Source organism: Mus musculus, chromosome 4 (assembly GCF_000001635.26).
Source record: "Mus musculus strain C57BL/6J chromosome 4, GRCm38.p6 C57BL/6J".
NCBI lineage: Eukaryota > Metazoa > Chordata > Mammalia > Rodentia > Muridae > Mus > Mus musculus.
In genome coordinates, this window is record NC_000070.6 from 17,457,336 (window position 1) to 17,529,424 (window position 72,089).

General features: G+C 35.8%; 1 long non-coding RNA gene across 1 annotated transcript; it reads right to left on the reverse strand.

The window, feature by feature from the left end:
- Window positions 1–30,291: 30,291 nt before the first annotated feature.
- Window positions 30,292–56,668, reverse strand: Gm42257. The gene is made up of 4 exons (XR_881139.1): window positions 56,635–56,668; window positions 36,182–36,313; window positions 32,786–32,825; window positions 30,292–30,650 (listed from the first exon to the last, which is right to left on the reverse strand). It is a non-coding gene; the product is annotated as a predicted gene, 42257 (long non-coding RNA).
- Window positions 56,669–72,089: the final 15,421 nt, after the last annotated feature.

Sequence of the window (72,089 nt, forward strand, 5' to 3'; positions counted from 1 at the left end):
TCCTGGATTTCCTGGATGTTTTGAGTTAGGATCTTTTTGCATTTTGCATTTTCTTTGATTGTTGTGCTGATGTTCTCTATTGAGTCTTCTGCACCTGAGATTCTCTCTTCCATCTCTTGTATTTTGTTGCTGATGCTCTCATCTATGGTTCCACATTTCTTTCCTAGGGTTTCTATCTCCAGTGTTGCCTCACTTTGGGTTTTCTTTATTGTGTCTACTTCTCTTTTTAGGTCTAGTATGGTTTTGTTCATTTCCATCACTTGTTTGGATTGTTTTCCTGCTTTTCTTTAAGGACTTGTAACTTGTTAGCAGTGTTCTCCTTTATTTCTTTAAGTGAGTTATTAAAGCCCTTCTTGATGTCATCTACCATCATCATGAGATATGATTTTAAATCTGGGTCTAGCTTTTCTAGTGTGTTGGGACGCCTAGGACTGGCTGAGGTGGGAGTGCTGGATTCTGAAGATGGTGAGTGGTCTTGGTTACTGTTAGTAAGATTCTTACATCTGCCTTTTACCATCTGGTAATCTCTGGTGTTAGTTTTTATAGTTGTCTCTGGTTAGAGCTTATTCCTCTCCTGATTCTGTTAGCCTCTATAAGCAGACCTGAGAGACTAGCTCTCTCCTGAGTTCCAGTGGTCAGAGAACTCTCTGCAGGCAAGCTCTCCTCTTACAGGGAAGGTGCACAGATATCTGGCATTTGGACCTGCTTCCTGGCAGAAGATGAAGGCCCAAAATAGGGCCTGTCCCAGAAGCTGTTAGCTTCTGTAGTCCACACTCTCACCTTTGCAGATTCCTGTTACATTTTTTAACTAATTGTAATTTAATCAATCTACGTTTTGTTTTTTTTTTTTCTATGTTAACTTGATTGCACAGTTTAAAAAGTAATGTCTAATATATATAAAGAACTGAAGAAGGTGAACTCCAGAAAATCAGATAACCCCATTAAAAAATGGGGCTCAGAGCTAAACAAAGAATTCTCACCTGAGGAATACCGAATGGCTGAGAAGCACCTGAAAACATGTTCAGCATCATTAATCATCAGGGAAATGCAAACCAAAACAGCCCTGACATTCCATCTCACACCAGTAAGATCAAACATTCAGGTGAGAGCAGATTCTGGTGAGGATGTGGGGAAAGAGGAACACTCCTCCATTGCTGGTAGAATTGCAAGCTTGTACAACCTCTCTGGAAATCAGTCTGGCAGTTCCTCAGAAAACTGGACATAGTACTACTGGAGGTTCCCTCATTACCTCTCCTGGGCATATATTCAGAAGATGTTCCAACTGGTAAGAAAGACACATGCTCCACTATGTTCATAGCAGCCTTATTTATAATAGCCAGAAGCTGGAAAGAACCCAGATGCCCCTCATCAGAGGAATGGATACAGAAAATGTGGTACATTTACACAATGGAGTTCTACTCAGCAATTAAAAATAATTAATTTATGAAATTCCTAGACAAATCGATGGACCTAGAGGGCATCATCCTGAGTAAGGTAACCCAATCCCAAAAGAACTCACATGATATGTACTCACTGATAAGTGGATATTAGCCCAGAAACTCAGAATACCCAAGATACAAGATACAAAGCACATGAAACACAAGAAGAATGAAGATCAAAGTGTGGACACTTTGCCCCTTCTTAGAATTGGGAACAAAACACCCATGGAAGGAGTTACAGAGACAAAGTTTAGAGCTGAGATAAAAGGATGGACTATCTAGAGACTACCATATCCGGGGATCCATCCCATAATCAGCTTCCAAACACTGACACCATTGCATACAGTAGCAAGATTTTGCTGAAAGGACCCTGATATACTTGTTTCTTGTGAGACTATGCCGGGGCCTAGCAAACACAGAAGTGGATGCTCACAGTCAGCTATTGGATGGATCACAGGGCCCCCAGTGGAGGAGCTAGAGAAAGTACCAAAGGAGCTGAAAAAATCTGCAATCCTATAGGTGGAACAACAATATGAACGAACTAGTACCCCCCAGGAGCTCATGTCTCTAGCTGCATATGTATCAGAAGATGGCCTAGCTGGTCATCAGTGGAAAGAGAGGCCCATTGGTCATGCAAACTTTATATGCCTCAGTACAGGGGAATGCCAGGAACAAGAAGTGGGAGTTGGTGGGTAGGGTACTGAGGGGGAGAGTATGGAGGACTTTTGGGATAGCATTGGAAATGTAAATGAGGAGAATACCCAATAAAAATTTTTTTAAAGTAAAATATGTTTTAAATTTTAAATATATAATTATCCAGTTTCTATCATATACTCAACTTGTTTTGAAAAATAATTAGTCTAATGTTTAATTCAAATTACCAGGAAAATGTCATAATTTTAAACTTTATATTTTTATTACATAATTTTTTAGGTGGCTTAAGGAGTCTTCTCATATTGCAACCAAGGCCTGATGAAAATTTACTGCCCAATAATGTTATCTTTATGGTGGAAAACAAGAATAAAATAAACATAAATGTATTTTGTTTTTGTTGAAAAATTGTATATGTCACGTCATATTTGTCTTCCTTCAGCTAACTCAGAAAAAGTCATATGGTCAAGGCCAGGAGAAAGGGTGAAAAGATGTAGTCTAACTATCACAAATCAGAGCAATGGATGGTAAGAGATTATGAAGAACCTAAACAATTATATTGAATATAAAACTTCTCATTGAAAAGCAAATCAAATAAATGAGGTGAAAAGTATAACGTAAAAACAAAAATTCGCCCTCAGCATCTGCAGGAGCCATCTTTGTTCCAGGACTCCGTCAAAAGTAGTCTGCACAGGTGAAAGTGTGCACTACAGAAGCTAACACCTTCTGGGACAGGCCAAAGCAGCACAGCCTCTGGGAAAGGTTCTGTTTTGGGTCTTCATCTTGGGCCAGGAGTGAGGTCCGAATGCCAGATATCTGTGCACCTTCCCTGTAAGAGGAGAGCTTGCCTGCAGAGAGTGCTCTGACCACTGAAACTCAGAGGAGAGAGCTAGTCTCCCAGGTTTGCTGATAGAGGGTAACAGAATCACCAGAGGAACAATCTCTAAACAAAGACAACTATAACAAAAAACTCCCGAGATTACCAGATGGCAAAAGGTAAACGTAAGAATCTTACTAAAAGAAAAACCAAGACCACTCACCGTCATCAGAACGCAGCACTCCCACTTCGTCAAGTCAAGGGCACCTCAACACACCCGAAAAACTAGACCCAGATTTAAAAGCACATCTCATGATGATGGTAGAGGACATCAAGAAGGACTTTACTAACTCACTTAAAGAAATACAGGAGAACACTGCTAAACAGGTAGAAGATATTAAAGAGGAAGCACAAAACTCCCTTAAAGAATTGCAGGAAAAGACAACCAAACAGGAGATGGAATTGAATAAAACCATCCAAGACCTAAAAAGGGAAGTAGGCACAATAAAGAAAACCCAAAGTAAGGCAACACTGGAGATAGAAACCCTAGGAAGGAAATCTGGAACCATAGATGCGTGCATCAGCAACAGAATACAAGAGATAGAAGAGAGAATCTCAGGTGCATAAGATTCCATAGAGAACATCGACACAACAATCAAAGAAAATGGAAAATGCAAAAAGAATCCTAATTCAAAACTTCCAGGAAGTCTAGGACAAAATGAGAAGACCAAACCTACTGATAATAGTAGATGAGAATGAAGAGTTTCAACTCAAAGGACCAGCAAATATCTTCAACAAAATTATAAAAGAAAACTTCCCAAACCTAAAGAAAGAGATTCCCATGAACATACAAGAAGCCTACAGAACTCTAAATAGACTGGACCAGAAAAGAAATTCCCACCAACACATAATAATCAGAACAACAAATGCACTAAATAAAGATAGAATATTAAAAGCAGTAAGGGAAAAGGGTCAAACAACATTTAAAGGCAAGCCTATCAGAAATATACCAGATTTTTCACCAGAGACTATGAAAGCCAGAAGAGCCTGGACAGATGTTATACAGACACTAAGAGAACACCTATGCCACCCCAAGCTACTATAACCAACCAAACTCTCAATTACCATAGATGGAGAAACCAAAGTATTCCATGACAAAACCAAATTCACACATTAACTTTCCACAAATCCAGCCCTTCAAAGGATGATAACAGAAAAAAAAAAAAAACAATACAGGAAGGAACCCACATCCTAGAAAAAGCAAGGAGGTAATCCCTCAACAAACCTAAAATAAGAAAGCCACAAGAACAGAATGCCAACTTTAGCAACAAAAATAATAGGAAGCAACAATTGCTTTTCCTTAATATCTGTTAATATCAATGGACTCAACTCCCCAATAAAAAGACAGAGACTAAAAGACTGGCTACACAAACAGGACCCAACATTTTGCTGCTTATAAGAAACTCATCTCAGAGAAAAAGATAGACACTACCACAGAATGAAAGGCTGGAAAACAATTTTCCAAGCAAATGGTCTGAAGAAACAAGCTGGAGTAGCCATTCTAATATCTAATAAAATATATTTCCAACCCAAAGTCAACAAAAAAGACTAAAAGGCTATTATATTCTAGATATATGCCAAGGAGAGGTATTGATGGATCCTCCAGTAGTACTACGTCCAATTTTTTGAGGAACCGCCAGATTGATTTCCAGAGTGGTTGTACAAGCTTGCAATCCCACCAACAATGGAGGAGTGTTCCTCTCTCTCCACATCCTTGCCAGCACCTGCTATCACCTGAATTTTTGATATTAGCCATTCTGACTGGTGTGAGGTGGAATCTCAGGGTTGTTTTGATTTGCATTTCCCTGCGATTAAGATACTGAATATTTTTTCAGGTGCCTCTCAGCTATTCTGTATTCTTCAGGTGAGAATTCTTTGTTTAGGTCTGAGACCCATTTTTTAATGGGGTTATTTGATTCTCTGTAGTCCACCTTCTTGAGTTCTTTATATATGTATATTGGATATTGCTCCCCTATCTGATTTAGGATACGTAAAGATCCTTTCCTAATTTGTTGCTGGCCTTTTTGTCTTATTGACAGAGTCTTTTGCCTTACAGAAGCTTTGCAATTTTATGAGGTCCCATTTGTCGATTCTAGATCTTACAGCACAAGCCATTGATGTTCTATTCAGGAATTTTTCCCCTGTGCCCATATCTTCAAGGTTCTTCCCCACTTTCTCCTATATAAGTTTCAGTGTCTATGGTTTTATGTGGAGTTCCTTAATCCACTTAGATTTGACCTTGGTACAAGGAGATAGGAATGGATCAATTCACATTCTTCTGCATGATAACTGCCAGTTGTGCCAAAACCAGCTGTTGAAAATGCTGTCTTTTTTTTTCCACTGGATGGTTTTAGGTCCCTTGTCAAAGGTCAAGTGACCATAGGTGTGTGGGATCATTTCTGGGTCTTCAGTTCTATTCCATTGGTCTACTTGCTGTTGCTATACCAGTATCATTCAGTTTTTTTTTGTTTGCTTGTTTGTTTGTGTTTTTAATCACAATTGCCCTGTAGCAAGGCTTTAGGTCAGGCATGGTGATTCTACCCGAGGTTCTTTTATCCTTGAGAAGAGTTTTTGCTATCCTAGGTTCTTTGCTATTCCAGATGAATTTGGAGATTGCCCTTTCCAATTCGTTGAAGAATTGAGTTGGAATTTTGATGGGGATTGCATTGAATCTGTAGACTGCTTTTGGCAAGATAGCCATTTTTACTATATTAATCCTGCCAATCCATGAGCATGGGAGATCTTTTCATCTTCTGAGATCTTTAATTTCTTTCTTTAGAGACTTGAAGTTCTTATAATACAGATCTTTCACTTCCTTAGTTAGAGTCATGCCAAGGTATTTTATACTATTTGTGACTATTGAGAAGGGTTTGCTCCTCCATTGATGGTGGGATTTCAAGCTTGTACAACCACTCTGGAAATCAGTCTGGCGGATCCTCAGAAAATTGGACATAGTACTACTGGAAGATCCAGCAATACCTCTTCTGGGCATATATCCAGAAGATGCCCCAACCGGTAAGAAGGACACATGCTCCCCTATGTACATAGCAGCCTTATTTATAATAGCCAGAAGCTGGAAAGAACCCAGATGCCCCTCAACAGAGGAATGGATACAGAAAATGTGGTACATTTACACAATGGAGTACTACTCAGCTATTAAAAAGAATGAATTTATGAAATTCCTAGCCAAATGGATGGACCTGGAGGGCATCATCCTGAGTGAGGTAACCCAATCACAAAGGAACTCTCACAATTCAGTGGATATTAGCCCAGAAACTTAGGATACCCAAGATGTAAGATACAATTTGCTAAACGCATTAAACTCAAGAGAACGAAGACCAAAGTGTGGACACTTTGCCCCTTCTTAGAATAGGAAACAAAACACCCATGGAAGGAGTTACAGAGACAAAATTTGGAAGTGTGACGAAAGGATGGACCATCTAGTGATTGCCATATCCAGAGATCCATCCCATGATCAGCTTCCGAACGCTGACACCATCTTAGAAACTGTCTTGAGAAATAACCTGCACAATTACCAGGTATTCCTTGGGACTCTTGTGACTTTGCACTTCTTGTGACTCTTTACTGGTATTTTTGTTTTTTTCCAACAATGCCCTCCCCACCTCCTTGAGTTGTTGTTTCTTCCTTTAAGTACCCCCTCACCCAGCTACTCAGGGCACCACGGTCCTCTACCCCTGCGTGGTATATGACTGTTTGGCCTGAGAGTGCTCTTGAAACAAAAAGTCCTCTTGCAGTTTGCAGTAAGAATGTTTCTAGTGAGTGATTTGGGGTGTCACCTCTCCTGAGTCAGAATGTGAGAGAGTCCTCACATTGTGCGTCTTTCAGTAGCTGTTAGATTATAATTTTCTATTAATTTTACTTTTTAATACAAGGGTTTTGGTCAACCTAAATTTTTAAGAGTCCCATATTTCCATCTCCTTATGTGATTAATAGCAAAACAATTTGGTGTTCAGAAAATGCATTTTTTTTATTTTTATTTTTATTTTCAGTCTCAAGTGATACTTCATTTATATACAAATAAACTATTAAAGTAATGCCTCTACTTTTTAATGAAAGGCACTCTACTGGATGTCAGTAATACTTTGTCCTTTGTACATACAATGGAAAGAAGCAATTATAATTTTATGTTTTTACATCAGGAAATGCCAACTCATCTCTTAAGTGCATCAGTGATCCCCAAGTTATATTTGTGTCTTAGAGATAAGTGCCACAACTCTGAACTACAGAGTTTGTTATTATGGAGAAGATGAAATAACTAACACTTGCACTTTAAAATCTGTGAGATGAGTCAAAAACTCCATGAAATTGGATGAGCACTAACCTTCTGAAAAAAAAAAAGATTATTCTCATTTTCTTCGATAAAGTATGAAAATATGTGAAAAGAAAAATTTATTTCTTCTTGGATTAAATTTTGTGAATATGTAGAATCCCATGTATTTTCTCCGGAAGATGAAAAACTAAATTTTATTATTTTGAATGTAGCTAAGAGTATGCCAAAGTATAATATTTTCTCCAAAATCAACTTGTTTCCAGTAATTTTACCTAATATATTTAATTTCTATGAGTAAAGGAAGCACACAGTGTGCCAGGACCAACACCTACTCTAGTGGAATAGAAGTCCAATATGTTCATAGCAACCTTATCGATAATAGCCAGAACCTGGAAACAACCCAGATGTCTCTCAATGGAAGAAAAGACACAGAAAATGTGATACATTTGCACAATGGAGTATTACTCAGATGTTAAAAACAATGACTTCATGAAATTTGCAGGCAATTGGATGGAACTAGAAAATATCCTGAATGAAATAACCCAGACATAAAAGGACATACATAGTTTGTACTCACTGATATTGGATATCAATTCTGAGCCCAAAACTCAGAATACCCATGACACAACTCATAGATCATATAAAGGTTAACAAGAAGGAAAACCAAAGTGTGGCTGCTTCAATCCTACATAGAAGGGAGAACAAAATAATCTCAGGAGGTAGAGGGAGAGACCTGGGTGTGAGGGAGGAAGGGGAAGGAAAAGTGTGGGAAAGGAATAGGTATGGAAAGAGACAGGAAAGAAGTTCAGAGGGTCAGGAAAATGAACAGAAATATATGGCAGTGGGGAGTAGGAAACTCAGTGTAGCCACTAGAAAGTCTCAGACAACAATGAAGCAAGAGGTTCCCAGGGCTCATCGGTGATTAAATGAGCTGAAATACCCAACAAAGGGAAGATACAACCTGTAGAAACTGTACTAAGGAAATGAGCATGGCCCCCAGTTAATAGGTAGTGATACCCACTCATTTCAAAACTTTTAGCACAGAATTGTTCCTGTCTAAAAGAAGGGCAGGGAAAAAATGTAGCAGAGACGGAAGGAAAGGCCATCAAAAGACCATCCTACCTAGGCATCCATCCCATCTGCAGACTTCAAACACAGACACTATTGCTGATGCTAAGTGTTTGCTGACAGGAGCCTAGCATAGCTGTCCGTTGAGAGGCACTGTGAGTACCTGACTAAAGCAGATGCAGATTCTCAAAGCCAAATATCAGTCTGTTCTTGGGAACTCCAATGGAAGAGTTAGGGGAAGGACTGAGAGAGCTGAAGGGGATTGCAACTCCATAGAAAACAACAACAAATGTCATTGAACAAGAGTGCCCAGAGCTCCCATGGATTAAATCAACAACCGAAGAGTATACCTGGATAGGCCCATGGTTCCAGCTACATATGTAGCATAGTACTACCTTATTGGCATCAATGGGAATGGATGCAATTGGTTCTATGGAGGCTTGATGCACAGGGAGATTACAAAGTGGTGAGCGAGAAATAGGTAGGTGGGTAAAAGAGCACTCTCCTAGAGACAAATGGCAGGAGATGAGGTGAGGGAAATTGTGGAGGGAAGACCATGAAGAAGGCCTACATTTGAAATGCAAATGAATAAAATAACCAAAAAAAGACATAATTAAGAATTTTGGGAAAAATGAAGATAGTTAAAAGTAAACAATAAAAGACAGAATAATGAAATAAATTACCTCAGAGGAAAATTTTTTCCAAGCAAATGGTCCCAAGAAACAAGTTGGAGTAACCATTCTAAAGTCGAATAAAATTGACTTTCAAACAAAAGTTATCACAAAAGGTAAGAAATGATACTTCATACCCATCAAAGTGAAATCTACCAAGATGAATTCTGAACATCTATACTCCAAATTCAAGGAGACTCACATTCATTAAAGAAACCTTACTAAAAATCAAAGCATATAGCACCTCACACAATAATAGTGGGGGGAATTCAACACCCCACTCTCACCAAAGGACAGATCATGGAAATAGAAACTAAACAGAGACACATTGGAAGTATCAGAAGTTATAAACCAAATGGATTTAACAGATATGTACAGAACTTTCATACTATGACAAAAGAATGTACCTTCTTCTCAGCACCTAATGGTGCCTTCTCTAAAACTGACCATAAAATTGGTCACAAATCAGAACTTAACAGATACAAGAAGATTGAAATAATCCCATGAACCCTATCAGATCATGACAGACTAAGGCTGGCCTTCAATACCAACCAAAACAATGGAAAGCCCACAGATATATGGAAGCTGAAAAATGCCCTACTTAATGATAACTTGGTCAAGGAAGAAATAAAGAAATGAAATACTTTTAAAATTTAATGAAAATTAAGGCACATCACACCCAAACTTATGGGTGAAAGCAGTGCTAAGTGAAAAACTCATACCTCTAAGTTCCTCCAAAAAGAAACTAGAAAAGGCATATAATAGCAACTTTATAGCATATGAAAGCTCTAGAAAAAAAAAAAAAAGAAGCAAATTCACAAGAGGAGTATACAGCCTGGAAATAATCAAACTCAGGTTTGGAATCAACCAAGTAGAAACAAAAAAAATTATACAAAGAATCTAGAAAATCAGAAGCTGGTTCTTGAAGAAAATCAACAAGATAGATAAACCCTTAGCCATACTAACTAGAGGGCACAGAGACAGTATCCAAATTAATAAAGTTAGAATTGAAAAGGAAGACAACTATGAAAACTGGGGAAACCCAAAAATTCTTCAGATCATACTACAAAATCTATATTCAACCAAATGGAAAAATCTGGATGAAATGGACAATTTTTTAGACAGAAAACATGTATCAAAGTTAAATCAAGATCAGACAAACCATCTAAACAGTCGATAACACCTGAAGAAGTAGAGGTTATTAAAATTCTTGAACCAAAAAAGCTCAGGACCAGATGTATTTATATCAGACCTTCAAAGAAGACATAATACCAATTTTCTTCAAACTATTCCTCAAAATAGAAATAGAAGAAACACTACCCAATTTGATCTATGTAGCCACAATTATGCTTATACCTAAACCACACAAAGACCCCCAAAAGAAGGAAAACTACAGACCAATTTCCCTTATGGATATCGATGCAAAAATACTCCATAAAATTCTTGTAGACAAATTCAAGAACACATCAAAAATGTCATTCACAACAATAAATTAGGCTTCAACTCAGGGATGCAGTGATAGTTCAATATACAGAAATCCATCAACATAATCCACTACATAAACAAGCTTAAAGGAAAAAAAAATGGTCATTTCATTGGATGATGAAAAGGCATTTGACGAAATTCAACATCCCTTCATGTTAAAAGTCTTGGAAAGATCCTGAATTCAAGGCCCATACATAAACACGGTATAAGCAATATTCAGCAAACCAGTAGCCAACATCAAACTAAATGGAGAGAAACTTGAAGCAATCCCACTAAAATCACGGACTAGAAAGGCTGCCTACTCTCTCGCTATCTATTAAATATAGTACTTTAAATTCTAACTAGAGCAATTAGACAAAAGGAGGTCCAACCAATAAAAATTGGAAAAGAAGACAAAATATGACCATTTGCAGATGATATGATAATATGCTTAAGAGAGCCCAAACATTCCACCAGAAAAGTCCTAAACCTGATAAATGACTTCAACAAAAGGGCTTTCTTCTACTCAAAGAATAAGCTGAGAAAAAATGTAGGGAAACAACACCCTTCACAATAATTACAAATAATATAAAATACCTTCATGTGACTCTAACCAAACAAGTTCTGTATGACAAGAACTACAAGTATCTGAAGAAAGAAATCAAAGATCTCAGAAGATGAAAAGATCAACAATGCTCATGGATTGACAGGATTAATATAGTAAAAATGGCCATCTTGCTGAAAGCAATCTACAGATTTAATGCAATCCCCTTCAAAATTCCAACTCAATTCTCCATAGAGTTAGAAAGAGTAACTCTCAAATTCACTTGAAATAACAAAAACTCATGATAATAAAAACTATTCTTAACAATAAAAGAACTTCTGGGGGCATCACCATCCATGATCTTGAGTTGTATTAAAGAGCAGTAGTGATAAAAATTTCATGGAATTGGTATAGAGGCAGACATGTAGATCAATGAAACAGAATTGAAGACCCAGAAATAAACACACACACATATGGGTACTTGATTTTTGACAAAGGAGCTAAAACAATCCTGAGGGAGGGGGTGGGGATCAGCATTTTCAACAAATGGTGCTGGTTCAACTGGAGGTCCGCATGTAGAAGAATGCAAATTGACGCATTCCTATCTCCTTGTACAAAGCTCAAGTCCAAGTGGATCAAGTACTCCACATAAATCCAGATACACTGAATATAACAGAAGACAAAGAGTGGAAGAGCCTCAAACACATGGGCACAGGGAAAAATTTCCTGAATAGAACACCAATGGCTGATGTTCTGACATCAAGAATCAATACATGGGACCTCATAAATTGCAAAGCTTCTTTAAGGCAAAGGACACTGTCAATAAGACAAAAAGACAACCAACAGATTGAGAAAAGGTCTTTACCAATCCTACATCCAACAGAGGACTAATATCAAATATATACAAAGAACTTAAGAAGTTAGACTCCAGAGAATCAAATAACCTTATTAAAATGGGGATACAGAAATAAACAAAGAATTCTCTACTGAAGAATACCAAAAAGAATGTTCAGCATCCTTAGTCATCAGGGAAATGCAAAGCAAAACAACTCTGAGATTCCATCTCACACCAATCAGAATGTCTAAGTTCAAAAACTCAGGTAACAGCAGAGGCTGGTTAGGATGTGGAGAAAGAGGAACACTCCTCCATTGTTGGTGGGATTGCAAGCTGGTAGAACCACTCAGGAAATCAGTCTGGTCATTCCACAGAAGATCGGCTATAGTATTACCTGAGGACCCAGCTATACCACTTCTGGGCATACACCCAAAAGATTCTCCAATATATACAAGACCACATGCTCCACTATGTTCATAGGAGCCTTATTTATAATACCCAGAAGCTGGAAAGAACCTAGATGTCCTTTAACAGAGGAATGGATACAGATAATGTGGTACACTTACACAATGGAGTATTACCCAGCTTTACAAACAGTAAATTGATGAAATCCCTAGGCAAATGGATGGAAAAAGAAAGTATCATCCTAGTGAGGTAACCCAAGCACAAAAGAACACACATGGCATACACTCACTAATAAGTGGATATTAACGCAAAAGCTTGCAACACCCAACATACAATTCACAGACTACATCAAGCTCAAGAAGAAGGAAGACCAATGTGTGGTTGTTTTGATCCTTCTTGAAAGGGGAACAAAATACTCACCAGATCAATTACGGAGACAAATTGTTTACCATTTACTGAAGGAATAGCAATCCAAAGACTGCCATACCTGGAGATCCATCACATAGACAGTCACCAAACCCAGACACTGAAAGATCCTGGCAGAATGTAAAAGGACACAGAAGCCCTGAAATTGGCAAGATAGACGTCAGTGTTAGCAGAACTAGCTTCACTGATTTAAAAAAATAGAAGTGCACAATGCTCTGGCCACTCCTTGAACCTGTGTGTCTGCCAATGTTCTGACCAGGTGTGTGCCCATTGCTGCACCTTCATTAGACTCTTTCCTTGTACCCCTCCCATACCCATTTCTTGAGAATAGACATTGTTTAGATCTGGAAATCCCCTAATCTCCCCCTTCTCCTTTCCCCCCTGAGGGCCTATAAAAACTGGGAACTCTTTCCCCTCGAGGACGACTCCTCTACCCCTGCGTGGGATATGAGTCTTCCCCAGAGCTCTGGCTTTCCCCGAATAAAGCCTCATGTGGTTTGCAACAAGCTCCGTCTGTCGTGAGTTCTTGGGTGTCCGCTATTGTCCTGAGGCCTGAGCGAGGGGCTCCTCTCGGAGTCTTTCAACACTATTGTGAATGCCAAGAAGTGCATGCTTACAGGAGCCTGATATAGCTGTCTCCTGATAGGCTCTGCCAGAGCCTGACGAATGCAGAGGCAGATGCTTGCAGCTGACCATTTTACTGAGCACAGGCTTCCAAATGGAGGAGTTAGAGAAAGGGCCGAAGGTGCTAAAGGGGTTCCCGTAGGAAGAACAGTAATATCCACTAACCAGTCCCCCTAGAGTTCCCAGAGAGTAAACCACCAACCAAGGATTACACATGAAGGGACCCATGACTCCCGCCACATATGTAGCAGAGGATGGCCTTTTGGGGCATCAATTGGAGGAGAGGTCTTTGATCCTGTGAAGTCTTGATGCCCCAGTGTAGGGTAATTTGAGGGAGGGGAGGCAGGAATAGGTGGGTGCAGGAACACTATCATAGAAGCAGTGGAAGGGGGATGGGATATGGGGTTTTCAGTGGAGATCAGAAGGGATAACATTTGAAATCTAAATAAAGAAAATATCCAATAAAATAAAAAAGTATGAGCTTTTAGATACAGAACACACACAAATCTTGGGTATTATACAAACCACAAAGTCTTTACATTGTAAAATCACAGAAGGATAAAGCTTGAAAAATAATACACTTTTCCAGGAAAAATTTTTTCTGTGTAGATAACTCTATATTTTTTCTTTTGTTAATATTCTGACTCTTCTCTATCCTCCTAGCAGCTATTACAGGTACATGTAACAGATTTCATATTACAAAAAATAATAAAAAAATAAATAAATAATATACCAGAAGACTATAGAACATCGTCCAAATGTAGAATGAAACTTATTTAAATGATATACATAGCATCTCATTAAATAGTGAAAGTAAAGTTATTTTCAGATATGCAAAGACTATTACCATGAGTAATTTATGAGGAGTATTTATGCCTATTTGAGATACAGTGCAATAGTTGGAAACAACATAAATGGAAATTTGGGATAATTAGCATTTGTAGTCTCTAAATGTTGGTCCTTTCTATGTGTTGGGGCTCTCCAACTCTTCTTGCTCTTTATGCATATAAATGAACCATACATTGTTTCAGAGTATAGTTACCATACTGTGCTGCATTGTATCAGAACTAATTCTTTTCTCACTGAATTTTGATTCCTATTATTTAACCTTTTCCCATCTTTCCTCCTTTATCCCCTTCTTAGTGTTTCCTGAACTCGGCTATGAAATCTTTCATCTTTTGGTCGTCAAATTAGCAAGGACCAGAGGACCTTTCAGTGCGCAGCTGATTTCACTTTGCATGCTTTCCCCTGGTACATCCCACTTAGACACAAAGAACATTATTTCATATTTTTCCTATGCTGCAGTGTAACTGGAAGAATTCTAAATCTGAGTCAAAGACAACTCTTCTGAAGCTTGTGTTGTCTGTGTAAAACATCAAACATTTCAAAATTATGCTGTTTTTCATTAATAATATTTTAGGAGAAATACTCTTTAATTCCCATAGTGAAATATACTCTAAATTTGATTGAAAGTCTTCTAGTACTTATTTACTAATACATGTACTACATTTATAGAAATGGTTTATATTTTAATTAGTATAAACATACTTAGGATTTCTATAATTTGTGTTTAATATGTTGCTCTAAATACATATGAGAAAACTTCCTGAAGATTTGACTTATTTTAGAAGGTTGTGCTGTGAGCTTCCTATATTTCAGCTTAGACATAGACCTATCAGCTAGTATCAGATATTCTCTACAAGTTTGGATATCCTACTTGCTTGAAGGTTGAGATAGGAATGTCTGCTGGTAAGTCTTTCTATTTTAAATACCACTTATATTCAGTGAGAACCTAATCTGACTTTCTCTTGGAATGAATTTCATCTCCAATCATTTCTGAGCAAGCTTTGCCTATATCTCTCTTGGTGTTACCATGTTTCTATTATTTCTGGATTTAGAAACATGATTCCAGTAAGAGCAAATGATAATTATGATAAAAGTGAAAAAAGTACAGTTAATTAGATTCTCATTTATAGAACATAAATGATCTATTTCTATATACAGATAAATAGCCACACACACACACACACACACACACACAAAAACCCAACCAACCAAACAAACAAACAAAAAAAAACAAACAAACAGGAGCAATGTTGCAAATCAAAGTTCTGTGACATCAACCTTAGGCTCACAATAAACTTGGGAATGAGTTAATTACATTAAAAACTTATTGGTTTTTCCATAAAAACAAAATTATAATTTAGGCAAATTTATAGCTTAATAAGTGTTAAAGTTTTAATTAAGTAGACTAAATTCCTCTAGAGTGTTTTAAAGGATATAACTGTGTTTAAGTGATGTATTTCTTAGGAGTCAGCAATATTATTAAAGATTATCAACCCTGAAATATTTGCATAATAAGATCTCAAGACTATAATTTATTTGATCTACATTCATTCAAAGACATTAATAGAGACGAGAGGGATGATACAAAGGTTAAATATTGCTCCTAAGGAGGTACTAGCTTCAGTTACCAGCCCTCACGCTGAGCAGTTCTTAGCTGACTCTAAATCCAGTTCCAAGAAATCTGATGCTGCGTCTCGACTCCACAAGTACCTGGATACAAATGATGTACATACCTATGAGGAACCTATATTCACATATATAAAATATAGAATAAAATATTAATAAAGACAGGTCAGTGCTTGATCAGAAAACAGAAAATCTAATATTTGTGAATTTAAAAGACTGACATGATATCTTCTGTATGTATCACAATTCTAATGATTTTTCAAACTAATCAAAACATACTGATACATATATGTAGGTATGTTAATATTCAAAATGTTTTCATGAATGTAGCGATGACAAAAATAATGGGATAAGAGAATAACATGTCTTAGTGCTGGTGGTCTTGTCAACTGTTGGAGGGTATTTTCAGGATAAGAGAAGGGGGTAGAACTATGGCAAGAATAGATTATATGCCCCAGTACAGGGGAATGCCAGGATCAGGAGCAGAAGTGGGTGGGTTTGGGAACAGGGTGGGGGGACGGTATAGGGGACTTTCAGGATAGTATTTGAATTGTAAATGAAGAAAATGTCTTAATAAAAAAAGAATGTTTCTGTAAACTGTGTGAAAGCTGTCTTCTCTGACTCTGGATTTATGCAAGACATTGTGTTAGTTATTATAACAACATGGGATTCTATCATCCAGATATGTTTTTTCCCTTTGCATCACCCAAAGCCACCATAGTTCCAGCTGTTAGGGAAAATCAATTCTAGTATCAGAAGCACCCTGTGTCAGAGTTTCTTCTCCCTCTTTGTCCTATTCTTACTTAATAGGCCCATTAATTTCACAAGCTTCCCCTGATCCATCAGCCTGTTGAGGAAGCCTTTCCTTATTACTGCCATGGTGTAATAACTCCTGGTTTCCAGCTTTACACAAAATTCTATTAGTGTACTGCATATTTATTTCTGTGTTTACTTAAGCATCTCCTATAATAGATTTTTAGTTGAAAGCAATTCTCATTAATATCTGTATTATGTCACAATGTCCTGTCAACTGTGTGTACTCAATAACTAATTTTTATTTCAATTAAGTAACAGATTTGCAAATTGTTTATTCCATTCCCTTGCGATATATTATTACTTCTCCATGATTTTTTTCTTATAAATCAAAAACTGATTTTTCAAGTAAACAAAGAAAATGTGGTATTATATTTTTATACAACTAATCTAATATTTATCATATATAATTATTCAGCTAAAAATCTAATCATGACAATTAAATCAACCCATTTCCATTAATTTTGTCTACTAGAGTAATCTTAACAGTCTCTTTTAAGTTTCATATTGATTATATTTCAACCACATGTTAAGGCTGAATATTTTTGGTATATGCTTATTGTTCAAATAGTGTTTGGATGAAAGATCAAAATGGACTTTGAAAGGCACATAGTATATATAGCTAACATATCAATATAAAGAGTCATCTCATCAGACTCTGTGAGAAGATATGAGCTAATATCGAGAATTATAATATTCATTTCTTATCATTAATCTTCATTCATTTCATATTCATTTCAGTTTCATCATTGTGATTTAATCTCCTGCCAACTGTATCAAAATGTAGTTGTAAAAATTAAAATAAGATAATTTTGGTGACTAGGGGTGTAGCCTGGGTATATGCTTGCCTCACACAAAACTTTCCTGGAATGTATGCTGTCCTCAGTGTGAATCACACTGTACTACACACAGAAGTGCATATACACATAGGTTAATATCATAATCCACACATACATATACATGAAAATTCACACACAGAGATACACTAGTATATATATACCCAAACACACATGTGCACGTGTGCACACACACACACACACACACACACACACACACACACACACACACTTCCTTATAGAAAAACATACGCTTAGAATATTTTCAGCAAATACAGAAAACAAAGGTTATGTATCTATAGAAGTCACTGAAACACTGTAAAAGAAGTTTTGTAATAAGTTTTCTGATAAATTAAAATTCTTCATGTTTGTGAACAATAAATCAGAACCTTAATGGTGAACTTTTACATATAACAGTAATGAGTAATCAAACATATGCTTCCATAATCCTAAAGTGATAATATAGAATAAATAGCAAGATAAAGTACTAAGCTCTTAAACATTAAATGACTTTGTATAGTCACATTAATAGCTAAATATTACAGTTAGCATCAATTCATCCTTTTTTACTTATTTCCAGGTCATGAATACTTTGTCTTAGTACTGTATAAGTCCTCCTATATATTAACATCCATTCATTGGGCTTGACCTATATTTCAGAATTCTAGATTATTAACATGGCATACATATGCCTGAAAAACTGTATATGTATGTATATGTGTATATATATATGTGTATGTGTATATGTATGGTGTGTGTGTGTGTGTGTGTGTGTGTGTGTGTGTTTATGGGAATTTTTCATGTATTCAATTTACAACATTTTTCATTTTCCCACGGTTGTAACTGCTCTGTGGTTTCCTGAGCTTTCTAATAGTCTTGTTTGATGTGCTCTTATAGATTAGAGTTGATTTTCTCCTCCATCATACCAATCATGACATTCACCTCAGGTTTTGGTTTCTGACTCCAACTGGTTTGTCTGTGTCTTTCTATATGACAGTATTGTATGGTAGCACCTTTAAGTCAGGGTGAGATGTTTGGATAGGAAAAAGAACATTTAAATTGTCTTTTTCCCTACTGTTTTGATATACGCTTCCTGTTAAAATTGTGTTTGGATGAAAAGTCAAAATGGACTTTGGAAGGCACCTAGTATATGTAACTAACTTGTCAATGTAAAGAGTCATTGATTTGATCCTTGACTAGTGACCAGTACTGGTCTCATCAGATTCTCTGAGAAAAATTGAGCTAGTACACAGCATTATAATATCAATTCCTAATCATTAATTTTCATTCATTTGTTTTATATTCAGCATCTCTCATGGTTCATCTCATCAACACACCAAGCAAAGGCACAGCATACACCTTTCAGTTTTCCTTTCCTTTCCGAATAAAGATTATCTACTTAGTGTTTCAATCTGGTTTATATGGCTGAACTCATGAAGTGAAGGGGAAACTCTTAAATGTTAACTTTCCTTTTAAGGTTTGCCATTGAAGAATTATGTCTTGTTGGGAAGAATTAAAAAAAAATATTCCTGAGTCTAAAACATCTTCAGTGGTTTCTTTGTTGGGTCATTCACATATTTTAAAAATTTTAATTTGTTATCAGATCTTTGTTACCTGCATGATAAATTACTAATTGCTCATTTTGTAAAGCAGGAGTTTATACTCTGTCCCCTATTAAAGATACATGTTAGCATTTTATTATCAAATCGTATTTTCCAATCTGGTTGAGAACATATACTTCAATCTACCTGTTTTGAGTTTGATATGCTAATAATTTTAAAGTTCATTTCCCTAATTCTTTTGGTTAACTATGTTGTACTTATTCTTTAAGTTTCAAATGACTCTCCGAATGTTCCTGCATTTACCCTGTAGAATTCTGTGTTTCAGAAAATGAAAATATGGAATCGCTGTGCTTGCCTCTGTCTGTGTAATAATCCATCTCACTGTTTAGTAGGTAAGAACAATTTACTATATGGTTTAGGAACGCATACTGTGAATGGTAACCAGTGAGAGAAGCTTTCTGTTTAGAGTAGCATTGATTCGATTGACTAAGTTGAAGTTTCAGGATTGACTTGCATGAGAGTGCTTTTACATTGATAGTGATTGGTCTTTTCTGTTGTCTAGGAATTCTTTCTATTCTATCGTTTGGAGATCTGGATTCAAATGAATCTTCTTCTTCTTCTTCTTCTGATGTTGTTTTTGTTGTTGTTGTTGTTGTTGTTGTTGTTCTTCTTCTTCTTCTTCTTCTTCTTCTTCTCCTTCTTCTTCTTTTCTCCTCCTCTTCCTCCTCCCCCTCCTCCTCCTCCTCCTCCTTCTTCTTCTTTCTTCTGCTGCTTCTGCATCTGCTTCTCCTTCACCTTTTGTTTCTCATTCTTTCTTCTCCTTTCTCCTCTCCTCTCTTCCCCTTCCTCTTTATTCTTCCAAGATGCCTGCTTGTACTTCTTGCAAAAGGGCAGCTGAGTACTAAGATTAAAGTTCCAAGAGATGATAATAGCAGTAGCTCCTTCCTTAACATCTGGATATAATTTTTTAAAAAATATGATCCACTATATTTAATTAATTAGGTGTTCAAACTCACAAAATTTTAATAGGAAGAAAATAGTCCCATTCTGGGAAGAATATTAGAGAATTTGTAGTCATCTATAATTCACCTTAAGGATATGTCAATTATCTACTAAAATATTTCTGGCCTCCCTGGACAAAACAGATTTGAAAAATATCAGTTTCAGCTGAGAAGTCTCTGCTGCCCTGTTTTCATGATCACCAGGTCTTTTCTTATACCCATTTTATCATATAATTTCCTCTTTAGCTTTCTATTCTCCACTAAAGAGTCTATAACCACCTCTAATTGTTCCAATGTCTAGCATGAAAATTATCATAGCTTTTAAAGTAATTTCCACTCATTCTCAACACCCACTTCCAGTCCCTTCATGTGAGTGCCCACATATGTGCAGAAAACCTGATGCCTTTATTATTCTGACCCAGAGCTGCAGTATCCTATCACCTCGTTAAATAATGTTTATCTGTACTTCATAGAAAACACAAGTCTTATCATGTTTTTGTAGTTTTTATTCTATACTTGTTTATTTCAAATATCCTATATTTGATCATAAATTTGGTCAAATAGCTACCAGCTGGAGGAAGGACAGCACAGTAAATACAAAACCAATATGTATAGTCTTCATTATGGTACTACAATTTACTTATTTACTCCCTTTTCATCCATATGTTAGGGACTCAATCTAGATACATGCTCTACCATTAAACAACATCTTCAGTTTTCATTTTACTTTTTATTTTGAGCCAGTTCTCATTATCTTTCCCATGATGCCATTGAACTCTGTAGCTTAGGCAGATCTTGAACTTGAGATCTATTTTCCTTAGGTCTCTGAGTCTGTGGTTTATAGTACTACAGGACTTCAGTACCACCCTCAGCAATATATTTCATTCTTATAACTGTTCCTCACCAGATTATATTTACCATATACACAAAACTGAAAGAGTGTATGGTATGCCATTAGGAAGGCTCATATTCAGATTTCTGTCAGGATTCGGACGTTTCTCTTTCTACCTAAAACAAACGAAAAAAGAAGACTTTTGGAACATACATTTTACTCAATGAAAATTGGTTTCACACATAAATTTGTTATATACTTTTGCTGTGTTAGTTTTATTTCTCCAATGAAACTGCCAGAATGGCAGAATTTAGTATCCTATGTATGTGATTCATTTTTCTCTTTCTATTTCACTAGTAATTACATACAAGCATACCTCTGAATATTGATTATATATTTTCTTTAAGAAAATTAAATGGAAATGTTTTATCTCCATATGTCCTATTAATGAAAATGTTAATTACATAATAAACTAATTGAAGAAAAAAATATATATTACCAAAATGGTAGACTTAGATAAGTACTGTTGACCTAATTAATATTTGAGGAAAACTACCAGAGGTTTGTGATTTCATAGATAAAAGGAAGAGAAAAATTATATTAGCAGCTGTAATTCTTTTATATTTAAAGAAATAATAATATAATAGTAATTTCAGATTTCAACTTGATTGGCTCTGGAATCAACTAAGAGATATGTCCCTAGATAGGTCTGTAAGCTTGATGAATGGAAGAACTAACTGAAGAGGCAAAACCTTGATCTCTTTGAAATTTTAGAGTTTTCATTCTAATTCATCATTCTTATGAATAATTGGGATGAATTTAAAAACATATTTTGACTCAATAGCATGCAAATCCATGAGTGAATCAAAATAGAGAAAATTTTCCACACTGATAAAAGATTAATTCTGTAAAACAAAAGGTACTTGTCCTACAAATAATAATTTACTAAAACAAAGTTTATTTCAATGGCATAATTAAAATAACTGTCTAAAAGGGAAATGAATAGTTAATTTATAGTTAACTCATTTGATAACATGCTAAAATTTAAGTCATTATTACTTTTAAGTACTACTTGTAAAATTAAATAGTAACATATTAAATAATTTACAGAGTATATACAATCTTCCAATATCTTAATGGTTAAGCTGATCAACATCCTTGAAAAGAAAACATTGATCAATTTTTTTTCTGGACATATGACATTAGTCTTAGTTACTTAAATATATCCCTGGAGTTTGCTTCAATATAACAAGCGTTATAAAACTCTTTATTTTCCTGTATACATTTGATTTATAAAAAGTTGTTTTGTTAAAATGAGTTGCCAGCTCTAATGATATCAGCTGGCACTCCGTGTCCAAAATGACAAAATCTCTGGTCAAAATAAAGATCATGGATTACATAGGTACACAAAAGTAGAGAAGAAGGGGAAAAAAACCGGCAGAGTAGCACAGTAAACTAAGAGTCTTTTCAGAACTATTCATAACCATGCCGAGGTGCTTTTGAAGGATATCTTTTGTCTAAATACCAAAAGAAAGGCTTGGAAATTTAGCATGGCATTGTCAGTGCTACTTAGCTTAAATTAGAATGAAAAAGGACAGAAAGTAAGAAAAGGGGGGAGAGAGAGAGAGAGAGAAAGAGAGAGAGAGAGAGAGAGAGAGAGAGAGAGAGAGAGAGAGAGAGAGAGAGAAAGAGAGAGAGTTAGAAGCCACAAAGTAGTGTATGTGTGGCTGTGGCAGCAAGAAAAGACCAAAAGAGAAAACCAATGAACCAACCAAACAACCAAAAAAACAATAAAACAAACTGAGCTGCAAATAGACAACAACATATAGACAAAAAAATTTAATGAACACTTGATGTATTAGTTAACAAATTTCCACTAAAACTGGGCAGGTCTCTTTGGGGCCACATATTCTACTTGTGTTGGAAATGTCTTGAAAAATATTTTTTATAGTTGTTCAAGAGAGCTCAGCTCTTGGAAAATACAACTATGATATTTCATTTTAACACTGTCAGAATAGTCATGTCCTATAAAACAAAAGATTGGCAAATTCTGGTAAACATATGGGCTAGGGCTGAAGATAGAAGTGCAAACTGGTATAGGCCCGAGAAACAACAGTGTGTAGGTTCTTCAAAAAGCTGAAAATTTATCTACCACAGGATTCTGGTTCCTCCTCTTGGGCAATTGCCCAAAGCATGTCTTATTACAATAATACTCACTCATCCACATTCACTGGCACTTTCTTCTTAATTGACAGAATTTGAAAATTACCAAGTTGTGCATCTACTGATAATAAATATATAGTACATTATCACATTGGAATATTATTTAGATATTAAGAAAAATAAAACAACAAAATTTGTAGTCAAATGGAAGCAACGTCTTGAGTAAGGTAACACAGAAACAAAAGGAAAAAATTGTATCATTTCAGTTATATGCGGATATAGATTACAAGATTTATATATGTTTCAATTCAAGTACCACAGAGTGTTTGTAGCTCCTAATGAAACAGGGAGACAAATTGTGGAAAAGAGACTAAAGAAAAGACCATCCAGAGACTGCCCCACCTGGGGATCCATCCTATGTACAGTCACCAAACCCCAACACTATTGAATAAACTTTCTTGACTACACATGGTTGAAGAGAACATAGACCATAGAAAAGAACCTAATAATTCCATTTTCCTAAATCAATACAGCACTCAGTTTTTCTAAACATTAATCTTTATTTATATAGATGTGTAGCTTTCACACATCTTTAATGAAGCGTTTTCTATTAGCAGACAGAGAGCCACAATTAGTCAAAATATAGAAAAAAATGTCATGTCATACAAAGTTTTGTTTGGTACCTCTGTGCTACCACCCATACACCTACAAAACAGGGAAAATTGCTGAAGGTAGAGAGAAGATATTGTAAGAGACAAATGATCACTCACTTTAGTTTATTGTCTTCTTTATGAGACAGGAAAATAGCAGCCAGGAAATATCAACAATGTGGATTGAAGCACAACACTTGCAATGACAAAACTAATCAGCATATTTACATAATGGGGGGAATTTCACAAGGAACCACCTATAGGAAACTGCAAGCATGTAATGTCATCTAAGAGTTGAGAAATCTACCTCTCTAATTATAAGTCATCTGAAATATACCAATAGATGTAATAATATTAAGTATACAAGTAGAGGTCATGAAGCTTAGAGGAAGTTGAAAGGAGGGGTGTTAAGAGAAAGGTATGGAAATGATGGAAATTCAGTATAGTTAAACATTAGATTCTCCAAAAATATCAAAAATTATAAAGTGATACTCACAAAAATGTATCATCTTGCGTGTATAATTATTTTTTACTCATAAAAAAAAACAACAAAGAAGCATTACTTATTTTGGTGCTAGACCTGAAACCTTTCAAAGTGTAGAAAAGATATCTAGAGAAACAATTCTTAAAGTCATTATAGATGATAAATCTCTACAAAGAATTTAATAGTTCAGAAGATAAGAATGAAATTGAAAAGTAGTGGTCGGTCCCAAACTAAAAAGCTACTGTACAGCAAGTAGAGAATTAACAGGTTAAAAAAGACAGTGTTCAGAATGAGAATATATCCTGCCACATATTCATTGTAGATTATTAATATCCAAATACACAAATTAACAAATAAAAATTAATTTAACAAATTAAATCCCATGAGTAATCACGTTAATAAATGAGCAAATGAACCAAGTAGATATTTCTAAACGCAGAGGTAAAATAATCAATGGATGTCTTCTTAAAATGCTCAAAAATCATTATCTATTCAACAACTTAAAATCTCAACTACTCAGTTGATAACTTTTATAAAACAAGAAAAAATGAAAATAAATGCTAGCATCAAAGCTGACAAAGGGTTGCATTCTTGTATACCATTGGTAGGAATGTAAATGGTTCCACCATGGGAGAAGCCATTAGAAAGATTCTTTGAAATAAATTTTAAAAGACATACTTACAGGACCATGAAAGGCAGTCTGGTTCTTGTCTGAGCACAGGCTGGAAACCCCAGTGACACTGAGAGACAGAAGGCGTTTTGGCACATTCCTAGACACCAGGCACCTGATAGGAGGCCTTAGCCCTCCATAATTTTGTGACCATCAGTCACATAAAGGCAATGCCCCAAGCCTCTCTACAGGTAGAGGACTCTCCATTTTAGTTAGGTACATAAAGGACTGGAGGCTTAGCCAATAAACTCCCCTTCCCGCACACTCCTCCCTGCAAGAGATATGTAACCTCAGGCCTGCCCTGAGAAAGGGGGTACGGTTTTATTCATCTACTTACCACCATTACAATAAATGCCTTAAAACCATGGACTGCCCCTTTTCATCAGGATCTACAGTGGGTAGCAATTGAGCAGGTCTTTTCCTTCTGGGAGGCCTCCTCAGCACTACCAGCCATGATCTGCAAGCTAGTCAAGGGCAATGTCCTCTCTGTTGGACCCAGCAGGAGCTCTTAACTCTTATCCAGCTCCCAGCAGAGCCTGGAAGTTCAAGAGCCTGAGAACCAGGAGGCCCTGCTTCCCTGTAGGCCCAAGGACCCCCAGCCAGCTCTGATAGTCCCTGGGACCTCAGACTGAGCTCCCCAACCCTGCAATGGGATCCTGTGGCTTCACATAGCCCAACACCCACCAGATGCTAGTGTGGTGTGAGGTAAGTGCAGTTAAACTCCCACATCCCACCTCCCCAATTGGCCCAAGCACTGTGAAGGAGTGGGCACAGGACCCTATAACACAACACCTATATACAGTACAAATACAGAATTCATGGTAATAGTTTAGGAGAAATAAAAATAAACATACAAAATATTTACTGTAACATTGTCCATAATAGATTTTAAAAAGGTAAGAAATTAGTGTTGCTTCCAAACAAAGAAGAGTAAATAAAGAATAAGCAATGGTATATACACACAATAGAGTTTTATTTTACTATATGGAAAAATGACATCATTTTCTTAACAAGAAATAGAGGGGATACCATTTCAGCTGAGATATGATTCATGAAACTCAGAGAATGATTACAAGTTGAGTTTTATTATATGAAATCTGGAAAAAAAGGATATGAAAATAGAGTGAGAGGATTGCAAAAAAACTGTTCTCATCATATAAAACTACATCATAAATTGTCTTGTGGATTATTGAAATTCATTCTAAAAAGAACTGGCTCAACAGGTTATTGGATTCTCAACTAAATACCCATACACCCTTAGCTGTTTGTGTGCAGTTCTGCCAAATTATACATGATTTCTAAGGCCTTGGAATATCTAGAATATAGAGCCTTGGCAGAGTCACTTGAAAAAGGAACTCATCTATGTATCTATCAAGACAAATTCATCCATGGTAGATAAACACATTCCATTAAGCCTGCGCTGGAGGCACCAGGTTCTTCTGATGTGTAAGTAAGCATAATAAACTGACTGGCAGTCTAGAGTAATTTTGGTAGAATAGTACTTTAGTTTATCATTGTAACCATGAAATGAAGGGGTAAATTTCTTCACATCTTCAGTAGAGAAGGACTTTTATAGAAATGGGCCTCCAAAGAGTTTCTAAAATAAGCCTCAGAAATCACCAATTATATATATATAAAAAAAAAAACTAAGCAAGATATGCTGCTACACATTTGTTATTCTAGAACTGAGGCAGGAAGATCTTAACTTAAAAACTGACATGGACCTCACAGTGAAATCTTATCTCAAAAATAATTGAATGAAAGAAGGCTGTTACGTTTGATTATATCAAAATATAAATGTTCACTTTAAAAATTAGCTATTGGAAGAATTTATTTGCACTAGTTTACATGAGATTAGTTTAATTTTTTATAATTGTACTAAAGGTCTTTTATGACATGCTCTAATATTTTAAAAGGGTGATTTTCCTGGCACTTGTATACTTTCAGAAAAGGCAAGTCTTTAAGACCAGCTGGATAAACAAGACTTCAGAGTGTATTTGTGTGGGTCATTTCAAGGACATAGATTCTCAGGATCAGAGCATATTAGTCCACATCTTTCTTAAAAGATAAATATATTCCCTCAAAAGAGTGCGTGTACAGTATTTCAGACCATTGTCCCAGATAGTATGTTAAATTTTAGACCAAAGCATATATTACAACATCTAACCTGGTTTTCATTTATCAGGATGTATTTCTGTATGTCTATAGGTAGCTGTATGTATACAGTACAAGTCACTTCAAATGCCCACTAGTTGTATAGTTTGTATTACAGAATGAGATAAAGATGTATAATAAGTAAGTTCTGGTGGAGATGGTTAGTTGTGGACAATGGTTGCATTAATTGACCATCAATTTCTCCTTTTAGTGGTTTGCCTATCAGAGCTAGGCATTTGCAATAAATATTAAAGATTGTATTTATTATTCAATTCATGTTGAGTAAACGTGTCATCCTCAGTTCTTTTTCACCCATTATAGAAAATATGTTTGTTATTTCACTGATTCTTTTTAATACTTTTTAAAATCCTTTTTTTTTTTTACATTCCAGTCATTGACCCCCTCCTGGTCTCTCCTTCCCCACCACATTCCTCCTCCCCCTTGACTCCAAGAGGACATCTGCTCCCCCAACCCACCACCAGGTCTCCCCACTCCTCCATGGGGCCTCAAGTCTCATGATGGTTAGGCACATCTTCTCTCACTGACACCTGACCAAGCAGTCCTCTGCTATATATATGTCAGGGACCTCAGACCAGCTAGTATGTGCTTTTTGGTTGGTTGTTCAGTGTCTGAGAGATCCCAGGGATTCATATTATTTGACTCTGGTGGTCTTCCTATGGGTTCCCCTCCTTCTCAGCTTCTTCTAGCCCTTTTTTTACCACAGGGGTCCCCAAATTCAGTCCAATGGTTGGGCATAAGTATCTACTTCTATCTCAGTCAGCTACTTATTAGGCCTCCCAGAGGATAGCCATGCTAGGCTCCTGTCTGTAATCACACAATAGTAACAGTAAGAGTGTCAAGCCTTGGAGCCTCCCGTTGAGATGAATCTCAATTTGGGCCTTTCAGTGGACCTCCTTTCCCTTAGTCTCTTCTCCATTTTTGTTTCTGCAGTTCTTTGAGATTGGAACAATTCTGGGTTAGAGATTTGTGAGATAGCAACCCCATCTCTCCACTTGATGACCCCATCTTTCTACTGGAAGTGGACTCTACAAGTTCCCACTGGCCACTGTTGGGCATTTCAGATAAGGTCCCTCCCTTTGAGTCCTGAGAGTCTCTCACCTCCCACATCTTTGATACTTTCTATAGAATCCCCCCATCTCCCACTGCTGAGGTTACATAGTTCCATTCATTTTGCTGGCCCTCAGGGCTTCTCTCCTGCTCCCCATGCCTCCCCACCCCCTTCCCAAGCAGGTCTCTTCCTCCCTCTGCCTTCCATGACAAGATCATTTTATGTCTATATTAAAAAAGAAAAAAATCAAACTTTTTTTGAACATGAAAGATCTTTAGAGTAATAAAATTCCACTAATTCATGGTTACAATATTCATTTAAACTAATATTTTAATAGAAAAATTTTAATAGTCTTTCCTCCTTTCTCTCTCTTCATTTTGTGAAAAAAGCACTTGCAGCACTCAGCAAGAGTTGACACTTAAAGTGAACAATTCTACCAGATGTTATGATTCTACTGCTATTTAAAGTAAATTAGTCTTTGCAATTTTAGTGACAGTGTGTCAATTAAGTGACTGCAGGCAGACCATAATCCTGTTTCATATTTAAGCATGACTCACTATAAGAAATTGATTGCAAAATAACTGAATTGCTTCAAAGCTTTAACAATGAATTCAAAGTCTTGTATTTATTAATTCAACTTTTAGTCATATTTTTCTAATAATTTTTATAATTATGTATTTGATTTTGTAACAACTTCAGTAAATATGTTTTATATACATCAATATTTTTCACTACTGAGTATTATAATACTTCTAGTGCTCCTTCAATTTTAATAGTATTTTGAGTTTGTTTTTATTTATAAAAATAATGTAAAATGATAAAATAATAATAATGACAATAATAATAGTAGAAAAATTCTATGAATCGGAACATGGACAGCAAAACAAATGAATGAAAACCTAACTTGTGAATCTTTTCTCTGGTTGATGAGACATTTAACCCATGTGTCCATGTCCTCCACAAACCTTAAAATGTATCCTAGCTACTCATATATTGAGATATATTTACTTAAACAATTTCCCATTTCCTATAGCATGTGTTATTATAATAGCTTTGTTATTATGTTTCCATTATGCTCATTGTGTTGATGATTAAGTCTTAGTGGTTCAAGTAAAAAGCCAAATTTGATATCATAATTTGAACTAAGTCCAATTTTCTGCTGTGGCAGATGTTGTTCTCACTAGTAGGAGGCATTAGAAGAAAAATACCCTTGCCATTTGTTAAAAGTTCAATGAGCATCAATAAAGAAATTACACTATAACATTAACAATTGGTTTATATTTAATATGTACTCTGCCTATCAGAAACCAAATATACATTAACAACAATACTAGATAATTCTACATCAACAATTATTTGATTTGACAGCCTCAGGCAGAAGGTTGAGTTTTTCACAATTGTTCTTTGTGTGTATGGGTTCTAGCACACTGGCTTCAATTGCATTCATTAGTTTTGTTTGTTTTTTTGCATGTTATTTGTTTGTTTGCTATAATGGGATAAATTATGTCTGAAAGGAAATAACCCAACAAGAGGAATGGTTTATTTTGACTTACACTTTGAGACATTTTATTCTATAGCAAACTGATCCAGTTGCTTTGATTTCATGCTCATTCATCATAGAGGGAAAACATAGCGTAGGAAACCATTTAATTCATTTCATAATCAATGAATAAAAAGGAAGGAATAAGTGTCCATACTTACTTCAAGAGCATGCATTATTAGACTAAAAGACCCACCGTTAGACTTTTCTTTTTAAGGTATATACAGATTCCTAATAATACTGTGGACTGGAGACCATAACTTTCACTATTTGACACAGATATTTGTGTTCAGATCTTTTAAGATATCTGCTTTAAATATTTTGGTTCTAATTCCTCCCACATTTCATTTATATCTTTTGTCACAGCATAGCATCTGCTTCATGAAATTGTTGTCTCCATGTAAACTAAATAGATTATGTCAGCCTTTAAGCCTACCAATATCTAATAACTATTTCCCTATATTAAGACATTCTCTATTAGAAGAAAATCAATAACAGAGCAGGAGTAAGTGTAATAACCTACACCCTCATGAATATGAAACCAAGCATCCAATCTGCAACTTTGAAAATAGATTAGAAGTTTGAAAAGACAAAAAAACAAACTCTAAAAAATGTAACATGCAAAATCATTTAAAGAAAATAATAGACTACAATCTAGAGTGCATACAATGTGATGAAGAGGGGAAAATCAGCTGTTATCCAAATCTGGATCTATAAACAATCCATAAAAGAAAATATCTATAAGCAGAGAGAACAGAAACAGCATTTTAGAAGACAGATAAACAGTATGTGTGAAGCAGATGTGGGGAAATAAGATCATAAGATTTCTTAAAAATTTGTACAAATCATCCTAGCAAATGGGCATGACCCATACAATAAAAAAGGTAAAAACTGAAAAAAGACATTAAAAGTTGAAGAAAACACCAAGCTAAAAGCCATAATAAATGAACAGTACCTACTGAGGACCCACATGAGTCTTTCTGTCTTGGAGTCTGTGAGCTCAACTGTGTCTTCTTTAGTAGATTCAGAAGGCCCTTTTGTTCTGGTGTCCTCCATCTCCTCTGGCCCAACAAGCCCTCTTCCTCCTGTTCCTCAGGATTCCTGAGCTCCTAGGGGAGGGACCTGATGGTGATTTCCTATTTAGTCTCTCTCTCTCTCTCCCTCCCTCTCCCTCTCCCTCTCCCTCTCCCTCTCCCTCTCCCTCTCCCTCTCCCTCTCCCTCTCCCTCCCCCTCCCCCTCCCCCCCCCTCTCTCTCTCTCTCTCTCTCTCTCCCTTCCTCCCTCCTTCCATCCCTCACTCCATAATGTCTGATGGTGGGTCTCTGCATCTGTTCCCATTATGATACTAGATAAAGCCTATCTAATTATGACTAGATAAGACACTAATCTATGAGTACAGCCAAATATCATTAGGGGTTATTTTATTAATTTTATTGATACTTTCTTAGACCAGTAGTGTTTGATCTTACCTGGGGTCACTGGGCTATCTAGTATCCAATTCTTGGACACCTAGGCAATGCTAAGAATGGGCTCCTGAATTTCTGAAGAACTACTATATTGGTTTCTATAAAAGTTGTATGATTTTGTACTCCCTTGAGCACTATATGATTGATCTCAGGACTCTTTACCTCCTCATGGGATGACATGTCCAACGTCAGTGTAATAGTTTTTGCTTCATTGTATTATAATTTATTTTGTCATGTTTCATTGTTGTCTCTTAGAAACCTGTTCTTTTCTAATCACAGACAGAAGATAAATGGATCCAAAGAGAGGGGATGTTGGAGAGAAACTGAAAGAAGGACTTGGAGGGGAAACTAATTTTGCTGTGTTATATGAGAAGGTAATTTACATTCAATAAAAAAGAGAAAATAGCATTTTATCACAAAAAATGACATTAGAGTATGGAAAAGCCTCCCATATTATGAGTAAATAATTTAAAAGTTAAAAACAATTATGGTTACAAAAGCAATCTACAGATCCTTAGTATTCTCAATCAAAATTCCAACAACTTTCTTTGTAGGAAGATAAAAAGAATTACAAATTTCACATGGATTTATAAAAGACTTAAAATAGACAAAGCTACCCTGATTAAAAAAAATGTAATGTGAACAATGATACATGATTGTAAGTTTTTGTAAAATTATACTATAAAAACATCTCTGTGCTGTTTCAAAACCAGATATGTTAGGTAGCAAACATTGAATAGAGGGCCAAGAATTTAACACACATAGTTTCCTTTATCTGATTTATATCAAAAGTATTAAAAATATACCTTGGAGAGATGACAATCCCTCTAGCTAATTGTAATAAAAGAAATGAACATCCACATGTAGAAAAATATAAGCAGACTTGTATTCATGTCCCATACAAAAATCAAATCAAAATGAAATAAATTTATCTTCATACATTTAGATAATTGTAATTCTCATGTGTTATTAAGGAAAGTTCTTTTCTATAATGGAGATTATAAAAAAACATAACATCTGAAAATGCACAGTTGAGGAGCCATGTCCCAACTCACATATCTACAACACAGCTACTGTATCTAATGATCAGGAATAGTTGTGTAAAAGGGGTGGGGAATAATGAAAGAGAGAAATAGGATGTTTGCTACAAGACTATGTCTCCTAGGAATATTGGGAGCTATAAGCATGAAGTCTCACCAATACTGCTCCTTAAATAATAATTAACAACATGTAAAACAAAGGCTATTTATTCAACAGAGAGCATAATGGAAAAATTAATCTGGAAATGACACAATTATTTTTATAAGAAAAAACTTAAATTATATATTTTAAAACACCAAGGAAATTTATCCCCCAAAACATAAACTGATTTATGCAAGGATTGAATCTAAAGAGTTTGAGAGAAAAATATCTTAGTCAATTTTGTACATTTGTTCTTCCACATAATCTTTTCCTATAATATAACCTTGGAGCTGTTTGAAAGTTTTTCCAAGATCTTTTTATGTATAATTCTTCCTTGTCTTTAAATGTTAATATTTTTGGTGCCTTATTATATTTTGAAATGTGAGCCATGGGAGTGGAATTCACAAGTAGAAAAGGGATGAATATTTCTTGACCACAGGACAAAATGACTATGGATTTCTTTGGCTTTCAGCCTCATAACAATGTCAATTATTGTCTAATAATGTCAATATCAACCCCAATCAACTATTATCTCATGAGCCAACATATTTCTACTACGCCTTTTTCATGGCTATATCATGAATGCAATATGTTACCTTTCTTGTGGACATCATGGACAAGCCTGTGAACTCTTTTCTGCATGAACAATACCATTGGTTAGTTTACATTAAACTCAAAGCTGATAGCACTATTGCAAATACTTTTATCTAACATATGTTTTCAGCATAAGGCACATTACAGCTTTCTAACAAATAGTAAATAGTGCACCAATATTGGCCTAATGAGCAATTTTCAAACTAAAATTTCCAAAAAAGTACAAAATTAGAAATAAACACAAGTCAAATAAATTATAAAGGAAGACAATATACTTGCATATAGTATGATATCAACTGGAAATTTGCATTCATACATTGCTCAAAACTTTAATTCATTCTAAATGTATCCACACATAACCAGAAAATCTACTTTTGTTGTTGTTGTGGCAATATTAATATGTGGCAAAATAATGAGAATGAACAAACTAAGAAAAAGATGTTGTTCAACACTTTAATGAGAACATTTACAAAGATCCAGCTCAGTAAATCTCAATGATGAATAATTTTATTTTAAAAATAATTAAAACAAATAAAATACCACATAAGTATAATATAGGGAAATAAAAATTAATGTTGTATTGCCAGTAGAATTGATATTAATATCAAATAATATTATTCAGAAACAAATTTCAGTTTCCAAAAGAGAAGAAGTTTAATATTTTATATTAAACTAATAAGGAAACAAAATAGAAAAAAAGAAAACAAGGTGTAAGGGAGAAGAGATTGAAAGAAAAGGGGGAAGCAAGAGAGAATGTAGACTAGAGAAAGTAGAAAAATAATATTAAAGCAAATAGAAACAAAAATTTTAACAAATATCAAAATATGAAATATTAGTCTAGAATTATCCTCATGGCATTAAAAATACAATTATGTAAAAGAGAAGCCCAAACTTATGTCTAATAAAAGTTACTTAAATGATAACCATAGGAGAAGCATTAGAAATTTTTGTTTCTATTTGCTTTAATATTATTTTTCTTCTTTCTCAATTCTACCTTTTCTCTTGCTTCTCATTTTTCATTCTTATTAAGCCAAATATAAGAGAAGAGAATTTGCATTATTCAGAAAAACAGTGCACTGAGATAATGTTGAGCTTGGTTTCATATAATGTAGTCTGAAAGTTTTTTTATATCCTTAAACCCAACAGATTTTCTGAGTAAAATGACAATCTTTTAAAAGAGTTTCATCAGGAATTCATCTGTAAACCAAGACAAAGGAACAAAATTTTTTATAAATAACCCAAGCAAAAACCACATAAAGTATAACAACAAAGCTCTCTCTACAACAAATACATGTCCATTTCTGTAGATCACATGTGAACCTTCTATTATTAATCAGATTTGTTAATCATATTCCAATTCAAAATTGGCAGCAAAATGTTGTCTGTTTTTAAAAATGTTAATGTTATACTAAGTTAAAATTGTAAGATGTCCACCTACAAAGCAAGTAGTATTTTATTGACTTACTTATTTAAGAAAAATTTGTTTATTTGATATTTTATAGCCCTGAAATGGTCTACTGCATTTTCCTAACAAGGGATGTTTTACTCACATTGCTGCAATAGTGTTGTAAATGAGATTTATAATGAAATGGGATTCACATGCATGGGCCTCTTATTGTTCCAGTTCTCACTAGTACAGGGACCGTTTTTTCACAGGTCCCAGACAAAATGATTCTTTATGCATTTAGACACAACAGATACTTTCCAGGAAGGTTGTTTTTCTAGTTTTAGAACATAAAACTTTCCCTTAGCTAAAGTTTAGCTAACACAGTCAGATGTATTTTATAAAGTCATGCTTGTATTTTTCAAGGGAGAAATAATTCAACAAAATTTTAACTCATTATAGATGTTCTGTATAATCAAACTACCCTCATTGAAGCAATTTTAATAATTTAATACTAATGCAAAATGATGTTTTTATGTAGGTGAATACTAATGCCATATCAGTAGTCATACTATCTATTGTGTTACTGAGTCACAGTTTCTTTACTTTGTCATAGAAATGGCTACAGAAAAAGAAAGAGTTGGATCCCTCATACCATAAAACTACACCCACACCTTATTTAACATACACGTTAACACCTGCATTGGCAACAATTTAAGAAATAAAATATTTTCATAGCAAAGAAACATTTGTACAAGTCTTAATTCTAAATATTATTTTATTTGAAAACATTTGTTTGGGTGTCAAACACTACTTAAATTAAAATGTTTATTTCTATCATGACAAAATGAATGTTTGTTTTGCTCCTATATAAATGCACAAATGTTCTTGCAAATGTTACATGGGACTGCTGCTACTAACTCCTTCTTATGCTTTCCTCACCAGGAATTTTCTCTTCAATGGCTTTTTATTTGAAGAAAATTGCAATATATTTATCAAAAAATCGTATCTGTTGTTTTTGAAGTATATAATAATTACACCTTAGTCTTTGCATAAAGTATTTTACATACATTAATCTTGTTCACTAGAAAATAAAATTATTAAAAAATGGAAGTTGAAAAATGGAAATTTTATGTAGAAGATGGACTTGTAGGTGGAGATACATAATTGCATGTCTCAGTGAGAGCACATTTCTGGTTTTCTGCTTATATACTTGACCAGACTATTATGAAATTGTGCAACTTTATTATCACTTTTAACATTATTGGAATGTCTTTTCTTAATGTGATAGCTACAGGAAATCTTGACTATAACTTCTGAGACTGGGGCATGGATATATAAGGAGCAACAACAGCAACAAAATCCAAAATGTTCTAACAGTTTGTAAACAAGACATAATGGATACATCTTTTAAAAAAAGAAAACAGCTTATTTTAAACTCATAAACCAAGTCGGCAGGCAAAAATGGCATTCTAAAAGATAGTCATGGAATTTCATAGTAGCACCAAGTACCTGAGGCCATCTTCTTGGGCATAGTCTACTATGATCCTTGGCAATGATCTTTATTGTAACCTGCTTTCCATTGCTTTTTATGTATGCCTTACTAAACTATTTTTCAATACCTTCAAAACGAGGGTGAAAACTCCAGCAATAGTATTCTACTAAGACCTTAAAAACAGTGAAAATAAAGATGATATATTCTATTTAATTGATAAATTGTACTAAGAATAGCATCACTGGAAACCTTGACCATTTCCTTAAAACTTGGGAATATAAGTCTCTTTTATTTGAGCGTGTTTGCATGTTTAAAAGCAATTAAACTGCCAACTGCATCGTGGACGCCTGCTGATGCCTAGGACAAACAGGTAAGATCTCCAAGGACAAAGCCCTAGCCTACTGGTTCTGTGGGAAGTCCTGCAGCACTGAGGTTTGCCCCGTCCCCTCTATGCTCTCTCTTCTGGTCCACATCTCTATCTGCAATCACAGAGACCTAAAAACATTAGGGATACTATACCTCTGGAAGTCTCCTGTCACCAGGGATAACCATCTAAACTTGCAGTTTCATAAAGTTTCTGGTACCAAGACTACCAATTCCACATGTAGCTCCAGAAGCATGGGATTTCAGGGACTATAAAGCCTGACAACACTATGGAAAAACAAATGGATAAAGACCAGTGTAAGAACACAATTGCAAAAATAAAGGACACTATGACATTACCAGAACCCAGCTATACAACTACATCAAGCCCAGGAAATCCTAACACACATGAATCACAAAACAAAATAAAACAAAAACAAAACAACAAGCAAGCAAACACAAAACCTTAAATCTAATCTTTTAAAGATTATTTCCTTCAAAGAGGACATGAATAAATCCCTTAAAGAAATGTAGGAAAATGCAATCAAACAGGTAGAGACCATAAAAGTGTAAACAAATAAATATAAAGAAATGCAGGAAAATACAACCAAATTGTTGGAAGAAATGACTCAAACTATTCAAGATCTGAAAACAAAATTAGAAGAAATAAATGAAACAATACAGGAGAAATCATGAAGATGGAAGACCTAGGAAAGTGAACAGGAACTCTAGATAAAAGCATCAACATCAGAATACAAGAGATAGAAAAGAAAATCTCAGGCATAGAAGATATGATCAAAGAAATTAATAAATCATCCAAATAAAATGATAAAAAAAAGTTTATAGCACAAATCATTCAGGAAATTTGAGACATTTTTAAAAGACCAAACTTAAGAACAATAGTAGTAGAAGAAGAATCCCAACTCAAATGCCCAGAAATTATCTTCCAAAAATATCATAAAAGATTTCCTAACATAAAGAATGTGATGCCTATAAACATACGAGAAGCTTACACAAAACAAAATAGAGTGGCCCAAAAAAGAAAATTTTCTCGCCATATAATAATCAAAACACTAAATATACAGAACCAATAAATAATATTAAAATTCACAAGGAACAAATGCAAATTGCACAAAGGCAGACCAAACTTCTCAATAGAGACATTAAAGCCAGAAAGGCCTGAGCATGTCATACAGTCTTCGAAAGGTCACAGATGCCAGCCCAGACTAATATATCCAGCAAAATCTTCAAGTAGCAGAAACCATGACAAAATCAAAATTAAATAATACCTTTTCACTGATCCAGCCCTATGTAGATTATAAAAAGGAAAACTACAATACAAGCAGGGTAAATACAAGCAAAAAAATAAGTAATTCCATGCCAGCAAAACAAAAAGAAAAGAAACGCACATACACACACACACACACACACACACACTCTACCACCATCAACATCAAAATAATAGGAATTAGTATTCATTGTTTATTAATAGCTCTCAATATCCATGGTCACAATTTCTCAATTAAAAAGTCACAAGCTAACAGAGGGGATTCGTGAAAAATATCCATCATTCTGCTGCATACAAGAAATACAGATCAGCAACAAAACTAGACATTACTTTACAGTAAGAAGTTAGAAAATGATTTTTCCATCAGGGAAATGCAAATCAAAACAACCCTGAGATTCCACCTCACACCAGTCAGAATGGCTAAGATCAAAAATTCAGGTGACAACAGATGCTGGCGTGGATGTGGAGAAAGAGGAACACTCCTCCATTGTTGGTGGGATTGCAGGCTTGTACAACCACTCTGGAAATCAGTCTGGTGGTTCCTCAGAAAATTGGACATAGTACTACCGGAGGATCCAGCAATACCTCTCCTGGGCATATATCCAGAAGATGCCCCAACTGATAAGAAGGACACATGCTCCACTATGTTCATAGCAGCCTTATTTATAATAGCCAGAAGCTGGAAAGAACCCAGATGCCCCTCAACAGAGGAATGGATACAGAAAATGTGGTACATCTACACAATGGAGTACTACTCAGCTATTAAAAAGAATGAATTTATGAAATTCCTAGCCAAATGGATGGACCTGGAGGGCATCATCCTGAGTGAGGTAACACATTCACAAAGAAACTCACACAATATGTACTCACTGATAAGTGGATATTAGCCCAAAACCTAGGATACCCAAGATATAAGATACAATTTCCTAAACACATGAAACTCAAGAAAAATGAAGACTGAAGTGTGGACACTATGCCCCTCCTTAGAATTGGGAACAAAACACCCATGGAAGGAGTTCCAGAGACAAAGCTTGGAGCTGAGATGAAAGGATGGACCATGTAGAGACTGCCATATCCAGGGATCCACCCCATAATCAGCACCCAAACGCTGACACCATTGCATACACTAGCAAGATTTTATCGAAAGGACCCAGATGTAGCTGTCTCTTGTGAGACTATGCCGGGGCCTAGCAAACACAGAAGTGGATGCTCACAGTCAGCTAATGGATGGATCACAGGGCTCCCAATGGAGGAGCTAAAGTAGCCAAGGAGCTAAAGGGATCTGCAACCCTATAGGTGGAACAACATTATGAACTAACCAGTACCCCGGAGCTCTTGACTCTAGCTGCATATATATCAAAAGATGGCCAAGTCGGCCATCACTGGAAAGAGAGGCCCATTGGACTTGCAAACTTTATATGCCCCAGTACAGGGGAATGCCAGGGCCAAAAAGGGGGAGTGGGTGGGCAGGGGAGTGGGGTTGGGTGGGTATGGGGGACTTTTGGTATAGCATTGGAAATGTAAATGAGCTAAATACCTAATAAAAAATGGAAAAAAAAAGAAAATGATTTTTCAAGCAAATGGATCTAAGAAAAAAGCTCGAGTAGACATTCTAATACCTATTAAAACAGAATTCCAACCAAAAATAATAAAAATGGTGGGGAAGGACATTATTTACTCCTTAGTGGAAAAATACACCAAGATGACATTTCAATCCTGAAAATTGTGCCCTAAATGCATGGACAACCACATTCATGGGAGAAACATTCATATATCTTAAACCACACACCGAACCCATACATTGATATTTGTAGTCTTCCACAACTCTCACTCACCATTGTCAGGTTATTGAGTCAGAAACTAAACAGAGAAATAATGGAACTAACCAATGCAATGATCAAATGGACCTAGTAGATATCAACAGAACATTCTATGCAAACACAAAAAATATATATATGTTCCTCTCAGAATCTCACAAAACCCTCTCAAATGTTGACAATATATTTGGCCACAAAGGAAGCCTGAACAGATACAAGAAAATTAAAATAACACCATTTACCCTATCAGACAACCATGAATTAAAGATAGACTTCAACAACAACAGGAACAACAGAAAGCCTACAAACTCATGGAAGTTGAACAATTTTCTATTCAGTGATCAGGTCATGGAAGAAAACGAAATTGGAGAATTTCTAGAATTCAATGAAACCGAAGGCACAACACACTCAAACTTATGGACATAATGAAAGAATAATTAAGAAATAAGTTCTTGGAACAAAGTGTGTTCATAAAGAAATTGGAGAGTTCTTATAATAACAATTTAAAAGTACACCTGAAAATGTCTAGAATAAAAAGAAGCAAACACACCCAAGAGTAGTAGATGGCAGGAAATTGTCAAAATCACAGCTGAATCAGTCAATTAGGAACAAAGAGACAATACAAACAATACAAAGAATTAATGAAACCAAGAGCTGGTTCTTGAGAAAAATCAAGATAAACACTTAGCCAAGTTAATTAAAAGACAGAGAGACAGTACCCAAACTAATCAAATATGAAATAGAAAGGAGTTATACCAATGACCATTGAGAAAATTACAGTATATATTTAGGTCTTATTTCAAAAGCCTGTAAGCCACAAAATTGAAAAAGCATATATAATATATCTGAATAGTCCTATAACCTCTGCAGAAATTGAAGCAGTCAATAAAAACCACCCCCCCCAAAAAAAAAAACATGGACTATACAGTTTTAGCACAGAATTCTACCAGAGATTCAAATAAAGAATACCAATGCTTCTTAAACTATTTCAGCAAACAAACAAACAAAAACAAAATAGAAATAGAGGAAACATTGTCAAATTCATTATATGAGGCCACAGTCACTCTGAAACCTAAACTAAACAAAGACTTAAGGAAGGATGAGAATTACAATCCAATTTTCATTATGAACATTGGTGCAAAATTGCTTGATAAAATATTTGGAAACCAAATCCAAGAACACATCAAAAATACCATGTAACACGATCAAGCAGACTTTATCCCATAGAAGAATTGCTCAATATATGGCAACCCACCATAAAATCAATCTGAAAAAAAGTCACACAATCGTCTCATTAGACATTAAAAATTTCTTTGACAATATACAATACCCCTTCATGTTAAAAGTACAGGAGAAATCAGAGTTACAATTAACATACTAAAACACAATAAAGGCAATATAAAGCAAGCCAATATCCAGTATAAAGTTAAATAGACAAAAACTTAAATCAACTCCACAAAAATCAGCGCAAGGATGGCTACTCTTACCATATCTCTTCAATATAGTACTTGAAGTTCTAGTTAGAGCAATAAGACAGTTAAAGGAGATCAAAGAGATATCAATTCAAAAGGAAGAAGTCAAAGTATCACTATTCATAGATGATATTATAGTATATATAAATGACCCCAAAACACCACATGGGAACTCCTACATCTGAAAATCAACTTCAGCAAATTGGTTGGCTATAAAATTAACTCTAATAACTCAGTAGTCCTCCTCCTTACTGGGCTAATAAACAAAGAATCAACACCCTTCAAAACAGCTACAAATAAGTTAAAATATCTTGATGTCACTTTAGCCAACCAAGGGAAGGACTTATATGACAAGAAATATCTCTTCAAGTATCTCTGAAGAAAGAAATAGAAGAATCTATCAGAAGATGTTCTATGCTCATGGATCAGTAAGATTTCCATAGTGAAAATGGCCATCTTAGGAAAAGCAATGCACAGATTCAATGCAGTTCCCATAAATATTCCAACACAATTCTTTAGAGACCTACACAGAATAATACTCAGCTTTATATGGAAATAGAAAAAAATCAACATAGTTAAAACAATCCTTAACAATAAAAGAACTTCTGGGGGTATCACCATTCTTGATTTCAAAATGTACTACAAGAACAAGTGTATAAAAACTACATGGTTTTGGTATAGAAAAAGATAGGTTGAACATTGGAATAAAATTGAAGACCCTGAATAGAACCCATACACAACCTGACACTTTATTTTTGACAAAGAAGCCAAAACCATACAATGGAAAAGGAAGAGGATCTTCAACAAATGGTGCTTGTCAAACTGAGTGTCTGCATGTAGGAGAGTACAAATAGACCAATAATTATCAGTCTGCACAAAACTCAAAACCATAGACCTCAATATCATGCCAAATACAACAAATCTAATAGAAAAGAAAGTTGAAAATATCCTGGAACCCACTGATATAGGAGACAATTTCCTAAATAGAACACCCATAGCTAAGGCACTAAGATCAACAATTAATAAATGGAACTTCATAAAACTGAAAAACTTCCACAAAAAAAAAAAGACACCATCAATAGGAAAAAACAGAAGCCTACAGAATGGGAACCCTACATGACCGAAATTTAACAACAGAGAAATCCTTAATGGATGAGAAACATAAAGAAATGTTCAAAGTCCCTAGTCATCAGCCAATTACAAATCAAGAAAATGCTCAGTTTCAACCTTATACCCATCAGAATGTCTAAGAATAAAAATTTAAAGGATAGCACTTGCTGGCAGCATGTAGGACAAGGGGAACACTCCTCTATTATTTCTTGGAGTTCAATCTTGTATAAACACTCTGGAAATCAATTTGGTGATTTCAAAGAAAGGTCAGATAGTTATACCTCATGACCCAGATATGCTACTGCTGGATGTATGTACCCCAAAGACTCTCTAGCATATCAAAAGAACACTTGCTCAACTATGTTCAGAGAAGCTTTATTCATAATAGCCAACAACTGGAAACAACCCAGATGTCTTTCAGCTAAAGAATGGATAACAAAAATGTGGTTCATTTATACAATGGAATACTACTCTGCTATTAAAAATAAGGACATTATGAATTTTCAGGTAAATGGATGGAATCAGAATATATCATCCTGAGTGAGTAACCCCAAACCCAAAAGGACATGAATGTATGTACTCACTTATAAGTAGATATTAGCCATAAATAACAAGATATACCACCCTATGATCCACAGATGCAAAAATAAATAAATAAATAAATAAATAAATAAATAAATAAATAAATAAATAAATATTTTTAAAAAGCCAAATAACAAGCAAGTCCCAAGGAAGGGTGGTTGAATCTTTCTCAAAAGGGGAAATAAAAGAGACATTGAAGGTAAATGAAGGAAGGGTGGGAAAGCAGAATGATGTTGGAGGATCAGGTATAGAAAGAGCAGAAAGAGAGAGTGGGAATGGGTTGGGTGAAGGTTTATCTATAGGAATATCCAGAGACCTGGGACTGAAGCAGGCCTCAGGGAGTCTACATGGTTGAATCTTACTGAATGAGATTCCTAGCCGTGGGGGATATGTGACTTAAATGGCTACCTCCTGTATCCAGGCATCATTCCTAATGGAGGGATAAAGACACAAAACCATCCACAAAACCCGTGATCCAAAATGTGTCCTTCCTCCAAGATGTGCAGGAACCAAAGTACAGCAGAAACGGAGTGAATGGCCAACTAATGAATGGTCCAACTTGAAACACATCCCATGGTCAAAGTCCAATGTTTGGCACTATGGACAATACTCGTTCTGCTTGTAGACAGGAGCTGAGCATAACTGTCCTCTGAGAGGATCCTCCCTGAAGCTGGGTGAAACAGATAAAAACACCCACAGTCAACAATTTGATGGAGCTTGGGGAGTGTTGTGGAAGAACTGGGGAAAGAATTGAGGGAAACAAGATAGATAAGGACTTCACAAGGAGACCAACTGTCAATTACCCTGGACACTTTGGGGCTGAGACTGAACAGCCAACTGGAGAGGCAGTCATGGGCTGGTCCTAAGCTCCCACACACATATATAGCAGATATGGAGTTTGATCTTTATGTGGATCCCCCAACAATTGGAGTTGGGGCTGTCCCTGAATCTGTTGCTTGCCTGTGTATTCAATTGTTTTACCTGGGCTGCCTTGTCTGGTCTCAGTGGGAGAGAATGTGCCTTGCCCTGAGGTGACTTGATATGACAGGGTTGGGTGATACCAATGGAACATCTTCCTTCTCAGATTAGAAGGGGAGAGATGAAGAGGAAGAGGCTGGGGGGGGTGGGGTGGGGCAGTAGGACTGGGAAGAGTGGGGATCTGCAATGGAGAAGTAAAGTGAATAAATAAATTAATTAATGAAAAAGCAGTTAAAACTTAAAAAATATAAACAGTCCCTTCTAAGGGACAAAAGTAGCTGAGGGGGTTTGCAGACCCATGTGGGAGCAACAGTGTCAACCGGCCAAATTCCTCAGAGCTCCCAGGTATTGGACCACCAACCAAAGAGTATACATGGAGGGCCCTATGGCTCCAGCCACATATGTGGCAGAAGATAGCCTTGTTGGATATCAGTGGGAGGAGTGGCCCTTTGGCCTGAGGGTGGTCGATGCCCCAGTGTAGAGGAATATTAGGGCAGGAAGCCAGAAGTGGATGGGTGAGTAGAGGAGCACCCTCAAAGATGCAGGGGGGAATGGGATAGGAGGTTTCTGGAGGGGAAGAGCTGGAAAGGGTAAAACATTTGAAATTTAAATAAAGAAGATATTTAATAAAAAAGTATAAACTGACTTGATTCAGATTATTAGATCCTTGCAAATACTTCATAATGGCTGAAGATGTAGGCTTGCACATGTTGAGTTTGGGATAGAAGTAGAGAAAACTTACTTCAGAAACAGAAGCTTAAAAAAAATGAAAGCTTTATTTTCTGAGTACTTAAGGGGGTGGATAGGTTGGTAATTGAACTGTGTCCTAAAGGGAGATTGTACAGTATTTTTTAAAAATGGGAGTGTGTGCTGGGGAGGACTGGGGAAGCTCCAGTTGCATTTGAAATTACTCCTTAAGCAAGGGAGTACTCATAGAGAATGGGCTGTGTCCTGGGTACCTGGTGTCAAGATCCTTAATTCAGTTTTTGCATTCAAATCCCTCCTAGACTCTAACCCTGAATTTTAGACTTAAAAGGAAACAAAGGACTGAACAAGCTTCAAGCAAACAACTAGGGCTTATATATATTTTTGTAACATGCATCTTGGTTCAGATAACAGCAATTTATGTTCTTTACAGGTCAACAGACCATTTATCCCTAGGCTTGGGAACATGAACTTGTTTAACCCTGACAGTAAGATGGGAGAGTTGTCATAAAAATGTCTGGAGTCAGACAACTGTCTCTTTAAGGGTTGTCCCTGAGATGTCTAGAGTCAGACAACTGTTTACAACAAAATCTGTTCTATAGAAAAGTCCCCAGATCCTCAAGGGCCTGGGACATTTAATTTAGTTTTTCCATATGATTAAATTAAGTTGGAAAATGAAATGGTAGTTCTTAGAATAAGTTTCTTTGCTTATTCACAACCCTATGAACTTATCATATTGACCCCCAGAAAACATCACAGAATTAGCTCCTAAGGAAAGCCTTATCTCTTCTTCAATTCAAAAGCCACAGCAGGGAGAAGTTCCAATGACCAACTACTGTATCTACCCCATGAGGAGTCAAAGATCAGAAAACTTTAATATGATTTCCAAGATTAACATTTCTCAGTCTAGACTTCATCAGTGATACTGAAGTCCAGTATTTATGACACCATTGTTTAAAAATTATTTTGCCTTTTTAGACTGTAACAAATTTCAGAATACCCTTGAACATTCTGGAAGAAATGGGAAAACCAAAGAATCCTTGTATGGCTTCTGGGTGTTCTGTTCCACAGAGCTACACCATCATGACTGTAGCAGCAGGATTTTTCTTTACAGAAAAGAGAGTGTAATGTGGTCTAGAAACTAGAATTCCAGCATCTAGAATGAAATATAGGGTTTTTCTCAAGCTTACTGACACAGACTGAAGCAATTGCCAAGATTTGTATGAAAGATCACATTGTAAATGCACTTGACATTAAGTGCAAATCTATCAGCTAATGATGTGAATTTAAATTCTGTACTGCTAATTGAGTCTTCAGAGTAATGCCATCTAATGATATTCATGAACCACTGTAGCATGTTGATTTAAATGGCCTCTTCTTTAATGAGAACAACTTAAATTGAAGCTTTCCATTATAGAGCCCTTCTTTATTTTAATAAATATTTGACTTGTTAATTATAAAATGTTTCAAACATATCATTCTAATCAAGAAGCACATGCAATTGTAACTATTATTTTTATGTAAACTCTACTGGATTCTATGTATCTTTCCTTTGGTATCCAATTTATTACTAAGAAGCAACTCACTTTGATATAATTTTTTTGTTTGCTTTACAATAATTGGCTAGATTTATTTTTTTGCCTAAATACCTTTAATGGAATCAAATAAAGTCTTTAATCTTTTTGAAATATTCATACTATAAAATATTGTATTGAAGCATCACAGTAATAATATTCACTTAGGTTCTCTAAAGCAAGAGAGAAAAAAATAAATTTGTTAAAAAAATAATCTATGCTAAAATAAAGATCATGAAAGTCCTAAACTTAGTGGTGGTAGTATGATGAAATAGAAACTCTCTTGTGAGAAATCTATGGTTATAGGCACTTTTTTTTCTTACAAAATTTTTAATTGGAAAATAACTAATCTTGAGCAGGACTTATTAAATGCTTGATGTGTTGTTATAACCTATGTATTTTTCAGAAGAGTCAAAAAGAGTTATTTTGTGCTTGATTCAGGCTTAAGTAGATTCTTAGGCGAATTTTCCCTACTTTGTGAAAAATTTTTTTTCCTTTCGTTTTTTTTTTTACCTATGTCAACGGTTTACCATAACATACAGGTTATGCAGGTTTACCATGTTTGAGACAGATACAGATGAAAGCCTGAGGAAGAAGAACTGCTCCATAATATTGAAGCAAATACTTACTTTCGATAGAATCTTTTCTTCTTATGTTAAGAAACAATTGCTGGCTTGCTACTGTGTTGTGGTTGAAAAGGTAGTTACACTAGGATTTTGTTAACCAAAATACCTGATCTCTAATGTAAAAGTTAATACCAGCAGATGTGTGTATACACATCAAGATAATGATACAACTGATAGCTCACAATTCCACCACATACAAGTCTTCTCAATTCAATCTTTTCATCACTTAAATGTCATAAAAACCATTCTTGGATGAGTTAAGCTGTATTAATACTAATATACAATGCTGACAACTGTCATAAATGAGTGTGTCTCATTATTAGAGCATCTCTTATATAAGGACCACAAGAATTCTGATAATAAGAAACTAACACACTTAAAACTTCTGTCTAGTCATCTATTTCATTTAAATAGAGAGAAATTTAAGTGTAGATTAATCAAAATCCCTGAAGAGTAGACAACACTTGAACATGTAATTCAACAGTCAGTGGTTTAAGTGATAACTCACACTATGCAATCAATAGTAGGGTTAACAGCTAGTTGTATTAATCATGATCTGGTCTATGGACAATAATTTTGTCAATAATCCTTGGTTTGGGAGGAACGTATCAGAAAATTGGAGAACTAATATATCAGGCACAATGTCATTAAGTGACCACTTGAACTAAGAATTTGAAAATATTTCTTTACCATAGGAATAAACATCAATGGACATACATTTTTCTTCTGTAGTCAGTTGGCTATGATAGACTGTTCTTCAGTTTTATCCCACTTTCTTTATTAAATGACTTTTTTAAAAGAAGAAAATGGAAAAATGATTATGTTATAAGATATAGAAATCATATATGTTTCTAATAACTACGTGTGGTGGCAGAAACAACAAACAAAGAGGATACAGGGGCTGAATCTGTGCCCCTTACACAGATGTAGCAGATGGGCAGCCTGTTCTTCAAGTGGGTTCTTTAATAATCAATGAGCAGCTGTGTCTGACACTGTTACTGGCCTTTGAATCCCTTTTCCATAGTTGTGATGCCTTGGCTGGCCTCAGTGGAAAAGGATGCACTTAATCTTGTTGTGACATAATATACCAAGGGGGATTGGTACTCCTGCAGGGCCTCCTCTTCTCTTAGGAAAAGTGGATGGGAGAATGGGGTGGGGGTGGGAGAGTGGAACTAAAATTAGGTTATAAATTAAATACATTAATGAGAAAAAACTATTTGCTAATATTGGTTATTATAAATTTAATTCATAAATCCAAGCTTAAGAATAAGTATAGTTATGTATTCTCTTATTTACTTAAGTCATTTTAGGCAACATACATTAATTACACTATGGATGCTTAAAAAGCAATTCTGAATCAAATTTTTATATTTAATTCAAATTACTTATAATATATGTATATGTATGTATGTGTAAGTAGATATTACACATAAGTGAATTTGATAGATGATAGAAATATTCACATTTACATATTTGCATAGATACTTAAATACACAGAGTAATTCTGGTTATTAAATTTGGGGTAATAATGCTCTCCTACTGAAAACTATAGGGTCTATCAAGAATCCCAGTGCTAAGCATGGGAAAACTACTTTTAGCTATTGGTCACAGGATTCCATGAGACTCTGAAAAACAATATAGGCTATTGTCTTTGCTATTGGTTCCATTAGAGTTAAGATCCTATCACTGAAGATACCACATGCTTGGACACAGTACTTGGAGGATACATGATGGATCTGGCCTTGAAGTTTCATACCTGAGAAATAGTTCTCATAGTATCAAAAGAAGTTATGTCAACTGTCAAAAGCATAAAGAAATCAATAGCTCTAATAGCTTTAGTTCCTCAAAACTACTACAATGACCAACATGCATGGCAAGAGTTTCTCAAGGGTTCTATAGTGACACTTATGTCCAAGGAACAACCACTTTCCCATAATTTTATTTAAGGCCTGTTCAATAGGACACAATGTATGCCTGAAACTGTAAAAACATAGTCAATTACCCATGATAGATGAGACAACTGATCTTAAAAAACAAACAAACAAAAAACCCAAAAACCTTATTACTGCCAATTCTTAAAGCCTATTATACTTAATATATACTTATATACTTAATCCTAATTATAAATAAGTCCTATCTCAATTCTATATACATATCCTAATATCCACAGATAAATGATACTCCCTCCCTTCATCAAAGACATCGATTATTATTAGAGAAAGGCACAACTTGCAAAGAACTGACCATAGATTGTCTTATCCCAATTGATATATCTAACATACAGCTACTACATTAAAGGAACATTATAGAAGATAACAGAAATATTATAAGAACCACAATGCCAGGAAGTCTCCCACAAGATTTTGTTCCCTGAAATTAGAAAAAAAAAAAAAATAGAGAGAGCAGAAACTGGAAGAGCTAAGGAGGATGGTGTGGATGTGGAAAGGTAGGAATAGATACAATCAAAATACTTTGCATGACATTCTCAAAAAAATAATGCAAATGTTTGTTACATATACCTGGGGATATGAGACTCCCAACACATATATAGCATAGGACTGCAGGTATGTGTTCAGTCAGAGATGATGTACCTAACCCTCGGACTGGAGGCCCGAGGGAATTTAGAGGTCAGGTGAGGTGGGAGTGGTGGGTGGGGACATTCTTGTTGAGACAAGGGGGGCTGGGGAAGAGGTATGAGATGTGTAACAGTTTTAAGGTGAACCAGGGGGCAGAATAAAATCTAGAGTGTAAAAAGGTAATTAACTAATTAGTTAATTAAAACATAAGTTTTCTTCACCAGTTGTTAAAGGGATAGGATAGACCTTTATCATGAATATTTTTACTGAAATATATTAACTTTTATTGAGTAGATATAGCTTATGGCACCTAGAATTCAAATCCTGGGTTAATATCTAAATGTTTTACTTTTAAATTAAAACAATTGTGTGATGTTCTTGTTCAGCTCATGTTTAAACAATCATATTGATGAAAGGGTGTATGTATCAATAACCTAGGTTTATCTTTAGAAAATTAAGTAAGAAGCTTCAGATTATTCATCTATGTAACAAAGTTTTTGCATTTTTGCATTCTGAGTGGGCTTATCTACATAGCAAAGCTAAAGTCACTAAATCTTTATTTTTAGTATGGGCCTTCTTGCATCAGTATTTAATTCAACCAATGTATAATGAACTTCTTGCACTGAACATAGGCTGGATTTTTTTATTTAGACAGTAAAGATATGTTTAAATATTTACGCACATTAATATCTTTATTAAAAACTATTATTTGAGACTAATAGAGTCCTGTATTGGTCTTGGGAATATACTTCAGAAAAGATTTTCAATAACCTCCATGACTACCAATACACACTGTGTATCCACCATTCTGCCACCTGTGTTTTGTTATTACTTCATACAGCAAATTTTTACCTAACCTCTCAGAGAAGCTGCCCACTGGATTCCCACTGGCAGCTGCAAGTAGGTGTTATCCAGTGTCGTAGGGTTTCCTTTGCTGGGCAGAGACACCATGACCAAAGCAATTCTTATAAAAGTTAACATTTTATTGGGGCTGTCTTATACTTTCAGAGGTTCAATCCATTGATATATGAATGTAGCCAGGACTTGGTACTGGAGTAGCTGAGAATTCAACATCTTCACTGAGAGGAAATCATAGCAGACTGTGTGTTACAGGCAGCTAAGAGGAGGGTCTCAAAGCCCATGCTCTTCCCAGTGCAAAACTTTCTCCAACAAATTCATACATGCTCCAAAAAGGCCACCCCTTCTAATGTTGCCAAACCCTGGAACAAGTAATATAATGGTTTTCATCAGAAGCCTCAATCTTTTATGAACTATTCACTCCTTAGAGAATTATTTTTCATTTATGGCAGGAATAGGGATGTCTTATCTGAAGTAGCTTGCAGTTACTAAAATAATTCTCCTTCAAAAGGAAAACTATAAAATATTCACGAGAAGAGCTCTCTTGAATGTGTGTCAAATGTAAGTAGAGATGTTTAGAAGGTTAGGAAATTGAGCACCCCTAATAAGGATGACAAGTCTAGAAACTTGATCAACTGTCCCAATTCTTCTGAAATACTGAATCAGAAAGACATCACCTTCTATTTTCTTTATGTATTTTTTCATAATTCACAAAAGATATAGTCCTAACATAGCTTTAATAACTATGTATTTACATGTGGTCATTTACTTTTAAGCAGGAAGTTAGACTGAAACTCTGTGGTGAGGGAATGAACAGTATTCTGAGAAATAATTTTATACAAAATGACATAATTGAATATTCAAATAACAGACTTATATCATCTAGACCATTGGAGAAAAACATAATTTATGCTATGCCATTATAGTCTGTGTTGTTGTTCTCTTTAATAGACTATTAATTAAATAAGTATCTACATTTATATCTTGCCTATTACTTATATATAATATCTTATGTTGATATCACTCAAGTGGTAGCATAAACTCTTTAGCCCACTATTAAAATTCACAAGATTCTGTGTTTTGAAAATACTATTTCTCCACAAAGTTACACTACTGATTTTTAATTTATCGACTTCAAAATGTATATATGTGCTAATTTGTATTTTAGAAGACCTGAATTTTGTTGATTAAAATAGAATCAGAAAGCAGTGCTTCTTAAAACTAGTTTAACATGGAACGTGATAGGAGCAAAATATGAGGAAAGTTAGGAATGAAGAGAGACCTGTGTTCTGCTTTCTCAGTGCTGACCATGGAGAGTGAAATAAGCACAAATAGCAACTATTACATTTCTGGAAACTTATACATCTTTTCCCACAATGATATCAAGCTCTCAGTGTCCCAATGAGAGTCATTCTGGAAAGTGAATAGTGTGAGCTTTGGAGATGAGCAAACCATAATTAAATAATGTGGATATTGTTATAGATAAAATACTAACGTTTCCAACTAATACCTCCTCCTTATTACTCTTCTCACTCCTTTTGCAAAGTATTCACTTATACAGATCTGATTCATTTGCAGAGAACTTATATTGTTAAAGACACCATTGATAAAAATTGGAAAATATTTGTAAATGATTGATAATAACAAAGTTGATTAGCTTAAATATTTAGAAATATAGTTTCTATATTACTAGGAAGATTTATGACCACTAGGCAGCTTTCTGGAAAAGGCATTCTCAAAGATATACTACAGGATATTAAAGTAGATAAAGAAAAGGAAGAGATTAGATTTGATCTGACAGACTTACAGAGAACAACTAAAACAAATAATAAAATCAATAAAGCCAATATTGCAAAGTACAAGAACTCTTTATAAATTTATATAAAACAAAATGATATTAAACCAAGAGATAAAAGAGATCATTCTCAGAATGAAATACATATCAAAATACATATTATTTATATTCCTTTAAAATGAAAATAAACAAGCTAAGAAAATAGAAAAACAAAAGGTAATTTTACACTTATACACACATAAAGAAATAATGACACAAATAAGTCATTACAAACTATATCTGCATTAAGCTACTAAGTCTCAAATATAAAGTTTTTAAATTTAGACAGGAATTATCTATTTGTACTTTTATGTTTTTATATACTTATTCATTTTATTTTTTCATCTGAATTTATTTTCAAGTTATAACCAGTATACTTACTGTGGGAATCACAAATATCAGTACTAGGAAATCCAGTTATACCAAAAATGCTACATCTAATCTGAGGTATATATTTGTATTTCTGGCAACATACATTAAGTGGCACAAATTACACAGTAACTAACTAATACATCTATAGGGTAAATTTTGTGTTACATTTCTGAATGCTGTGAAAGTATGTGATCACAAAAACTGTTATACAGAGATGAAAACAACAAATGGATAATATCAAATATGCAAGAACTCTGATTAAACATGTGTAACCCTGGTTACAGGTTGATCTTGTGTCAACTTGACATATGCTAGAATCCTGAGAGAAGAAGCTTAGTTTCATGAAAAGCCTTCATGAGTTCCACCTCTAAGGCATATTCTCAATTAGTGATCAATGGTGGAGGATACTGGGTTCTATAAGAAAACAGGCTAAGCAAACCAGAACCAGAAACAGCACCCCTCCATGTCCTCTGCATCTGCCTCTAAGTTTCAGACCTGATTGAGTTTCTGTTCTGACTTTCTTTTGGTGACAAACAGGAATGTATATGTGTAAGCCAAATAAACCCTTTCCTCCTCAACTTGCTTTTGGTCATGGTGTTTCATTGCAGCACTAGAAACTCTAAGACACCCTGTCAGTTTACCATGACCTATTTATATAACTGTAGCTCCTTAACTTGTCTCCCACCTCAATCTCTCATGTAAAGCATATCCTGAGTTAGATGTCATTACTTGTAAAAAAAAATCTATATTCAAGTGACATAATCCTGTAAATTCATAAGTACATCAACCCTTGTAGCTGCAAGATACTGCTTCATTGCAGCATGCACAAAACCCATGGAGGTTCAAGGCAGACAGGGACCTAGCACTGAAGAGGGAAGCAGACACAATTTTCTTCCTAACAAAGATGTTATGTACAGTAGATACTTCCTGATAAAGTGTAAGCCAGTTTTATCTAAAGGAGTGTATATCAGTGGATCAAGCACACTACATGGAGGGTCCCATGACAAGAAGTTGCTTCACACACAATAGCCCTTTTTTGGTCTTTTTGTTTCAATTTTTTAAATGTCTTTTGACTTTTTTCTTTTATTTTTCACTTTTTTTTATTTTTCACTTTTAATGTCCATTTTGTTTTTGTTACTTCTTGTAACATTTCATTCATACTTTCATTCTTTTTTAATGCTTCTTTTTGAGAGATGGGAGAGGACAATGTTTTAAGCTACAGTAAAAATTGGACAACTATCATTTATCTGTACTATCTGAGAAAGTACTTCAGAGATAATTCAAGTAGATGGAGAAGAATAGTAAACAGGAGCTGTAGAATTTATGGTGACCACTCAAGTATAATACATAAGTGAATACTGTTACTGATATGCCTAGATGGAAAAACTTAAATCATAGAAATCTACAGTAAATATCAAAATGGAAGAAATAATGGGAAAGAAAACGCCAAAAAGCATAGTCTTCTGAACACTATGAGGTGGATGACCATATGAACTCAGAGATTATGGCAATATACAGTCTGCCTACAGCAGTTTGGACCTGATGTTTTCAGGGTTGAGTGTGGAATTGAACACAAGTCAACATTCTTACATTAGACATTGTCTCCAGATAGCAACCATTCACAAATGAATTTAGTTCTCTACAGCAGATTTAACAAGGTATACAAATTACTCATTGTTGTGTGTTTATTTGTTTTATTAAAAGTATTTTAACAAAATATTTTTAGTCTACATAGGTTAGTGATATTTTCCACCTCCACATGAACACCTCCCAAATGTACCTCTACCTCCTTCACAACTTTCTGTTCTCTTTTTCTTTTTTCTTCAATAATTTATCAGTTCTGATATATTGACCCTAACTCCACTCCCTTCTCCATCTCTTTATATCTGTCCCTGCTCTTGCAATCACATCACCAAAAGAAAAGAAGATTTAAAAGACAAATCTTGTTGTGGAAGCTATAGTATATCACAGTGTGTCCCACAGTATCCCCTTTTGTCTACTCATCTTTATTTAAAAATGCTCATGAAACTCAAGAAGAATGAAGACTGAAGTGTCGACACTATGCCCCTCCTTAGAATTGGGAACAAAACACCCATGGAAGGAGTTACAGAGACAAAGTTTGGAGCTGAGATGAAAGGATGGACCATGTAGAGACTGCCATATCCAGGGATCCACCCCATAATCAGCATCCAAACGCTGACACCATTGCATACACTAGCAAGATTTTATTGAAAGGACCCAGATGTAGCTGTCTCTTGTGAGACTATGCCAGGGCCTAGCAAACACAGAAGTGGATGCTCACAGTCAGCTAATGGATGGATCACAGGGCTCCCAATGGAGGAGCTAGAGAAAGAACCCAAGGAGCTAAAGGGATCTGCAACCCTATAGGTGGAACAACATTATGAACTAACCAGTACCCCGGATCTCTTGACTCTAGCTGCATATGGAACAAAAGATGGCCTAATCGGCCATCACTGGAAAGAGAGGCCCATTGGACACGTAAACTTTGTATGCCCCAGTACAGGGGAACGCCAGGGCCAAAAATGGGGAGTGGGTGGGTAGGGGAGTGGGGGTGGGTGGGTATGGGGGACTTTTAGTATAGCATTGGAAATGTAAATGAGCTAAATACCTAATAAAAAATGGAAAAAAAATGTTCCTTGCAATGACTCATTGGTCTACTTCAAGGTCTCTGACTTTTGCTACTCTACCAATACTGGATCCTCACAGGACTCCTCTTAGATATCCTTTTGCTGCCCTGTGTCATGGAAATCCTGCAGCTTGGATCTGCAGGACCAGCCCTTTCATGTGCTTTAGCAGTTCATAAAAGAAAAAATGTTTGGTGGGCCCACTCCAAGAATGGCATGGTTCTTGTCTCCTTGTACAAAACTCAAGTGAATGTATATCAAGTACCTCCACATAAATCCAGATACGCTGAATCAAATAGAAGAAAAAGTGGGGAAGAGACTTGAACACATGGACACAGGAGAAAATTTCCTGAATAGAACACAAATGGCTTAAGCTCTAAGATCAAGAATCAAAAAATCATGACAGGCAGTGGTGGTACATGCCTTTAATCCCAGCACATGGGAGGCAGAGGGAGGCAGATTTCTGAGTTTGAGGCCAGCCTGGTTTACAGAGTAAGTTCCTGGACAGCCAAGGCTACACACAGAAACCCTGTCTCAAAAGAAGAAGAAAGAAGAAGAAGAAGAAGAAGAAGAAGAAGAAGAAGAAGAAGAAGAAGAAGAAGAAGAAGAAGAAGAAGAAGAAGAAGAAGAAGAAGAAAATAGAATCGACAAATGGGTCCTCATAAAATTGAAAAGCTTCTGTAAGGCAAAATGCACTGTCAATAAGACAAAACTGCAACCAACAGATTGGAGAAATATCTTTACCAATCCTACATCTGATAGAGGGCTAATATCCAATATATAAAAATAATTCAAGAAGTTAGACTCCAGAGAAACAAATAACCCTATTAAAAATTGGGGTACAGAGCTAAAAAAATTCTTAACTGAGGAATGTCAAATGACTGGGAAACGCCTAAACAAATGTTCAACATCCTTAGCCATCAAGAAAATGCAAATCAAAACGACCATGAGATTCCACTTCACACCAGTCAGAATGGCTAAGATCAAAAACTCAGGAGACAACAGATGCTGGTGAGGATGTGGAGAAAGAGGAACACAGCTCTCTTGCTGATGGGATTGCAAGCTGATACAACTACTCTGGAAATCAGTGTGGCAGTTCCTCAGAAAATTGGACATAGTACTACCTGAAGACCCAGTTTACCACTCCTGGGCATATAACCAAAAGATGCTCCAACATATAACAAGGACACATGTGGGGAGCGGGTGTGGCGGCAGTCCCAAAGGCGCCAGGGACTGCAGCTAAGTCATATGACTTGCACCTGACTTCCTCATATAAGACACAAACATCTTGAGTGCTTCGCAGGTGTACCAGGATACAGGTGAATCCAATTTGGTGGAGATTTGCCCCTGCTGCCCTGATTAGCTGAAGCCTTGTGACTGGCGAGGGGGCGTGGCCTGCGGTGCGTGGATGAGAGAGAATATAAAAGGAGTGAGAGGCCCAGGGTTCGGGGGAGATATAAACAAGAAGAATCAGGACTGAATAAACTGCTGTTAGAAGGACTGGGGGTCGCGTCGTTCTTGCTGGTCGAGAGCGGGCGCGACAGACACATACTCCGCTATGTTTATTGCCATCTTATTTATAATAGCCATAATCTGGAAACAACCCAGATATTCCTCAACAGAAGAATGGATACAGAAAACGTGGTACATTTACACAATGAAGTACTACTCAGCTACTAAAACCTATGACTTCATGAAATTCACACGCAAATGGATGAAACTAGAAAATGTCATCCTGACTGAGGTAAATTAATCACAAAAGAACACACATGGTATGCACTCACTGATAAGTGGATATTATGCAAAAAGTTCAGAATAGCCGAGGTACGACCCCCCAAACTATGTGAAGCTCAATAAGAAGGAAGTGCAGATGCTTCAGTCCTTCTTAGAAGGGAGAACCAAATACAGTAGGTAGACGGTATGGGATACTTGGTAGGAAGAGAAGATCCTGGGGCAAAATGGGGGCAGGATCGGGTATGAGAGGAGATATGTATGATAGACATAGGGTCAGGAGATTGAACAGGATATACAAGTTCCACCTAATGTTAGGCTGTGGGTGTCTGAGTCTATCTCCATCAGCTGCTATATAAAGACTTTTGGAGGACAGTTATGCTAGGATGTTTGCAAGTATAATAGAAAATCATTGTGTCATCTATAGGGTCTCTCTCCTACCATTGGTCACAAGTTAGGCCAGTCGCTGTTTACCCATTAACTCGGTTCCTGTTCCATCTTTATCCGTACATCATCTTTCAGGCAGAAATTTGTGGATTGGTGTCCACATCCCTCCACTGGAAGTCTTACAGTTTATATAAGGTGGCCATTTGAGGTTGGATATACTCTGTTGCTAGGATATATGTTAGCTGGAGTAACCTTCATAGATTCCTGGAACTTTCCATTGTTATAGGTTTCTAGTTTGTCCCAGGGATGCCCTCTCCCCCAACAGATCCTTGTTCTCTCTTCCAGTTCTTTTTCCTCCCTCCCCTTCACCTTTCCTCCCTCATCTTTCTTTCCCTACTCTCCCTCTTACCAAGGTTCATCATTCCACTTACCCCATTGGCTATTTTATTTCCCCTTCTCAGTGAGACTCAAGCATTCTGTCTTGAGCCCTTCTTGTTACTTAGCTTCTTTTTGTCTCTGGATTATAACATGGTTATCCTGTACTTTATGACTAATATCCACTTACAAGTGAGAACATACCATGTGTTTTGGGGGGTCTAGGTTACCTCACTCAGGATGATATTTTCTAGTCCCATTAATTTGTCTGAAAATTTCACTCACTATGACTTTGTTTGAAATAGCCAAGCAGTAGTTCATTGTGCACATGAACCACATTTTTTAAATCCATTTTTCAGTGATGGAAGTCTAGGATGTTCACAGTTCATGGCTTTTATGAACAAAGCTGTTATGAAAATAATTGAGCAAGTAGGCTTGTGAGATGGTTGAAGGTCATTTGGGTATACAGACAGAAATAATATAGTTGAATTTTGAGGTAGAACTATTCCATTCAATTTTCAAAGTGGTTGTACAAGTTTTCACGCTCACTTGTAATGGAGGAGTGTTCTATTTTCTCTACATTCTCACAAGCATATGCTGTCACATAAGTGTTTTACCTTACCTTTCTGAAAGCTATAAGATGTAATCTCAGAGTTGTTTTCACTTGTATTATCCTTATGACTAAGAAAGTTGTACATTTTTTAAGTGTTCCTCACTTATCAGAAAATCTCTGTTGAGAATTCTGTTTTGCTCTGTATCCTATTTTTAATTGGAATATTTGGTTTGTTGATGTCTAATTTCTTGAGGTATATATATATATATATATATATATATATATATATATATATATTATCATCCCTGTGTTGGATGTAGGATTGGTGAAGACCTTGTCCCCTCATGTAGGTTGCAGTTTGGCCTCTTGGAATCATCCTTTGCCTTTCAACTTTTGTTTTATGAGGTCCCATTAATTATTTTTCTTAGTGCCTGAGCCTCTTGGTGTTCTGTTCAAGAACATGTATACTGTACCAATGTGTTCAAGGCTATACCACACTTTCTCTTCTATCAGATTTACTGTATCCAGCTATATTTTGAAGTTTTGGTTCACTTGTACTTGAGTTTTGTGTAGAGTGATAGAAATGGATTTATTTACATTCCTTTACAAGCAGATGCCCAATTAGACCAGCACCATTTGTTGAAGATGTTTTCTGTTTTCCATTGTATAATTTTGGCTTTTTTGTTAAAATCAAGTGTCTGTATGTATATGGATTACTTCTGGATCTTTAATTTGATTCTATTGCTCATCCTGTCTATTTATCTACCAATACCATTCAGTTTTTACCATTGCTCTATAATGCAGATTGACGTCAAGGATGGTGATAACTTTTATTGTTCAAGATTGTTTTAACTACTTTGTGTATTTTGTTTTTTGATTAAAGTTGAGAAATATTCTCTCAAGATATGAAAAGAATTTTGTTGAACTTTTGATGGGAGTTGCATGAATTTGACCCAATGGTACTTGAATAGACATTTGTTCAGTTTCTGGAAGTATGTAGGCTTTGTGTTGTTTTTGAAATCTAACTTTAATCCATGATTGTCTTATAATATAGAGAGGGTTATTTCAATTTTTTAATATCTGTTGAAGCTTGCTTTATAATGGATTATATGGTTAATATTTGCAAAATTATGTGAGGTGCTGAAAAGGACATATATTCTTTTGCATTTGTAAAATAATATCTTAGTTAAAATAATATCGTTGTTGTTTCCTCACAACTCTTAGTTTACTTATTATTTTTTAAATTTCTGCCTGGATGATCTGTCTATTGGTGAGAGTAGGATATCAAAATCTCCCACTATTAATGTGTGAGGATTGATGTGTGATTTGCTTTTGTAATATTTCTTTTATGAGTGAGGAACCTTTGCATTTGTGACATATATAATCAGAACTGTGATGTGATATTGTTTGATTTTTCCTTTGATAAGTGTGAAGCATTTTTCCTCAACTGTTTTGATTAACTTTAGTTGAAAGTCTATTTTGTTTACATAATAGAGTAGCTACTTCAGCTTGCATCATAGGTCCATTTGCTTGAAAACATCTTTTACATCTGAAATAATGTCTATTTTTGTAATTGTGTAAGCAGTACACATGTGTTTTGTGTATACAGCATATTGGTAGATCATTTTTTACATCTACTTTGTTGTCCTCTATGTATTGTTATGGAATTGGGACGATATATGTATAGAGATATTGATAACCAATAATTGTCAATTCTAGTTATTTTGATGTTGGTTGTGGTAATGTGTGTGTGTGTTTGTTTCTCTTCCTTTTTGCTGGTTTTGCTGGTATGCAATTATTTATTTCCTATGTTTTCTTTGGATTGGAGTTTTCCTTCTCATATCTTCTGTAATGATAGATTTATGGATATATATATATATATATACATATATATATATATATATATATTGTTTATATTTTTTATAGAATATCTTGTATTTTCCCTCTATGGTGAATGAAAGTTTTTCTGGGTACAATATTCTGGACTGGAATCTGTGGTCTTTTAGAGATGGCAAGACATTGGCCCACTTTTTGGGGCTTTTAGAGTCTCTGTTGAGAATCTGGGTATAATTCTGATAGATCTGCATTTATGTTGTTTTTAATATTGATTTAAAAAACAACAGAAAGCCTACATACTCATGGAAACTGAACACCTGTCTATTCAAGCACCATTGGGTCAAATTAATGCAACTCCCATCAAAAGTTCAACAAAATTCTTTACAGATCTTGAAAGAATATTTCTCAACTTTTATAGAAAATCAAAATACACAAGATAGTTAAAACAATCTTGAGCTGGGTGTGGTGGCACATGCCTTTAATCCCAGTACTCGGGAGACAGAGGCAGGCAGATTTCTGAGTTTGAGGCCAGCCTGGTCTACAAAGTAAATTCCATGATAGCCAGGGCTATACAGAGAAACCCTGTCTTAAAAAAATAAATCTTGAACAATAAAAGGTATCACCATCCTTGACTTCATGTTGTCTTTAATATTCTTTATTCTGTACATTTAGTTGTTTGATCATTATGTTGTGGTAGGATTTTCTTTTCTTGTCTAATCTATTCAGTGTTCTATAAGTTTCTTTTATGTTCACAAGCATCTCTTTCTTTAGGTTGGGGAAATTTTCTTCTCTTGTTTTGTTGAAATATTTTCTGGGCCTTGCAACTGGAAATTTTTGCATTCCCTTCCTATTATTCATAGGTTTCCTATTTTCATAGTGCCAAAGATTACTTGGATGTTTAGGGTCAAGAACTTTTTATATTTAATATTTTCTTTGACCAATGACATATCTTCTAAGCCTGAAATGTTTCTCTTCAATCTCTTGTGCTCTGGTGGTGATGCATGCACCTTTTGTTCCTGTTTTCTCTACTTAGGTTTTACATATCCTGTATTGCCTGTTTCTGTTTTCTTTACTGCTTCTATTCGATTTTCAGGTCCTGAGCAACCTTATTCATTTCTTTCATCTGTTTATTGGTATTTTCTGCACTTTTAAGGGATCTATTAATTTCCTCTTTAAAAACCTCTATTGTTTCCATAATATTGAATTTAAGGTCATTTTCTTGTACTTTGCATGTTTTAGGATATCAGGTTGCTCTTGCTTTTGTTGATTATGTTCTTGTGTTGGCATTTAGCCTCTGGTTATCCCTAGTGCTGTCAGGACTCCAAGAATACAGGCAGAGTTGTGCATTGGAGGAAAGTGGGTTCATTTTACTGCTGTTAGTTGTGCTTTAGGGGAACTGACACAACATGGCAATTGGAAGAGACATTGTCTTACATGGTTGTCTGCTGTGCTATAAGGCCTCTGAAAATATAAGCAGAGCTCTGAGCCCAAAAATTTGAGTCTTCCATAATTTTTCCCAGTGCTAGGAGACCTCTGGAAATACAAGCAGAGCTGTGGTCCCAAAAATAGAGAGCAGGAAACACGGTGTATCTCACCATTCTTGAGTTTGCCTAGAGATTTAGGGAGGTTGCCTGATGGTTTTCTAATTATAATCAGAAAGCATATGGATTTAGGTGAGTAAGGAGGTCAGGAAGAACTAGGAGTCGTTGGAGAGGCATAACCATAATTATGATGTTTTGTATTAAAAAGTCTGTATTCTGTTTTTTTTTCCATATTTTTATTGATTACTTGGGAATTTCCTTGAACCTTCATCATAATCACTTCCCAATTCTCTCTTTTTCTTCTTCCTATCTTTTTGCCTCTCTGCCCTTTCACAAAAAGAGGAGAAGAAAAAATAGGTCCAATTTGTGTTGCTCATATACACACTGAAGCATGGACAAACTCCTATTGCCTGGTGACTTAAAAAAAATGAGTCTTTCTTCATCTCACACTAAAGCCATCAACTGTGGAGATCTATACACTTCAGCATCCTTAGCACAATTTTTAACCATTCTTTTTGATGGTTCTCTGTTAATCCTGCTATTATCAGGGTGGTGAAAGATCACCAACGCCTTCTTTGTTGATCTTTCCCAATGAGTCTGTAGTCAATAATACCAATGCAAAATTGCTTCCTTGGGCTTTACAATCAGGAAGATTACAGATAATCGACTTGTACATGTTCTTGGGCATCAGCACATGACAGGCCCTCAGTGTAGACTCAGATAGCAGTACAGACTATGGACACCCACATAGCTTCTGTTTTGCAGGGACCTCAGGCGGGAAAGACAGTTTAGCCCTTAAAGTCTATATTCCCTGGGCATACTAACTAGTCCATAATGTAAGTTTTGCCAATCTAAAGTAGTAAATAAATAAATAAATATATTTTAAATAAAAAGGAATATTGTGATAGAAATCAGTACTCTAGTATTTTTCTTCCCTGCAATCTGAACTTTCCACCATCTACATGGAAGTCAGAAGACAACTATGGAGACTCAGTTCTCTCATTTCAATGTCAGATACTATGGATCAAACACAGGAGACTGGACAATCACTTTGCTCACTGAACAATCTCACTGACACTGCTGTAATTTGGTAATATGAGGTAGTTTCTAATAATTTTATTTTACTAATGAAGAAAGTAAGGCAGGAAAAGGTGTCATGGCAGAGCAAGAGATGGATTCAGAAATCCATAGAAATCTTTTGAGTAGGAAATCTGTTACTCTCAGTGTTCATGGATTCATACCTCATAAAAAGGTAAAATTATCATTTGATCCGGTATTGTTATCAAATAACATTGTATAAACATAACATTAAAAGTCCATAGACTATAAAGTTACTGAAGGGCACAGGTGAGTTTTATGGAAACTTCAGAAATCTTGTCAAATTTACCAAGTTTTTAGTTTCCTTAACAAGTATCTGGGTTATATAATAGTATCTGTTACATAACAAATCTCACCAGAACTTTGAGAAATTTGGAAAAGCAAAGCTTTTAGATTTACTAAAATCACATTTAAACTATGTTTCAACTACAGTAACTTAAATGCAATATATAGTATATATTTAATACTTCTTAGAAAAATAAAATTCTAAGTCATAACTACCTCACATACCAAATAATTATATTTTACACTACCAGGTGTTTGTTTATTTGTTTTTGCTATTCTTTTTGTAGTTGCTGCTTGTTTGTTTGTTTGTTTTCCTATAGGTTTGGCATTAGGGGCCTAGCACAAAAGCCAGGCCTGCCAATAATTAGCACATAGACATTAGTACCAGATGTTTTATGTGTACCTGCACTTTGAAATATAGAAAATGATCCCATTTAAATTTCTTCTAATATCTTTGTCTTCCTGTTGCCCATCAGCGATGTCTGTGGAGAACTGAAAAGCAGTGCTGCATCCTGTGGATCACCATTTTTGAACCAGATATTTTTGTTTTTTGATTTTTTTCTTAAGACATGATACAATATTTATACTGTTCAATTTCAACATTTATCAAGCATTTTCTTTCATTTTAATTTGTAATTTGTTTAATGTTCAGGTACTTAAAAATGTAACTTATTTTTAAAGTAAATGATTATCAAGTACAGTTTAACAAAGAGTACACATGGAGGGACCCATGACTAAAGCTTCATATGTTGCAGAGGATGGCATTATCTGGCATCAATTAGAGAGGGGCCCTTGGTGCTATGGGGGCTCAATGCTAGGGGGATGCTAGGGTAGTGAGGTGGGAGTGGTTGTGTGGGTGAGGGAGCACCCTCATAGAAGCAAGGGGAGGAGTGATGGGACAGGGATGTTACAAAGAAGAAAACAGGAAGGAAGATAACATTTTAATGTAAATAAATAAAATAACCAATGAAAAAGAATATCTAACTATTGAAGAAAAATAACTATATAGATTTTATGTACCTGAGAATGTCAAGAACACAAAAACTGTAAAGTGAATAATAGATATTAACATAAACATGTACCAGTGTATGAGATCTGCATAAGAATGTTTTATGTTGCCCCTGTTCTTTTCATATACTATGGCAACAGAGAGATGCACATTTTAATAACAATATGTGCACCCAAATGGACATGTGATTGAACTACATGATGAGCCATTCTCATATAATATATGCAACTTTCAATCTCATTTAACATTATCTGTGTTTCTTATAAGCAACTGAGCACGGAATGTAGTTGTAGCCAATATGTATATATACCTATGTGAAATAGTCACAGAGTCAGAAGAATACCATGACACGTTAATTTTAATGTTGATGGGTGCTCAATTAGAGTATCCCAAATAGTCCTAATAAAAACCCCACAACCATTAAAATACATTTTGAAACTATGCTCTATTTTCTTAATGAATATGAATTCACTTGATATTTCAAAATCCATTTCTACTTTCTTTAAATTAAGGAAAGCAGGTTTATTAATTAAGAAAAAAAGCTTTTTTTTTTTTTTTTACATGAATTGCCTCATTTACCTCTTTGGGCTCCCTAGTGCAATTATTCTGTATTAATCACTGACTGTTCTTCATAAATCATCAAATGAATGACTGAATGGATAGATGAATAAGTAATTAAATCTTTGAGGCTATAAATAAAAAGAAACAATTTTCAAAAAAATGTAATGTTAGCATTATAATGGCCAATATTGAAGAAAAAGTTAGAAAAATCCCATAATAATTGGGTCATATTGATGAGAATATTTAGCTTCCTGTAATAAAAGTTTACACATGAGCAGGCACAAATAATAGAAATGACAGAAAGATGATGAACTTGAATGTGTGAAATGGCCAAAGCTAATTTTCATCTTGTATTTATTCAGAAATGTTTATTTTCATTAAAAACATATATCTTGAAAATATCTGCCTACAGTATATCACTTCGAATTCTATTATAAAGTAAATTTATATTAAAATGTCAACTAATGGACTGAAGAGATGGCTCAGCAGTTAAGAGCACTGGCTGGTTTTCCAGGTTCAAGTACCAGCACTCACATTGCAGCTCACAGATATCTACAGCTCCAATTTCAGGGAACCTGACACCCTTACACGTACATGCAAACAAAACACTAATGCACATAAGAAATAAATAAATAATTTTTAAAAGTCAACTGGAGAAACATGCACAGAGGGCACAGCTGCAAGAAGGTGATAGATGGGAATGGTGGTGGAGTATAGCAGTGGGAGTGACATGGAGAAAGGCAGACCTGATAGTACGACAGTAGTCATGGGCATGACAGAGGACAGAGGACAGAGGTCAACAGTGGAACATATCATTTCCCAGTTGAGTCATCTGGATGGTGTTCAGCAGCGTAGAGCTTACACAGAGGCAGACACAACCCCAAGCAAGCTGCTCAGTGGCTGGACCATGATGGAGGATCACAATGACGAACAGTTTCCCTTCTAGATTGGAACGTCTGCAAGGACCATCAAGTCCCTTGATAGTCCTAATATTACTGTCCCTGATGTGGCCAGAGTCTAGATTGATGTCCAAGGATCATGTTTTATTTAACAAGATGTGAATGTTCATAGACTGTGTTGTGTCCGGAATCCATGTTGGTATTCTTGGGCCATGTTGCACCTGGAGAACTTACTGATGTGAGTGGCTGGTCCTGCTACCTGAGGCCATGGCAATATTTAGGACATGCTGCCACTGAGAATCATGTCTGTGTCCATATTCATACTGTGGCTGTGGCTGTGTTGATCTCCATACCATCACCAGTGGCAACACAGATGTCTGGGCTCTGTGCTGCAACATGAGACCTTGTTGATATCTGTAATCCTATCTGCATCAGAAGGGCTTGTCTTGGTCTGTGGCCCTATTGACATCAGGAACACTGTTTATTATCTGTTCTGAAGTCAAAAAACATGTGGAAGTGTATGACCCATACTCCCAAAGACCACAAAAAAATAAAAATAAATAAATAAATAACGACTTTGACAGTGATAGTATTAACTGCCACACAAAGTTGAGAAAGAGGGACATGGAAGATTTCTGTGAACAACCCCCCCCCCCCAACACACACACACGCACACACAGAGGCACACACACATACACACACAAGCAAACACACAACCCAGTAACACCTTATAGAGAAAAGCATCACAGAATACTATTAAAATCTGTGATAGGATACTGGAGCATCACCTTCCATGATAGTTTCCAGCAGGTATACAGGAAGGGAAGGACTCAGTTGTACTTAAGGTGTGGGCCATAGAGAGTGTGACTAAAAACTATGTGGATAAGACAAGCAAGAATCAATATTAACTTATCCTGGTGATATTATTCAGTTTTAGTCTATCTGCCTAGAGTGTAGGGCACACTAATTTTGATGTGTAGTACACTCCCAAACAACAGGAAACATGCTTATCATCAACATGTGCCATACAGGACTACTCAAGCAGAGTTTATAAAACAAATGTTATTTAAAGGATATATAAGAGTTTCTGGTCATCTTCAAAAATGAAGCCATTTTTTTTCAGCTTGTAGTTTGCAACATATTAGAGGCCTGTATATTAACAAATGAGTAAATAAAAAAAAGAACAATCATAAGTTTTTAAACCATTTTTGTTATCATCTGAAAAAAAGTTTGCATGGAAGAGTCAGATTCTTGATTCATTGAATCCATTTTTGTTCTTCTCTTCTGAAATTTTTAAGAGGACATATTTAAGGATGACTTGTATCAACTTGACTCTCCTACCCATCTTCAATTCCAAAAACATTTACTAGAACAGTTTCAGTTTATAATACAAACAAATGGATGCCTAAAGATTCTCTATCAACTTGCACTACAAGATAAGGGCAGTGGGTTGTAGGACCTAATAATAATTTGAAAAGAGCAGTACTCAAAGTACTTGGCAGGGTCTTCCTCTTATGCATCTAGTCTGTGTATTAAGAAAACCAGAGGCATAGCTGGGTCCTTAGGTAGTAATATGTCTAAATTTCTGAGGAACTGCCACAGTGATTTCCAAAGTGGTTGTAGTACCTTGCTATCCCATTCACAATGGAGGAGTGTTCCTCTTTCTCTACATCCTATCTAGCATCTGCTGTCACATGTTTTTTTTTTTTTTTTAACTTATCCATTCTGACTGATCTGAGTTAGAATTTCAGGGTGATTTTGATTTTTATTTCCCTCATGACTAAGGGTGTTGAACATTTTTTTAGGTGCTTCTAGTTATTCAATACTCCTCAGTTGAGAATTCTTTGTTGATCTGTGTGATGGTTTGTATATTCTTGGACAATGGAGTAGCACCATTTGGATGTATGGCCTTGTTGGAATAGGTGTGACCTTGTTGGAGTAGGTGTGTCATTGTCGGTGTGGGCTTAAGACTCTCACCCCAGTTGCCTGGAAGTCAGTCTTCCACAAGCAGCCTTTGAATGAAGACGTAGAACTCTCAGCTCTGCCTGTGCCATGCCTGTCTGGATGCTGCCATGCTCCCACCTTGATGATAATGGACTGAACCTCTGAACCTGTAAGCCAGCCCCAATTAAATGTTGTTTTTATAAGACTTGCCTTGGTCATGGTGTCTGTTCACAGCAGTAAAACCCTGACTAAGACAGAAATTGGTACCGGGAGTGGGGTTTTGCTGTGATAGGCCCGACCATGCTTTTATTTGAAAGAATGTGGATATTTGGACTTTGAACTTGGAACTCAGTGAAATGCTTTAAATGGGGCTTAATGGGTCATCCTAGTAGGAATATGGAAGACTTTGCTGCTGGGAGTAATTTCAACTGTGTTGACCTGGTTTCAGAGATTTCAAAGGAGAAGAATTTCAGTATGTGGCATAAAGACTGTTTTTATGGTATTTTGGTGAAGAATGTGACTACTTTTTGCCCTTGTCTTAAAAATCTGCCTGAGGCTAAGGTGAAGAGACTTGGATTAATTGCATTAATTGCATTGACAAAGGAAGTTTCAAAAAAGCCCAGCAAAGACTTTATTCTCTGGTTAAGTATCACAAAGAGAAGTTTGAACAAGCATAGCCAGCTTAGAAAGGCAAAATATAAAATATATGGTTTGAGTATTAAAGGGATATCAGGAAGTGAAATGGAGCAAAATCCTGTGTTCTCGGAAATAACAGATTAAGGAAGAAGGACCTTGGGGCAAGATCCTACCCAGTTGAATTTAGACCAGGCATGGTGGTACACACCTTAATCCCATGGGACAGGCATGCTTATCTCTGCATTCAAGGTCAACCTACAGAGCAAGAACCAGAATAGCCAAGCTTAGGCAGTGAAGGATTTAGAAAACATAAACCCAGTGATAATGTAATAGTACAAGGGGATCATGTTCTAGTTCCTGTAAGCAGCAGAACTTGGTAGCTTCACCCATGTGGCTCTGGCTCTAGAGTTAAGAATGGAAAGAACTACTGGGACAATTGATGCTAGTTAGCTGGAGCTAAGAAATTAGCAGTGATTAAGAAGAGACTAGCATCACTGAGTTGAAATCTGGGAGTTGTTTTCTGGGAGCACAAAGAAGCTGTGTTCCAGAGATAGCCAAGGTTGTACCTCGTGCTGCAGCTGGACTTGGTAATGTTTAAGAGTCACCCAGGTGGTACTGATTTTGAAGTCATGAAGGTGTCATGAAGAACAGCTGAGGCTTGGCACTGTGAGAGGTCATGGAAGGCCATTGCAGAAGGTATAGCTTCAGCTGTAATTGATGGCCCAGGACTGATTTGATGCTTGGCACCATGACAAGAGCCTATGAGAGTCTATTGGTGAAGCCTAGTTGGAGCAGAACCTCCCAGTGTATTGGACCATTGGATGATCACCAAGAACAGCAGCCATAGTGGAGTGGATCAACCTGAGCTTAGAGAGCTACAGAGGGCAGAGGTGGAGAAATGATGCCAGCCTTTAGGAGGAGTCCAAAAGATCAAGTAGAATCCATACACTGAAACAAGAAGCTGTAACATTGAAATTGCCTTGGAGACTCAAAGATGTTAAAGATGCCAGAGCCATGGGATACATGCTGAAGAAAGCTGCTAACAGGGAGTGGAACTAGCCCAGGAGAAAGCACTTTGTTGCAGTCGACAAAGATGAAAAATGAATGGAGATCTGAAGACTGCTTTGACATCAGCCATAAAGATGCAGAGTTTGGAGTTTGCCAAGCTGATTTCCTGCCTTGCTTTGGAGATTACAGTTAATTAGTTGGATGAATCTCAAAAGAGCCCTTGAACTTTTATCATTGTTGAGACTGCTATAGACTATGAGGACTTTGAAAGTTGGACTAAATGCATTTGCAGTATGCTATGTTTAAGTATGGCCCCCATAGACACATGTTTTTGAACAAGTCTATGGGGGCCAGGGAGTGGAATGTGATGGTTTGTATATTCTTAGAACAGGGAGGGGTATCATTTGGAGGTGTGGCCTTGTTGGAATAGGTGTGACCTTGTTGGAGTAGGTGTGGCACTGTCTGTGTGGGCTTAAGACTCTCACCCCAGTTGTCTGGAATTCAGTCTTCCACTAGCAGCCTTTGAATGAAGACGTAGAACTCTCAGCTCTGCCTGCGCCATGCCTGCCTGGATACTGCCATGCTCCCACCTTGATGATAATGAACTGAACCTCTGAACCTGTAAGCCAGCCCCAATTAAATGTTGTTTTTATAAGACTTGCCTTGGTCATGGTGTCTGTTCACAGCAGTAAAACCCTGACTAAGACAATCTGTATTCCCCATTTCTAATAGAGTTATTTGGTTCTCTGGAGTCTAAATTCCTGAGTTCTTTGTATATATTAGATATTAGCTATCTATCAGATATAAGTAAGATTGGTAAATGTCTTACCCCAGTCTGTAGGTTGCCTTTATTTTTTCTATTGACAGTGTCCTTTGCCTTACAGAAGCTTTGCAATTTTTTGAGGTCCCAATTGTAGATTCTTGATCTTAGAACATAAACCATTGGTGTTCTGTTCAGGAATTTTTGCCCTGTGCCCATGTGTTTGAGGCTTTTCCCCACTTCTCTTCTATTAGATTTAGTGTATCTGGTCTGAGGACCCAGCTATACAACTCCTGGGCATATACCCAAAAGATGCTCTGACATGCAATAAGGATACATGATCAAATATGCTCATAGCAGACATATTTATAAAGCCAGAAGATAGAAACAACCCAGATGTCCCTCAAAAGAAGAATGGATACAGAAAATTTGGTACATTTACACAATGGAACACTACTCAGCTATTAATATCATCCTGGGGGAGGCAGCCCTGACACAAAAGAGCATACATGATATGCAGCCACTGATAAGTGGATATTAGTACCAAATCCCAAATACCTAAGACACAATTCACTACATGAAGATCAGGAAGAAGGAAGACCAAAGTGTGGATGCTTCTGTCCTTCATAGAAGTGGGAAGAAAATTTGAACAGTTTTCTGAGTGGTTCTTGACATAGCACAAGCTGAAAATAGGAACCAATGCAAGTTAAAAATACATAAAAGTACAAACTATCTATTGATCAGTGATTGACTGATCAATTGTAGCTTAGACTGTGTTCTTCACAGAAAGACTTGTTTTATATTAACTTTAGCATTTGATACAAATATATACTTTGACCAAATCTCTTTGAAGTTTCTCTCAGGGAGAACTAAGTTGAAAAAAGTAATTTTCAGACATATCTGGAATAAAACTTTCATTCAAAGAACACTTCAAATGCAATTTTTTCTCGTACACAAGGTAAGAAATGATATTAGTTCAAAGGTAGTTCCAGATATGCATAATAATATGCAAATATTTCAAAAATTGAATTCAACTAGTACATGCTTTCTTCTTTCTTTACAATTTTGCTCTTCTGACTGCCTCTTAGCATCTACCATCAGCACACAGAAATTCTTATTTTTAAAATCTTAGGACCTGAGGACATTGTTCAGTGTATGACAATACATGCTATAAGGATCTGAGTTCCATTCCTTATCAAATATTTATTTTAAAAGATAGCTGGGCCATATGTACCTGCAACTGACGTGGATATCTCTTGCTTTCCAGTCAGTCAGTTTAGTTTTAAAAATAGTAAGTTATGCTCCATAGTCTCTGAGAGACCCTTATTAACCTTATTAACCATATTAACTAAAATGTTGACTAGTGGCAACACTGAAAATAGTTTCCATGGCATCATTTTCACTCAACCTCTCTCCATCTTCAATGTAATTATCTTTTATATGTATCCTAGGATTTTTTTTTATATCGGTCTGTGTTGTGGATGGCCCTGGCGCTATCTAGACTTTGATATTAGTTCTGCTTTCCCAGAAGTGGTTGTCTGAAATGAGGAATGAGTCACATACTCAGGTGACTTCTTGTGAACCTTCCCTGAATGAATAAAGGAACCAACCACTGGGATAGTAGGCAGAACTTCCAGGTTGGACAGGGAAGACTGGACCCTTTGGACAGGGAGAGCAAGAGGACAAGATGTAGCTACTAGTGTCTTCCAGGTTAGATGGTGAATCCTGGTAGATTCGCCACCAAAGGATTTAGATTTGATATGGCTTACAAGAGTAGGATTCTAGTTGATGCGCACAGGAATTGAGTTACCATTGTTTCTGAACTAAGTTTGTGTGGGGTTTTCCTTCACATGGTGAGTCGACTGGGTTCTAGAGAGAAAGGTAAGGTGGCAAAGCATCTCTTTCCCTGATGTGCACCCCAAAAAGATGTGGGCAACACACCAGTGGTAACTTAGGGAGCTTAGTAGAGATATTTCAGAGCTCTGAGTCAGAGAGTCTCCACGAGATGAGAACAAGCCGGCCATTGCCCTATAGTGCCTGTACAGCCAGTCTGCTTATGCATTGCCAGCAATACAGTGGATTATTTTTTTTATTTTCCTTAACAGGTTTGTGTGCTAACAAACACCATGACCTAAAAGTGAACACATGCTATCTACATATAAAAACCCCAAAACATAAGTACCTACACAATGACATACACATGCAAATCAGCACAGAAAAATAAATCTAGACTCAAGTCCTTTCCAAATTTTCATTTGATTTAAAAACAAGAAAGGATAAAGGATAAAACTTGTTTATAAAATTTGCTGATATAATCCAGAACTGTGCCTATTGCTTGCTTAAAGGGTTGACCAAAAAAAAAAAAAAAAAAAAAAAAAATCAATGGGAATAGATATTTTTTTCAGCTAATATTTTTTCTTCTTTCAAATAATCCCAATTGTTTTCTAACATTGACAACTAAAAGAGTAGAAGCTAAGTATCTGTTAATTTAATTTTATGAGATTCTGCCACAAATATAAGCAGAATTGAAGTAAATGTATTCACAAGCCATTTTTACATAGGAGAACAATTGCAAAATCAGTGAGTTCCTCAAATCTTTCTTTTGGATGTAGGTGCACACACAAACAAACATGAGAGAGAGAGAGAGAGAGAGAGAGGACCAATATGATCAATATATCTTTACATTTAAAATTCTTTTTAAATAATAAAACCAAAATAAACAATGGTTAGCAAAAGAAAGACTGTTAAAACAGATGTTTGTGCCCTTGATTTTGTATTACAAGGTTTCAGTCTTTTCCAGATCTACCTGTGTTTCAATGTAGAATAGTTTTGGTATACATTTAGCTTTTCTATTTCAATGCCAAGACAAGCTAAATAATGCTTAGAAGAAAAGATGCCTTCTATCAAAACAAATAATCACATCAGCCATTATTTAGCTCTCCACAACGAGCCAAGATAAATGATGTATATCTAGTTAGAAAGGTTTTGGCACATTAATCCTGAA